Here is a 72089-nt window from a genome sequence, read left to right on the forward strand (position 1 = left end):
GGCAAGAGAAGGTGGCCGAGTCTATACGAGAAGCGACCGAAGATTTCAACGTCGTCGTGCTGCCCAGTGAGCCTGAGAAGCAAGCACTGGCTATGGGAACAGTCACATGTCCCTACAGCATCCTGCCCACCGCGTGCTTCTTTAAAAAGGTTGTTGTATTCTTGTGTCAGAGTTGTTATGAATTTTGGTACCGCGTTTCCATTAAGTTGAAGTAAGTTGCCATGAATGAGTCATCTTGGTTTGTTTTGTGCCTTGAACAACTTTGAAATTAAGGTATTTTAATTCATTGTGGCGAGCCAAATTCATTGTTTAGTCTCCTGATATTCACCGCTTATTAGATAACACCTACTAAAAGTTGCAATAAAAATAACTATTAGTTATGTAGTAACACTCGCAATGAAGCGTAGTTAGTTGGACCTTATTTTGATTTTAACTTCATGGCTGGTGATGAAAATTTTCATCACCTTGCCAACAGCTGTGTGGAAGCATAAAATACATACTTACCTCTTAATTTATGAACCATAAGTTGTATGATTGAAAGTGGGACCACCATGGCTCTAATTATTTGATTATTTCAACTGCTTGATTGACATGTTTGCCAGGAAGTACACGACTCAGACGTGCACGCGCTCTGCCTGAGCCACAACGGCCGCGTGCTGGCCACGGGGGGCGAAGACAGGAAGCTCAAGCTCTGGAACATGAGGCGAGGTCTCGCAGAATTTCATTCATACTTACTTTTTATTGCATTCATGTGGCCAGATCCTTTTGTCTTAGGAACGGTTTCCCTAATTTAGAATACCAATTATACAAATTTAGAATGCACGCGTTTTTTAGAATCTATAATTGGGAATTAAAATTAAATGTTTATTCATCGTGATATATCTGACTGTCTTATATTTTCTAAGTTTTTGACTAGTCTTGTAAGCCAATTGGTTGCTTGTTTCTTGTGCCATTTTAATTTGTTAGTATTAGATGACAGAATGGCTTTTTTATACATGTGCAATTAATAACCAATTTCGTGATTTCAGTTGTCAGAGAGTCGAACAATTCTTTAGATGACGTTGGTAAATCGAAATGCAGGTTTTAGGAAGTAATTTTATTATATTAAAGACATTTCAAATGCGAGAATAAAGAACTGTTCAACTCCCTGAAAATTAAAGTCAATTATTTCTCTTGTCATACATGGCACGTGAATAATTTTGTTATAAACTACCCTGCTTTGGCATCCTATTTACAGACGGATTCAGCCCAGGCAACACCCTGACTGGCTGCAACGGGGGCATCAATTCCATCACCTTCTCCTCGGACGACTCCCTCATCATGGCTGCGTCTAGTGACAGCGCCGCCAGGATATGGTCTGTGTCAGACCTAAGAATACGGGTAAGCCATCTTCAAAGTTTAACTTCAAGGCAGGAAAACTTTAAAGATTATCCGTCCACTGCTGTGAAGTTTTTATCAATATTCAGTTTCGATTGTAATTATATAATTCTATTTTATGATGTGAAATAGTTTGTGTGTTTATCGCTAGTAGATTTGAATTTATTGTCTTCCATTAGGTTTGCTATAGACTGATTTATTTTTCCTTATTTCTAAACTTGATTATACCAAGTATTTAATTCTTTATAATGATAATTTCGACGACAGAATCAGTACCCAATCATCCCACCCAGTGTTTCATTATTTATAATGATAATTCCGAGTGAGCACACTATGAAAAGATTATAACAAGGTTTTATCTGTGTAATGATAACTTCAAGTGCGAACTATATGCAAAATGTTTATTAACAATTCTTAACAATTATCCAGCACACATTCATTAGTCACTGTACACAAAACTGGGTTATGTTGTGTGCAGCATACGTTCACTGGTCACTCAGCCAAAGTGATGGCTTGTCAGTTCACTAGTGACGTCAACAAGGTCGTCACGGGCTCCAGCGACCGCACCATCAAGATATGGGACCTCAGGAGCAAAGCCTGTAAGATAACGCCACTAAATATACCACTTCTTATTATCAGTCTTCATGATCGGGAATTATTTTCTAATATTCCTTTATAATTATATTCTCTTTTTTATATTTTAATCGAGTGTCTGACTCAGTGTTGAAGCCAATAGGGGATTTTGTGTACGCCATTTTAGTACTGAATTCTGAGACGCATTCTTTTTAGAGTAGCTCAATAAATTTTATTTATTTTAGCAACGCTTAGGTAATCATTTTGCCGCTTGAAAATGCTGCATTCAGAAGCTAAGTTCTCATCATCTACAAGCTTATACAAACATGTCGAGCATCAATTCCTGAGGTGTTTAGAATAAATCTAGTGCTTAAGTCGTGAATACTCATCAAGTTTCCGAAGAGAATCCCAGTGCTGATTTTGTCCATTTTGCCAGGTTCGCGGACAGTATTCGTGGGATCGTCTTGCTACGACTTGTGCGTTTGTGAAGCAACTTCAATGCAGATCCTCTCAGGTCACCACGACAGGAAGGTCCGCCTCTACGACCTACGCACAAACTGCGACAATGAGATCGCCGTGGACGTTGTCGACCGCGTCACTTCTGTGTCTTCCTTCCATAGTGAGCTTTACTTCAAACATTAATTCAAGGGGCCGTATTTATGTTACAGGGGGTAATTCAAGAGGCCGCATATTTAAATTGTTATAAGAAAATAGTTCCGTCAGACAATCACTGATGGTTTGACTAGCTACACTCACCAATCACAGACAATAAGTAACCGGTAATTGATTGACTTTTGATAGCACAGTCCCTGCCAATTATCTGTAATAATTATTTTACACGATTTGTTCTCACTTTTGATTTTTGTTAGCAGTGGTTTGATGTTTTCTAGCTAAAAATTTGCCAGAATTATATCGAAAAATGAATATTTTTTGTTAAGCTAGTGAAAAGCTTCAAAATCGACCAAACAGATACCGTTCCAATTCTCGTTATTTGAACAAAGGCTCGTTAATAATGGAAAGGTGAATAAAATGAAAGTTGGATCTTACAGTTGTAATAGAAAGTAGGAAAATGAATGTATAGAAACACGTCTCTATTTTACCCCAGATAACAACTACTGCCTGGTGAGCTGCAGAGATGACGTGCTCAGAGTACTCGACGTCAGAATGAGGAGCGTCATATATGAGTTAACGTAAGATTATCCTTGCTAATAGTCATGATTGTAATTATTGTTACTACTGGATAACTTGACCGATGATATGTTAGTAGAATTAGAATTAGAATTTTTGTTAGTAGAAGAAGCATTAAACAAATATTTTTCTTTAGATGTATAGGTTACGTTGGGTTTCAATCGAAGTACAAGCCGTTTGAACATAAGTATGCAATTTCCTGAACCTTATACTTGTTTTCTGGCTCGGTTATCATTTGATTCTGATGTCTTCATATAGATCCATTTGAGCTAACGCCACACTAGAAAAACGACAAAATATTCTGAACAGAAAAACTTTCATGAGTTATTTGCACTATCAAACTAAAAAAAAATTGGTGTCCAAGAGCAGCTAAAAGAAATTTTTTGTAGGAACGGGAATTTATATGATTCTGCTGCGCTGGGCTGAAGGTTCAGCTGCAATTTATCACATTTTATCGCACAGGGCGGAAGGCTTAGCTATAATTTATTGAATATTTGTGCGCAGAGCGGAAGGCCTACACTTGGGCAGCGACACAGCGCGGGCGTGCGTGTCTCCAGACGACACATACGTCGCCGTCGGGTCAGCGGACGGCGCCGTCTACGTCTGGAGCGTCGACACCAGCGCCCTCGCCACCACGCTCTCCAAGGAACATGTGTATGTCGTCCGCACTTCCTCCATGTTATATATACTTATACTACGTGCTTGATTTGCACGTACATTACACGCACTGACACTACACACTTCATTGTTACACTTCTAACTCTTTTCTACCATTTGAATACTTAAAGTTCTGAATACTTAAACGAGTGAAAGTGCAATGTATCTCCGCTAGGAGCACGCGTATGTCAGCGCTCCTACGTGCTTTAATGCTTTATACACTTCTGCATGCTTTATTTGTACGTTCCTTACACGCTCTGACAACGTAAATTTTGTCATTACACTTACTATCACTCGTATTTTGTTGATTTTCAGTATTAGAATATAAAGTTTGTTTTATCTTGTCGTTTGATTTATAGAGTGCAGCATCTTGCGCTGAATATTTTCTTCTGAAACTCAAGCAAAATATTCCTTCTGCAATCCCAAGTATTGCACGAGTCAGTAAAATCCTATCCTGTAATTTTTTCAGTGCTAAATCTTTCATAGATGGACTGGAACAGCAGCAAATTGCTTTAAACAGAAAAAAACGATGGAAGAAGCATTTGAATCGTCCGTTTTAAATATCATAGTGATGCTAAAAGTAGACTTAATTTCAACTTCTATAGTTCCCGTTGCTCAGGATGTAGCTGTTACGGCTTCACTACTTCGAGCCCGCATTATAGCCGCTGCTACGTCTTACTTCTACTTTACTTTACTACTTTTTTTATACTACATAATTTTATATATATTTTTGCTAATTTTTTATGCTAGATACTCATACTTGACCTTGCTATTTAGTTAAATTTTAATTACAGCTCGTGCGTGATGGCTTGCTCGTGGACGCCCGATGGCCAATTCTTCATGAGTGCAGAGCGCAGTAAACAGCTCGCGCTCTGGTCAAACATCTGAACGTAACGGCCTTCAATTCTATGGAGGACGTGTGGCCAACATCTGAACGTAACGGCCTTCAATTCTATGGAGGACGTGTTGCCAACATCTGAACGTAACGGCCTTCAATTCTATGGAGGACGTGTGGCCAACATTTGAACGTAACGGCCTCTAATGTTATGGAAGACGTGTGGAGTTTTTGACCCCTCACGGTAAAGATCGTACGCGTCTGTTATTGGGTTAATGGACGAATGTAACATTTTGACACATCGTCGAAATTGAGAGGATTAACTCAACGTCCAGCTCAATTTGACTAATTATTCATAGTATTAGCATTGATTGAACGTACTTGCAAAGTTGTTAAAACATGTCCAAGGCATCATTAAGCATGTGATATGTAAAATTTTTTAGCGCGCCAGCAAAAGTTTTTTTTTAATCCACAGATTTTCTTAAGGTTGCAAGCTGCTCGACGATCTCTCAGAAACGAAGTAAAGACTAAGTTAACATTTTTCGCTACTTTGAAAGGAATATAAGTTAAAGGAATATTTTTGTAATGATATTTGGTAATAATTACGATGGTCAATGTGAGGTGATCATTAATATGCAATTGATTGCTGCATCTGCATGGATTTTTTTGGTTCTTTGATGCACAAAGGGTGGTAAACCTATGGTATAGGTACACGTTTTATTTGTATTAATAGTTTACATAGCCGGCGTCATGTCAGTTTCTGACGAATCTAATTGATAATCGTCGATCAACATATTTTCTCGTTTTTATTTTGTAAATTTTTACTAATGTATTGGGCATTAAGAAGATGATGCCTAGTATTGAGTAGATTAATCTGTGATGGTCATTCCTTGCTGTGATCCCAGTCAACGTAGTAGTGTGTTGCAGCTTACAACAAATAATTGTCTTTATATTTTTGCTAGTGACTGTTTATTGTCACTTGCCGCTGTATGATAGCCCAAGTCTATTGCAAGACATTATTTGCTAGCTCATTAAAACGTATGAATTTCATAGTTGGATTCAGCTATCGCTGTTTAAAAAAAAAACATTTTGATGACGAGCATACGTCGGAATTTGCTTTTCGAGTCTAGCCATTACTAGTGTCTTGTATTGCGAATAACTAATAGGTACGTAATCTGCATCAACTGGTAATATATTTGTAGCAGTGGACGTTGCTGCCTGGTCAACGTTGTGTTAAGTTTCCGAAGTTTTTGGTACTTGCATTTCCTTTTGTCAGCTTTGCTCTCGAGTGCATATTTTATGATCTTGTCCATTTGAAATGTTTTTTTCTTGAAATTTTGTCTTCCGCATTCTTGTTGACGAGAAAATGAAATTCTGATCGTTATAGCACTTATGTTAAATTGTTCGTGTAGTTTTTAAATGATGTTGAGACCAGCATAATTTTTCATAGCAACTCAAATATTTTTACATTTGAAGTTGCGTCGTTTCAACTTGAGCGAGTCTGAGGGAAGTCAGCATGTATTTTACAAGAGGAATTTTTCCACCCAAGAGATCTTATGTTCTTAAAGAATGATTGAACAGTCCAATTGCTAAGTTTACTTATATAGATTTTATTCATATTCTGCCACACTAAATTCCGCAGGAACGTTCCTTAATTTTCTACGTGTACCCCGGTCTTGTTTGGTTAATTATTTTATTAAAGTAATTTTTCCGATTGAATCTTCTCATCTATTTTAATTCGTATTCTGAAACTTGTTTACCGAAGTACGGTATGATGTCCTCAAACGTTTACCAAAGTACTTTCTGATGTCCTCGAACGAGTTCCTTCTTAGAATCTACCCGCTGATCCATCTGAAGCTTCAGTTTTTACTGAAGTATTAGGCTGCTGTAGCTTGGTTATATTTTTGTTTAAGATTTGTTGCACTCGTCAATTTGTTAATGTTTTTTATGTTGTTGTTGTTGACCCTCACTGCCTTGCTTCACGGCGCGAGGCGGGGCCTAGACCCAGTTCTGGGACCAGCCAAGTCGGTCGCCCCAGCGGGCCAGCAGTCCCGCGGCGTTCACGGGGTCTGATAATTAATTAATTAATAATTCGAGGCGGGGCCTAGACCCAGTTCTGGGGCCAGCCAAGTCGGTCGCCCTAGCGGGCCAGCAGGCGAGCAGCGTTCACGGGGTCTGCCCAAAGGTCACACACCGACAAGGATGTGGGTATTTCAGGGCGGGATCAAACTTTGCCATCGCTCGATTCTTCCATTTATTGTCATGATTGTAGAATAATTCTTCTCATGCCTTTACTGTTTACAATTTGTTGACTTGTTTTCCCATATGTTGTTGAAGCTCCTGGAAATCAGCTTTTGTGTTGTGCACAAGGGTTGGACTGTATAATTGTATCGCGCTAGTGCAGATTTATTATTTAAATGGAGCGGAAGGAGATATGGGTTAACTGTACATTGAAATACTGTGCTGCTATTAAATAAATTTACTCTTACTAAGGAGTTAAAATTTGATTGGAGCTTTAACTGTGCCTTTATTTTATTTATTTTTTATGTAACGACCAAGTACAGTTTTATTACAACACGGTGAATTCGGTCATTGTTTTCTGGGGGTTTTACGTTACCAATGAAATTCTAGCCCCAGAGAAGTGTGAAGGCTTTCTTCCTCCACTTCCTTTGCATTATGCACTGGAATGCGAGTCCAACACTGCCACCTCAATACAACTGAAGAGTGAGTCCAACACTGCCACCGCAATACAACTGAAGGGTGAGTCCAACACTGCCACCTCAATACAACTGAAGGGTGAGTCCAACACTGCCACCGCAATACAACTGAAGGGGGAGTCCAACACTGCCACCGCAATACAACTGAAGGGGGAGTCCAACACTGCCACAACTATACAACTGAAGGATTTTTTACAACTACTTATGAGACGTGTAGCGCATCAGTTTTCTTCAATCTCGATTAGATTTAACCAGCATTTATCGACAAATTTAAAGGTCAGTAAAATGAAAGGAATTATGGTGAGTTTCTTTTTTAAGCAAAGCACACAAATACATATCCAAATTACAATACAGTCGAGGTTTGAACGAAAGTAGCAAAATTTAATGGTAAACAACAAAATGATTTACAGATTATCAGTATACCTCGCTTGATTCTTTCGATTGTTGTAAGAGCGCGCACTACAGTCTACCTATGTCCGCGACATAGCATTAAATCCTATGAAGGCTGAATCTAAACTTCCCAAGCCCTAAACACTCGACAACTTTTCGTCCGAAGTACAGTAGCCATCCTTGTGGAAATCAATTTGATTGGAAGCATTCATAACTCTCTGGTAAAACCCAATGCATGTTTAAAAACTAACATTTATTTGCTATACTTCGTGTTGTGGATGACGAGAGCGGAGGGCTTGTAGAGTTCAGGGGCCGTACTATCGTAGTTACGTGTAGCGGCTCAAGTGCACGTAGCGGCTGATTTCTCGTCTGTTATTAGTCCGTTTAGTTTGAAAACCTTAAAGTGTGTGGCCGACGGAATTACAAAGTTTCACCTAATTTTGATAGTACGGCCCCGGAAATACTGGCGGCTAGAAGCCAAGCAGAAACCCGGCGCAGTATACAGGATACGAGTCCCTGGTATCGGTGCAACTGTACATTATCAGTGAAATAAATACTAACATATTACACAATTGGAATGCCTTCGTTCACAGACTAACTAATAAATCCATTGTTCCAACACCAGGGCAATAGTTTTCAAATTTGAGCCTTTCAAATTGGACCAAATTTTAAAATAATTTTAATCTTTTACAATTTTCGAATTAGAGAAATGCTACTATAGACCTCATTCCAGTTCGCAATGCTTATATGCTAACAATGCAGCAATGGAATTTGACATAATTTAGTTATACAACACCACCGCGCACGTCGAGAATTGAGTTCTTCCACAGAAATTTCATTTGTTAATCGCACGATATAAAAAAACAATATGATATAAATCTCGCCTATAAATTTGACCTCAATAAAAAGTCAATATTATTGCCTAATTTAATACAGAAGAAATTCCCTGAATTTACATTACCAGTAAATGTGTGAACTGCCTTGTGAACAACTTGGCCCGTAATTGCATTACAATTGCAGCACAAGGATATCTCACATACACGTGAGCCTAGCAGTTTATAACAACAATACTAAATGAAATAATCCTTTGTTCATATAAAAGAAAATTATCTGTTCCGTGAATTCCAATGTTCAATCGTTCTATTTTGAATTACGATGTTTTTTGGCAGACAAATATCAATAGGATTTTTTCCTGGCATTGAGAAATATATCAAACGGTGTAATGCAGTAGCTAGACGCAACAGTCTGGCAATTATCTGCCTCGCTGAAAGTAAACATTATATTACATCCAAAGCAAAACATTCAGTAGATGAAGCAACATAACACACAAGCAGAACAAATGCAACGAAAACAATATGACTCTGACCAATTGCACCAACAAGTATTTGATTGTAAATAGTTCACTCGCTGCCCAGAGTTCTTATTGATTTCACTCACATTTGCGAAAAAATGCCCATGGTCAATTCTTAATACAAAAGATGTAGTGCCTCATTACATATCAGTGCATTCACGCGGGTTCAAGAATGATTTAAATAGTTCGGACACGCTGGTTAGGACATCGTATTGACATACTAATGGCGTTTCGTTGCTCAATTGATCACTCAGTATTATTTTTGGATCATTACAACTTGAATTTCATTATAATCAAGAGAAGTAATTTATCAAGCAAATTGAGGTAAAGGAAAAAATAATTTGTGAAATGCCATCACATCTGATGTTACGCAAGTTACCTGTCTACGTGTAACTCATACACCATTGCAAAAGATAACACTATTTAATATAAATAAACTCAGGAACTGACACACGGTAAAATAATATGGAAAACAATAACAAAAAATGAACCAACAATTTATCTATGAATAATTTACTTCGATGAAAATAATAACGAGTGTAATAAATAACAATTCACTTCGATGAAAATAATAACAGCAAGGGGTGTAACAAATAACAATCAAATTGGAAACAAAAATGAACTAATAAAGGGAAATGGTAAACCATCTTCCTTTTAACAACAACATAAAATTGACAATTTTTCAACGGAATGTTAATATTCTATTGTATGTACATTCCTTTTGTCTTCTCAGTTAATAATAAAAACATAGAACTAGAAATCCAAATAAAAGAAATTATTGTTCATACCTGTTAAAAAACCCAACTGGGCAATTATTGATGATAAAAATTTAGGGTTCAATGTTGATTAACTAGTAAATTGGATAATCGTATGGTGATTTCCATGCCTGAGATGTGGATCATTCATTAAATCAAATTACTTTGTTTGCTTCAGCTGTTGGTATCTGTTAAAAGTGAAGATTAATTTGGAGTTCGATGTTCTATGCGAACCGAGAAACGGCAACAAAAGAAATTAATACAAACACTGGCTATCTCATTCCTCCCGGTAAAAACCTGAGGAGTTCAATAAATATTTTAATAAATAGATAAATAAATAGTCAAATAAATAAGGGCTATGCCCCTCGCTAGCATTTAATGCCGTAAATGCCAAGTGATTCAGGATACCCAAGTATGTAACAACTCAGAGAAGGCCTTAAAAAATACCCACAGTAAATACGAGGCATTTTTGAATGCATCTCTCCGAGAAATAACCTTATATTAAAATTAGTAATGCATTTAATAACTTGAGAATGGAGGTTGAGATTCAAAATTCATGCCCTCAAGGGAACTTAGTACCTTTCACGCTGTCAAACGATAACTGAAATAACGATAAACTAACTCATCTGCAGGGCTCGCAATTTTATAGGCACAACTCGTACATTTTCAAGACATAAACCAAATGTAATTCGAGAAACATTGTTTAAAGCCCAGTATAAAATTTGCAGCATGACCAACTGCATTACAATAAACTAGCATGGGAATACGAATGCGTAAGATTGAAGAGAATGGATTTGAAACCGCGAAATCCAGGGGATGAACCAACGAGAAACTCTAGTAAATGAAGTATAGGTGAACGATGAACATGAGGGAAATGTTGATGGGGCAAACGTTCTGATGGAGTTACAGAATTTTTATCCACAAAGGGAAATGTTGATGGAGCAAACGTTCTGATGGAGTTACAGAATTTTTATCCACAAATTGCTCAACGCCTATATCAAGTAATGTATATATTTTTGGCCACTACTAGAGACTATCATTTAATCAACATTTTCTTGCTGAAGGTTGTTAGTTGACGACAACCCAATGAAAAATTTTAGAAGGAATATTAGCCTTTTCTTTACGAGTTAAAATTTTTTGAGTTGATAGAGCTCTCAAACCACTAACTGTAAGTGATGTGATTTTGGTTGGAGTGTATTATAAATGGCGGACTCAATTTCAAATTTAAGGCAGCCGAATGGAAGTACCCATATGGGATGAGATTTGATCAGGAACTAAATGTAAAATACAACCATCGGGACACTCGATGATGTCCAAATACGCAATTCTAAGTCAGTTCAAACTATTGCACTCACGAGCTTGATGATCTAATGAATTAGTTCTCAATTAACAAGAACCCATACAAAAAGATAGTAACAATGCAACGGAGTAAATCTGATTATTCAAGAGATGTCTACATTGATGATGAAGTATTGCGATGAGTAGAATGGGTATGGATATTGTATCTATACTAAACCCTTCGTGGGTAGCCGGAGTCATAAAGCTGCCGCAGGGACTCAGTGGTGGTGGTGGCGCAGGGGCCAAGAGGTTCCTCGAGCTTGTTGCGTCGGCGACGATGCCACACGGCGGTCCAGGCCACGATGAGCACCAGCTGCGCGATCAGGAACACCGAGCAGCCGAGGATCAGGCCGATAGTGTTGATGCAAGATCCGCTCAATGCTTCCGACAGCACTACGTCTTCTTCCTCTTCTTCAACCTGAAACACACTCAAATGTAGTAAAGGATGTTCAAGTGGGGAAAACTTTAGTAAAAGTTTTTTGATAGAGAAAAATTCGAAATATGACAAAGTAATGCATTTCCCTTAGGAATCAGGATACCGTTGTGAGTAAGAGAGAACGAATTTTAACGGAGTGCTCACTGCTACTAAATATATTGGGAGTAATGTTGAGAACAGGAAAATTGCTCGAAGCTTAAAATTTGATAATGTTTTGGGAGGAGAGAATATTCCGCATTAAAGTATTGGATTATACAAAAAATAAGGAGCCAGTGGTTCGTGATCCAACCACCAGTTTCCGATAAAAAAATTGCCAAGATTACTGTGATGTTTCTTTTAGAAATCAGCATCTAAATATACCCTGTACTTACAGTCTTAGATTTAGACTTCGGAGAGGACTTCTTTGCACCAGGAGCTTTCTTGGGGTTTTTACCCTGGAAGCCAAACTTGTCGGTGATGGTGATGGACTGAACCACGAGATGCTCTTCGGGAACATCGGACTCCGTCGCCCTCTTGGCACGCGTTGAAAGTTCCTGCGTGTGGGGGACCCCGAACCCTTCAACGTCCAAGTGGTTGCCCGTCAACCACTGAATCTGGACATTAAAAATCACTTAGTTGGCCAAATTCAACATTAAGAGACATCATGGAAATAATTTTTTGTCTTCCTGTAACAAACTGTCTTCACGTTTCTAATAGCAGGGAACAATAATAATATTTGAGTTATCTGCTTCAAGAAAAGCATCAATATCAAATATATTATAAAAAAAGATTTAGAATATGCCAATACATATAGCTATATTATAAAAACTTAACTAATACTCACAATTTCAAACGCAAGCCCAAAATTATAATGCTTATCTAAACGTGCAGAAAGAATAACACTTCTATAACTAGTCCTGCAAAAATGTTTTCAACCAATCTCCGCAAGTAAAAACCAGCTCTGTTTACGCCATGACCAATATAAATCTAACCAGTTCAAGTTCCTCACCACTTGTGTCCCGAAGTGGCGACCATTGGGCGAGCTGATGGAACGCTTCTTTCTGCCGTAGCTTTCGGTTTTCTTGACCTGTCCGCTGAAGTCGACTACATCACACACGACTGGCTCGCAGAAGGGGATGCAAGGGGTGACAAGGGCTCTGAATTGCACAGTCTCGCTTGTAGGGAACTTAAATGCATCAAAAGAAGCTCCCAAAATCTGTTGAGATAGAAAAAGACCGAGTTTGACGTTTAAAAATAAATTTGAAAATATTCAATAAACCATTTTTTCATTACAATTATGTTAGGTTTTATACGTCATATTGTTATATATGTTAACACCGGAAAAATAGTTTTGTGAGAATGTATGATAATAGAAACGCTTTTAAAAATGAGGAATCTAATCGGCTGCCATAAAATTTACCTTTCCTGTCTCGTCAACCTTGAGCAGTGGTCTAAGGATGGACAATTCGACGGGGCAACCGCGATCGTCGAGCAGCTCAATTTGGTTTCCTTCTCCTCCTTCGAGAGCGATCAGGTTACGGACCAGAATTTCGTAAGGTGAGTTCTTGTCAACAATTTCGAATCTGAGCTCGAGCATATCACCAACGGCAGCAGATCCGACGTCTTCTCCATCACGATCGGTTATGCGCATGACGACATTAGGTGACTCAACGATACTCTCCTCTTCAAGGGCGGGCTCAACTTCTCCAGTAACTTGCAAATCCACTCTGTTACTTACAGATTTGTTACTAAGGTCGTATTGGCAATGCACAGAAAGACCCAAGTCTGCAGAAGTTACGATGGTGTCATGATGCTGGATAACAATGTCACTGCTGTAGCGAGATGCTGAATCTCGTTTGACGTTGCACTCCACATCGTTGTACGGCATCTCGATCTCGAATTCAAGCGAGTTTTTAATGTCGTTGACACAGGTGGTGGGAGACCCTTTAGAGTAAATCTTGCCATTAAAGATCTTTGAAGTTTTGATTCTAGCTACCATGTCGCCAGAACGACAGTCGATGGTGACGTTGTAGCATGACGAGAGTTCGTAAGTTGAGGAGTCGACGAGCTCAAGGTACGGATCATTGATGTGAGTGAGAGTTGCAGCAGCATGATGGGACAGTCGGCAAACTTTGTCTCCGGTGTCATTGTAATCAAACGAGTGGCACCTGTAGAAAATAAACGTAGCTAGTAAAAGTTAAATAGCTCGGAGGCATTTTAGAAAGAACTATTATAGAACACTTTTTACCATCAGAGTGGATACTGTCGTAGTTCAATATCTTGGTAAGCACCGATATGTAAATTACATACAGAAAATCCCGTTACGAATAATACATCATTGAAAGGTTTGATTTACGAACTCCGTTTATTTGACTGTAAAACTTGTGAGCAATGTCACACCTGTATGGAGCCTCGAGGCAGAGCTGCTTGCATTCGTCCAGGCTCTCGACTTCTTGAAAGACAGAGTCGACGGTCTTCAGGATACGGCCTTCCATTTTCTGGAACTCGCAGAGCCGTACGGGGTCATCGACGCAGTTGTTCTCGAGGAAGTCAGTATTTTCCGATCGCTTGAAGGACCCAGATCCTACCACCGTGTGGCGGTCCATGTCGGAGATGCTGCAGTCCATTGTCTCATTGTTGAAGTTCGCAGACCTGAAACGTGATAAATGAATACAAAATGTGAGATATATTTATAAATGCGAACAGCCGTTAAAACAAGGTAGGTGCATTGGTGAGAGAAGCCGAAGCAGCTTTTCAACAATGAAATAATTTCGGATACAAGGACTATAGACTTGTCGTATCTACCTCTCATAATACAAGTTTTCTTTTCGTCGAACGAAATAAATAGCTAGCTTTAATTAAACTCCGGATTAAATGCTCGTCCGCCTGAAATTTTTGCATTATGAAAGCCAGTTCATCAGGAATAATTAATTATTCTGTAACACTTGTTGTAACAACTTCTGTTGTAACATTTGATATAAATTCGAAAATTGTTCATAAAATTTCATTTAGTCAGGTTTAGCCAATATTTTTTCCCTAATCTTTTTTATTTGTAGTCATACTTATTTAATCTTCAAAAAGCATTCTATTATCTAAATTTCTCTCTGCTTTACCAGAAAGGGCAAAAAACAAGGCTCAAAAGCATTAGAGCCACAGAACCCACGGACGTATTCACCGCACCTGCGGCCACGGCCAGAGGGCCATATGCTGCGCGCTAGGATGTTGAACTCCGCGGCATGCGCTTGCTGACCGAGCGCGTCGCGGTATCGGTAGCACCATGCGCTCGAAAAATGAATGTGGTCATATTGTCTGAATTGTGATGCATTTTCTGCAAGTAGCCTGCTCTTTTACCGGGCTAAATTTGATTAGGATTACCCACAAATGGGGAATAGTACATGGTGCATCGTTAATTAGATAAATCTCCCTCATTTTTAAGAGCACTTGCATGGTGCCGTACAGTGAGGCATGCGCACGTCACGCAGAAATGTATGTTAACTTGAGGTATGAATGAGCGCATACCTTGAATGTTTGTCAACCTGAGGTATGAATGAGCGCATACTTTAAATGTTTGTCAACTTGATGTATGAATGAGCGCATACCTTAAATGTTTGTCAACTTGAGGTATGAATGAGCGCATACCTTAAATGTTTGTCAACTTGAGGTATGAATGAGCGCATACCTTACATGTTTGTCACCTTGAGGTATGAATGAGCGCATGCATACCTTAAATGTTTGTCAACTTGAGGTATGAATGAGCGCATACCTGAAATGTTTGTCAACTTGAGGTGCTCACGATAACATGTCTTTCAACAAATGCTCACGATAACATGGTCAATCATCCCTTAAGAATTTATGGAACTTATAAATTAAGAGCTTGATACCAAATTATTGGATTGCTGCTGCAGTAGTAGCGTTTAGATGGACCGAATCATTCCAATCTAAATTAACTAGATTTGAGAGCATGCAAAGGGGTTACGAAACATAAACAGTAATTATTAAGCATCCTCGAACGTCACGGTACGGCCAAAATAGATCAATCTCTATTTTAGGATTACGATCATAATTTAATTCAACATGAATTAACCTTAAATCGTCATCACAAAAATAATTATCCATTCTAACCAATAATAAAATAAATAAAAATTTCAGAAATATCGTAGAAAGATTCTTCCTCATTGTTTTCGGCTGATGTAGAAGTCAGCAAATGATGGTAAATAGTGTGAGCGGCTGCGTAATGCCAGGTTGAGTGGACCTAAAAAACAGCTTAATGCCGTAGGTATTAGACACCGCGGAGTGCAAGGTCGCGTGTCCTGTGGTGTCGAGTCACTGCCCGCTGGGCCAAAATATCGAGTTTTGTTTAACATGAGATGGAACATACACGAATTTTGGGACATGTCATCAAGTGTCAGAAAATAGAAAAGCTAATTGAAAAATTTCTGCAGGGTCTCAACAGCTAGGTTTGTTTTACATGGGATGAAATGTCAACGAATTTAGGGAAATGTTCGGAAGATGTGGAAGATTTAAAAGCTATTTAAAATTCTTTACCAAGCCCAGACATCGAGGTTTGTTTTATATGAGATAGAACATCAATGAATTTTAGAACATGTCAGCAAGTTTTGGAAAATTTAAAAGCTCATTGAAATTTTTCTGATACCGTCTCGCACTGCATGGGTGAGCCTATAAAAAATATTTGGGTGAGGTGGATTCTTCAGCTGAGAATGCAGAAATTTTGGTGAATAATAATTGAAGCGATTTTTTTAAATAGAAAAATTGTGGCTGGAATAATAGTTCCAAAATAATGAAACTTATTAAATCGTGGCTGGAATAATATTTCCAAAATAATGAAACTTTTTAAACTTCTGTCCATGACTGTAACTCTCCATGGGCATATTTCTTCAGTGCCGACACTTCTATTCTTTTATTCTAAAAGAAGTCCCATTTCTATGCTATTACACTTTTTATAACACACATGAAAGCCTCAATATTACGAAAAGTTGAATGTTCTCACATGATGTACAGAAATAACCTAAAGAAATCAAGATTAGGAACGGTTGTTTCTTTGCACATTTAGAGTCAATTTATTTGAAATGACGAGGCAATGGAAGCGTCATTACTAAGGCAGTTAAGGTTCGGATTTGTCGCACTCTGATGTCTGTGACAACTAATATCCACTCACTTATCACATGATCGTAATTGCACTCATATTTATAACGCACCGACAATCGTACGACCTGGTACAAATCTTCCCGTCATGACCGAACTCGCGATGAAATTCGACCTACATCAATTAGATAATTCATTGCCTTGCGAAGCATCAAAAATAATTTGCGGTGATAATCATACATATGTTGCGTAGTTGGAATTAGTCATTAGTGATTTTAGCTGTGGAAACTACAAATATATATAAGTAAACATCGTGAAACAATAAATTAAAATTTTTTATAATAGTTCAATTATGCCATCATGGATTGACATTGAACGGTAATTAATAATTAAACACAAATCAGAGAGAGAACTTTACGCTGGCAGAGTAGAATTATCTCGAGATAGGAACAAATGGCGACGTCGAACGGATTAAGCAGAGCGCGATGAGTTTGCCGATCGTGCTGAACTTTTGTTTAGATGAACACGCGAGGCATCGACAGGAATTGCTGTGCACACATCCGGAGTGGCCGGCAACACGAGATGAAATTCTTATTACGCTCTCATGCACACTTCATCCTGATCCGCTAGTGGTTGCCTCCAACAGTTATCACAACTTTTCGCTTGGGGTGGATTTTTTGGAAATTGAAGCATAAATATTGCTTGAAATCAGGAATCGAGGTTGAGCGAGATCGAACGGAATCGTACAGGGTTTATTGAAATTAAGATTAAATTACATCTTTATTTTCAATTCCTTACTAATAATTCTGGAACATGACCGCTTCGCTGAATGTGTCATAGAACAAGTAGACAATTTATTTCAAATTACGTACATTAACTCACATGACATTGTGATGATATTCTTCTGCCTAATACTGTGAGTACGGCGGTGAGCACTCGTCTCGAAATATCATTGGATGAGAGGTTCGTCTAGTCTTGAAATATCACTGTAGGAAGGACTCATCTCGAAGTATCACTGTAGGAGGGACTCGTCTTGAAATATCACTGTAGGAGGGACTCGTCTTGAAGTATCACTGTAGGAGGGACTCGCCTTGAAATATCACTGTAGGAGGGATTTGTCTTGAAATATCACTGTAGGAGGGACTCATCTCGAAGTATCACTGTAGGAGGGACTCGTCTTGAAATATCACTGTAGGAGGGACTCGTCTTGAAGTATCACTGTAGGAAGGACTCGTCTTGAAGTATCACTAGAGGAGGGACTCGTCTTGAAGTATCACTGGAAGAGAGGTTCGTCATGAAAGACTCTACGACTTCCAGTTACCGTTAGCGCGCGTCAGGAAACGCGATCACGTAATTAGCAATTATGTCGAGAATGCGTCAGATGAACGTCACGCTCTGAAGGCGCAGCTTTATACGGGTAAAATTTGCAACTGTCTTGATGAAGCCTGGCGAGAAACTTGGCAGATGTAATGAACTGATGCGGTAAATTTGGCAGGTGTTTGGGTTTCGTCGGTATAAATTTTTTAGCCGGGTTTCATGATCTTATTTGGCAAGAATTATGACTAATGTGATGCCGTGAATTTGTCAGTTATTCAAAAATTGGTTAATTAGTAGCCATTAATTTAGCACATAATTAATTTATCTAACTACAATTATACCAGATAATATGAATAGATGCTGTTAATTAGTCATTTGCCTGGACTTGGTTAGTTAGTCTGTTTATTGGTTCATATGGTATCCGAAGTGATATGGCATTCGAAGTGATAAGGTATCCGAAGTACCATAGCAGGTGTTATGGACTTGAATGAATTTGTCAGCCTTCGAGATTTGAATAGACGGGAATGCAACTGTTTTGGTATTATAGACCAATTTTTTTTGCGATTATCGCTTGGTTGTTATAAATCATAGGAAATTGCATTTAACAGTCGTTATTTCTCGGTAAATATTAGAAAGATTTTATAAAAAAGTTGAATATAATGAAAATAATAATCAATCGTTGAGAATGTTAATAATTTATATAGTAAGCAATAATTTTATTTTTATTAATCAAAAGGTGGTATTTATTAATCAGGGTGGCCTAGTGGTAACAGTTCAGAGTACCAAGATTGGCGCAGAGAGGCGCGGGTTTGATCCCAGCTCTGTGCGCCAGTTTCTGGTCAGAATCGGCGAGGAGGCCGGGCGGTTAAGCACAGCAGAATTGTAGCAGCGCGTTGCGAGTTCGAGACATCAAAATTCTGTGAATATTCTGCGATGTTAAGAATCGGCGACAGGCCTACGGCCTAATAAACGCTGAAACCGCTATTATTATTATTAAGGTGACAAACTTAATGTTCGGACGCGATGGTTAAAGAATCTGACTCGCATGGATGATCCAAAAGAATTCAATCATGCAAACTAAGCACTTCAGCATTTGTTCTCAAATTCAGAGTGTGGCATTGATTGTAAAACAAAGCTTCCATAGAAAGCAGAACAAAAGAACAATGAAATCGTTTAATTGAGAAACGCTTTTCAAGAATCAAGCATAAAATCAACGGTAGCGGATAGGAATGGTTCTCTCTAGTTTGAGAAAGCGGACCATGAAAACACATAGAAACAAAGTTAATGAGGATGACGAGTGCTTAGGATGATTATTATTCAAATTTAATATCACACTCCTGTTTGAAATTAAAAATACGATGCTATCCTCGTTTCAGGGGAGTTTTTCTACCCCAGAATTTGCATTAAAAGTCGGCAGTAAAGGCAGATGGTGGTCGTGCTAACTATATACACAAACCGTTCCCCGAGCCCCGTATAACTGTCCCGGTCTTGGTCCCGTTCTCCGGTAACCATAGACACAACCGCGAGATAAATTATAATGGGCAATATCGAGCATGACGAATCTTGAATATATCGTCACGAACGCAGAACAGATCTCTTCATAAATCTGTATAGGTGCAATCAGCCGTCGAGACCAGCTGTAGGCGACGTGGCTGCAGGTGCTTATGGGGCTTCATGAAAATTGCATGGGATGAATGCATAGTGAAATACCGGATACCGTGCATTAGCTGAGATGTCTTCAACGGTGCCATCGAGAGAGATTGGTTTCTATAGACCGGCTGCAGGAAGTGCATGGGCTTCCAGGAATGTTTTGCCGAGCGCGCTCCAATCATCAATAAAGTCACGAGTCGTTGAGCAGAATAGGCTGGTCGCAGTTAGAGGCCTTTATTCATTAATGGCTTTCAAATGCTTCTTTTACTCATTATAACTGAATGTACCGACAATTGAATCCGAGTTAACAGTTTTGTTTCACTGCTTAAGAAAAAGGTAATAGTGGAAGCTAAAATTTAGCGTTATATATGTAGAAACTCAAAAGCAACGGATAAACTTCGTTAAATGAATTATTCGTTCAGTCAGTAAATTTTCTTAATTTTTTTTCAACCATATTTTATTCCTGCGAATGAGTTGTTGACTTCTCCGAGTAATCAAAAATTCAAAAATTTATTTCACAGTTTCCAATAGAAACTAATTAAACTAACTAATTCAATTTACAGTAGTGCGAGACAGTTTAGTGCTCCCTTGCTCTGGTGTCGATTGCATGTCATATGCATGTAACCTTAAGACGTTATCGATAACACTGACGTAAGGCAGTGCCGTACACCGACCACACCCTCAGGGCTCAAAGATTGAGACATAATAAACGGAGCGATGTTTAATTTAATTTTTTTGCCAGTAATAATCAGGCTACCGCGCTAACCGAGCACCTCGTTATCAGGCAGATATTCCACAAGACTGCACAAGCCTTCATGCACCAGAAGCAGGTAATTATAAACGCAATTGCTACATCACGGCAATTAAAAGTATAATCGGAAGACTGAAGCATCTAATTTTTGATCACAAGGGTTTTTATTCCAATATAACATTGATGGTTATGATATATTTTTTGCTTTCGGCATCGAAAAACACTCATTGGCCGGCTGAGAAAGAAGTTTTCCTATCACGGGTACCAATACAATACAAAATTTACAATATATTACGTCTGAGACTCGTTATGCAAAATAAATCCAGAACTTAAATCAACTGCTGCAAAAAATATCAAATCACTCACCGGCAAGGGAAGTCTTTTTCGTTCATGCACAGGGCCTGGCACTCGAGCCTCGAGTTGACTTTCTCGACTTTTTTCGAGAATCCGTCGAGTTCGAAGCCCATGACGCGCTCAAAGCCCCAGGCTCGACTGCAGACGGGGGAAGTGGCGAGACAGTTCTTTTGGACGTACAGCGTGAAGACGGGGAAGTCCGACACCGTCAAGGCGCCTGTCAACAGACGGCACAGTGTCAAGAGCTACAATTTCTTGCAATAAGGAACTATAAAATCAGAGATTCTTCAGTCGATTTTCTCAGCGCGCATGTTTACACAATGTGTGGAAAATAACATTAGCACGAATAAATTTTGGGCACCATGCCCAAATCTATAACAAAATGCGATTATATGATAAACGTACAATCTATATAACTTATAATTTAGCTAAATAAAGGCTTATAAGTGGGTAACCATTAGAACCACATACGAAAAAAATTAACTTGAATGCACATCGAGAAAAAAATAAAGTGTGGATTTTTATTACAAACTCGCTTGTAAAAAAGTGCAGATGGCTTGAGAAACCACTTCCTGCTAACGCGTGCGTTTCTTCTATGCCTGCCTCTTATTGGAGAAAAAAAAAATTCTTCAACCAGCCACTCCTTTTGAAGTATAATATTATAATTATATTTTACGTACTATTCGGATGTACTATTCGCATATACCATTCCAGAACTATACAATTCAAAGAATCATTCTTAATATTTTCAACAGTACATAACAGGACACAAGTCCAAAATTGAAATTGATAGTAAAAACTTCGAACTCCGCACGTCAAAACAGGCCATTACGGTCGATGTCTGGAAGAAAGAAATCAAACAATTCTCTAAAATAGTTCGGAGTTGAACATATCGTAAAACTTTCGAAGACAATTATCTTAAAAGGTTTTACGTATCAGGATATCTTTAATTATTTTGGGCGGTAATAAAAACTTTTTATTTGGATCCAGTTTGCTGTGAGCTATCACCCCAAAACTCTAAGAGCATCACGGCGTTTCCTCCATTCAAAAAGCGTAGTTTATTGGACCGTCTCATGCGATGGTCGACTTCAGCGTAAGTTGCGGAGTGATAACGTTATGATTTTCCCAGCTGCGATTTACCGACATCACAGAGTGTAGAAGAATGACGGTACATGGACTTTTGTCTAAGTTATTCGTCTATCTGGAGAGATTGATTGCCGTACAGTACGGAATTATGTCCGGCAGCCTCTTCATGAGATTGCATCACGCGTTCGCGATTAATCTTGTAGTGAGACGTCGCCTAAAGTTTATGTATACGGACGAGAGATGTGAGACTCACATGCCGAGGGCTGTCACCCATTATATGAACTCTAACGATTCGTGGGAAGATGCCAGTCGGGCAATTAATTAACAGATCGCATCGCCAGGAAAAATGGGACGCAAGAAAGTAGAGCAAACTATTGTGTATTCCATGCTGGCATGCAAGATTGGCTGCGAAAATTGCAGTATTTGGTTCATGGGAATAAAATTTCCATCATGCGTTTACTGAAGAAGGTTTTCTATTTTTTTTTTGGCACTTGGATTTTTATATTTTTAATTTTGAGGATATGAAAGAGGCGTTTTTTTTTGTTTCACGAGCATTTGCGTACCCCATTTTTAACGCATCAAAACACAAATTAAGATTTGCATATTGATTATTTTTTTCAAAATTAGCAAGAAAAACAACCGCACAGCATTACATTAGCTAGAGTTGGGGTTGTCCCAACACTAGAAGAACTCTGCGTTTCACCCGAAGAATACCGTCCCACCAGTGAAGTTAGGAGGTGGCAGCAAACTGCTTTGGTTTTTTTTCTCTTCTGCAGGCCTTGGGGAATTGGAAATCAACAAGGAATGATCTACACCGAAATGTATCGGGGCATTCTTGAGAGATGTCTCGTTAAGTCAGCCGAAAAATTTAACCTTCCTCTAGATTGGATATTCCAACAAAACAATGAACCTAAACACACGGCTAGGGCCACTCTTGCATGGTTTCAGGAGAGGGACATTGAGTTATTGGAATGGCTAAGCAAATCCGATTGAAAATCTGCGGCGAGAACTGACATTGAGTATGCAGGAGAGAGATCCAAGAAATCTTATCCAATCGAAGGAAATATGCTAGGAAAAATGGACTAAAATTCCTATTAGCATACGTGTTAATATTGTGAACAGGTATTGCAATCGGTTAGAAGCAGTTGGCTACTAAAGGTCACATGACGAAATATTGAGTAAATTTGATTACTATGTATTGGGTACTTTTTGAACCTTAACTTTTAAAAATTGCAATTATCAAGTTAACATTTAATGTTACTGTTGTTTTGATATGATAATTGTATTTCCCATGTAAATTTACTATAGACTAGTGTTTGTTTATGTTATTTTGTTGAAGAGGCTTTAATTAAATAAAATTTTCCTTTGTGTCGGATACATTTTGCACCCACTGTATCAATACACGTTATAGCGAGCATGACAGCAAATCCCAATGTATATTCGGGAGCATATGAGCAAATCCCAACATATATTCGAGATGGTGAGCGCATGTGCACGCGTCGGCATGCAGTGACCATAACACGGCGCCGTTACGTGACGCTGAGGCGCTGCGGCATCCATCGCTGGACGCTTGCACGGTTCCGGTGGAGCGTGCAACTCTCGTGCGCGTCTCACAGGTAGAGCAATGGAGACACTTTGTCACCGTGTGTGGTGAACAGTATTACTTATTTTACGCTTCTTGGTCGCTCTGTGAAACTTTTTGCGTACAACAATTGATCAGAGAAAAACTCCTTTAAAAAATGGAAAAGCGGGGTTTTATTGATGAAACTGTGAGTCACATAATTTTAAAACTGTGACTCGCGTTGTAACGACATTTCGATATACTGTTTTATTTTAATCGGATGCTCATAGAGAGCGAATTTAAGCAGCAAGACTATATTGCAGTAAATCTAACACGTCAGTATTAAATGCTTTTATGTTACAGATATTCGTTGATTTCTTGAGGAGGAGAACAATAAAATTCGATTTTATGATTAGATATTTGAAATTGTTCAGATCAATTCACCCCACTGAATCGAATGTACCGAAGGAGCTGGCGACCATTACAGGGATCAACGGATAAAAATGGTAAACAACTACTCTCGAATCTTGTATCAAATCACTCCAACTAAATTCATATTGATAATAATTTTTAACGTGAGTGAATCTCCATCATTATTCAGTTGTATAAGTTTAGCTCATATTACTATAATATAGAATAGTCGGCTGAACTTAAGAATACGCCAAATTTGGTTGTCGCCGATTCTTGTAATTTTTGTGGCTTGTTCACAGTAGACCTAAACATTTGCTGCTACTATAATGACCCGGCCCTGAATATTATCGAGCATCTATGGTCGACTTTAGAGATGCAAGTCAGTAGTCGATTAACGCCGCTATCGTCTTAAAAAGAGCTGGAGGGAGTTTTAGCTGATGAATGGGTTTAAATTCGTTTTGAAACAATTCACTATTATTATGAATCAAACATCGGAGAATTGAGGCTGTATTTGCCGTATTAGGTGGACCTGTCCTACACCATACCAAAGTAATATTTTGTGGATTTCTCAGGCGTTTGCCTTTATTTGTCTAACCCCAGTATATATCTATTCATCATAAATATATACTATCAACCTTGCATTCTGCAAACACACTATCATCGGTTAATTAGCATCTATACACTCTTTTGTTCACACATTTTGCAAAATCAAACTCCCATTGGCGCATTTAGCATCAATACACACTGACATCCACGCGTTTACTAGAAAACACACACTCTCACCCGCGCATTCGGCCTTAAATACACACCATTGTCCTCGCATTCAGCATTAAACGCAAGCTATCACCGGCACATTCAGCATTGACTCTATAATTCGGCGTAAACACACACTACACAAACAGGTTGCGGTTGGCCAAGTCGTGTGAGAACCGAGCTGACCTGCTTGCTCTCGGCGCACTGGAGATCTCCAGTCACGGCAATGCAGAGAACAAGCTATGCACTAGACGTGTTGATATGTACGGTATGACAAGTCAAAAACCGTACAAATGTCAACAACTAAAACCTTATGTCAACAACCAAACAACCGAACAGTACGATACGTCAACACATGCAGAGTTCAAGTTTGGCACCGAGACGTGTTGATATGTACGGTATGACACGTCAACACAGAGTTCAAGTTTTGCACCTAAACGTGTTGATATGTACGGCATGGCACGTTAACACAGAGTTAAAGTTCGGCACCTAGACGTGTTGATATGTACGGTATGACACGTCAAAACAGAGTTCAAGTTCGGCACCGAGACTTTTAAGCGTGAGCCTGATATGCATCATGCTGAACTACTATGAACGTCAAGAGTTGTAGCTCACATTTTAATGAGAATTTTGGTTTGTTTCTCGGTTATAAATATAATAGTATGCTTAATAAAAAGGATGAGTTAACAAGAATTCTTCCTGTTACCACACTCGGTTACTTGGATGAATGGATTAGAACACATATTTTAGCATTCGCTTTACAAATGCATATTTCAGTATGACAAAATAATTTTCAGAATTTTCGCTTGCTCGCATTTTAATTGTTCTGCATTATCAACCTGTTAAATATGCTCATCAATTATTGACTAGATTGTAAGTTCGATTGCGTTTTATTCCTGCATGGATTTAATAGCGAAAAAAACCTGGCATCGTGAGATGTAGGAAATTAACTAAGTATCAGAGAAAGAGATGTCCACTTCACACGTAGCCTATAACGGGATAAGCAACGTTCTCTAGCAGGACGTTTGTTTGAGAGCATTCAAGACATCCACTTAAGGCTGTGGCGTGTATAGTCTGTCAATTGCTTGGTCCCGTCGCTCACAAAATTACTTCACATGAGTTGAGGGCATACGGGCAATCTTAAATTGAGATGATCCCGATATCTTCATTGCAAATCATTAGTCTATTTATATAAATGAACTAGACGCCTAATGATCCCGAGAGCGGAAAGAACTTTATAAATAAGGATGGAAGCAATTTTACATTAGGTTGGACGCTAGATGCCGACATAATATGCGTCTGTCGCTTCTGAATGAAGATGGATGACTCGTGAACCTCGCATGTGCTGGCGTAAGTACTTGACATGTACCTAGCACTGCGGCGGAAACGCACTTTATATGGAGCGACAATCTTGCGTGAGGTTGGATGCTTGACAACAACAAAAGAAGTCAGGTTCATCACCCGCGGCCACGGCAGCATGAGAGCGGATAGCCTGCCTTATCGTTCGCGCAGCTTCCTTCAGAGACGATCTGATGGCCGATAATAGTCATGTTCACTGCGGGTCATTCCAGTTGCGTCTTCTGTTAATCATTCCAAAGTATAAACTTGCTGTATAATGTCAAGACTAAAGATTATCGCACTTAATTAGATTCACTTGGAATCATTCTTGCATGAAGGTGATCACTTCATCAAGATTTTGGTTTGAATAACTTCTACTTTCACTTTGAATGTTAATTTGCTCGAAACAAAAAGAATGGATCCGATAAAGTGCCACGTTGAGTTCATGATTGTACGAAATAATCCAGGAAAAATTTATTAAAATTTAACCTTCTTGTAATATGGTTCGAAATGTGCGCAGTACAGCAGGGCGTACAAAATGGTATTTCTATTCCTATACTTAACCTGAACAAGTAACGAAATCTATTTAAAGAATAGCGAGTGGCAATGCGGATAGGGATTTTTCAAGATGTTCCTTTGTTAATAATGTCCTGCGAGCTGTAAGGTGTAAATCAAGGTTTAATTGGAGTTTATTACAACAGTTTCACTGATTTTACAACTCGACTTGCAGAATCTCTGTAAATTTTAAGCATTTTTTGAAGAGTTTGTTTGTCTTGTGCAATTTCATTTTTTTCAATTATTGGAATATATTCTATGTAACCTAGCTTAACCTCTCCTTGAAGTTACAGTTTGTTAACAAATACTGAAAAATTTATATTTGTATCATCCTATGAAAGGTTTCGCCGAGTGTCAATAAATCAGTCATTCGAATCAACAAGAAACGTAACTTTTTAGTATTTATCAATATTTGATGAAAAATTAAATTACTCCAAACCATAATGATTCAAATTGTCATTACAATTACAAATCAGCATCACGTTTTAGTTACAAGTAAAATACGTGAAAGATGCCTGTGCAACGTCGGCCTAACCCTCATCTCACGCAGTGTCGAAAGTTGACCCAGTTTGAATGTTAATTACCAAGGCGTAAAACCTTCAAATGTTTGTGCTTGAAAGAGCATTTGTCTTAGCATTGTCCTTTTAGACGTCTTGAGCATTAAAAAAACTTTTAAAAGGGCAGCTTAATTTCTCTCATAATGTCCGTTGCATGACGCTGCAGATGCGCTTACGGACCTTAAGTCCAATCTTTGTAAGCTGACAGCCTGTCAATCGCAACATTAATTTTAGAAGCTGGGAAAAAACAGTGTTATGTATAAATGTGGTTGAGTCGTGCAATAACTGAACGTCGAGTAAAAGGACGATGAAAAAATTTTGGTGTAAAGCTTCATTTTGACCGTCATTTGTTACTGTTATTAACCGTTTTTGATCGCCATGACAAAGTTATTTACTTGTCGCACACAGTTTACTTGAAGTTGTACAAAGATACAATTGTCCCTGAATCGCAATGAAATACGCCTATTGAAAAAATTCAGAACAAAAATGTTCAAACAATGTCAGATTGATTTTTTATCTATTAATATAATAAAGCGATATTTAATTCGGTAAGAATTTATTTATTGCGGCACATATACCTAGATTATAATGGGAATAGTCATTATGTTAATTTATTAGGTATGGTTCTATTGTGACGGCCGACTTCTCACAAACTATCAAGTTCAGCAAAAAAAACTTCTATTATTATTTGATTGAATGAAAGTAAATAGTCGAATTTCATAATTCACCAAGCAACTTTTCGCTTTAAAATTTTCATTGTCGCGCGATATATTGAACGTGCACACACGAAACAAAGATTCTTCTTTCACTTTTTGTGATTTCAATTTTGGGCTTCGATCCATCATGAGGGTAATGAAATTTTGTCGGACAGCCTAACCTCCCTGACTCAGCATCGTCATTTAAATATTAGGTTGCCACAGTAATGGAAGCCACGACACAGGAGACCAATCAGCGGATGTTCGGCTTAGAAAAAGCAGTTCAGCGGCGAGCAATCGAGTTGCTTGTATCTTTTGCCACTTTGGTTGCTGCAGGGCACACATCTTGTACATCATTAAGGCCACAAATCCTGGCATCGAATCGGGAAGTCGTAGCGTAATAGCGTTAACGGTTCCTAGTGGTACAAACGATTGCGACAAATTGAATCGAATGTCCCCGAGGGCAGCAGATCGACCTTCACATCGCCGGAGATGATAAAGAGTCGCTAATTGGTCTCGAGTGGAAGCCTTGCGACCAATCTGTAATGTTGGTCTCAGGTAACAACCCTCTCAATTTTCTCGGGACTCGATGATCGAAACCAATAATTTTACATTAAATTGCGGCTGACGGTCATCCATTATAAGGGAATCTGTTTTTCCTTTCCTCAAAATAGACGATAAGTCAAGATGCAGATGCCTGTTATCGCACAGCAAAGTATTTCCCGCAATCGTTAACAGTTATCGTTACTGTAAAGGTGGTGCTGGCCATCATAACTGATAACGTCCCAGCCTTTCCTGCCGTCTAAGTTAATTAAAACACGTGCGTTCAATAAAACCGTTGAATTCAAGTGGAAATTCCAGTCTGGCAGCTTTTTAACAATGGACACTCTAGAAATCGATAGAAAATCTAACGTCTAATGAATATAAATATATATAAATAAATATAAATTAATAACTCTAACAACTTCCTTGGTACCGTATTACTATTCGTGCCTAAAAGTGGGAAGGTCTGTTTAATTAAAAGACCAAAAAAAGAATAAACGCCGTTTGTATAAACACCTTTACTCTTTCTTCCCACTTTCTTCTTAATGAGAACAAGTAAACATGAAAAGAGCGGTGCTGGCATGTTACAATGCCACAATAGCGCCGTACAGCAACAAAAACCTGACCTTCGAACAGAAGACCAGTTTTTAAATAGAGCAAAACAGAGACAATTGCTAACTGAAGGCGATTAAAGCGATTATGATCGAGTTAGGCATTAATTTTCGATCCCAAGCTAAGACTTTAAATTCAACTAAATCCGCAATGATAACAGTGATTACTTCCGTTGAAGAAGCGCCAAACGAGCGTCAGTAACCAAACCGTTAATGTTAATTAAATCTTCGAACTAGAGGTAAACTCGAGCATATATCTACACATGTCAACTGTTGCTCATGAGGCTTATGAAATGCAATGAGATCCAAATTCACTACAATAATAAAATTTAACATAAACAAATAATTAATAAAAGCACGCATGAAAATGAACATTTCTGCAAATAAGAACAGGTTACTTAATAATCCATATACAAATAAATCCCCTACAAATACAAATAAAATAAAATGGTAAATTAATTTTTCACGTGAATTTGATACTTCAAAATCAGGCTTCTGGGCCAATAATAATGGAAGGCTTTCCGAGTTCGCTATATAAATAAGCGAGGGCAAATCTCTTTAAGAATTCGCAGGCAAATGAAGAACATGAGATGGTACATTGGATGGTACATGAGATGGTACATGAGATGGTACATTGGATGGTACATGAGATGGTACATGAGATGGTACACGAGATGGTACACGAGATGGTACATGAGATGGTACATGAGATGGTACATGAGATGGTACATGAGATGGTACATGAGATGGTACATGAGATGGTACATGAGATGGTACATGGGATGGTACATGAGATGATACAGGATAAATTTGGCAACCGATCAATTAATATTTTAGTCAGTTTCATTAAGTTGTATCAATAATTTTAGAATAAACCTAGAGCACTAATTTTTATATTATCTTGCTATTAAATATTTCAAGTTCAAAATCGTGATTAAAGCGACATGAAGGTCAATACTATAATCGCATAAATTCACATGCCATTTATAAAAGACAACAGGCCCATATTTGGGAGCAATAAGATCGAGTTTTTACAGACGGGTTTAATGCTCCAAACTCCAAATGATGATGAGTCGCAGGAATATTTTGCCTGTCATCTCGCTCCGTAATACGAGTAATTTTGGTGCATGCGTGAAATGACTTCTACAATTCATCCTTTAATTCAACTAGAAAATCAGAATCGCGAATACTAACACTGAATTGTGGTCCTAACCATCAGATGTCCAATTTGATTTACCGAATACAGAAACAGGACAGTTCGGTGTCATATCACAGAGAGAGTTCTTCAATGACTCAGCAAATATGATATCCTGTCACTAGAGCTCAATTAGGAATTAGCACTGAGAGCGACCTACACTAGGCCGTAGAGAGATCGTTCCTGTCTACGTTTCCGTACTGTAACTAGGCGACGTAACACTCTGATAAGCAGCTATTACGTTTTAAATGGTCTCATTGTATAATTTGTCACGTTTGCTGAAGTCAAATGGGTGATAATTTAACGATGTCCTCATACACTGTGATGTTATAAAAGCGATAACGTCTTGCAGCCGCAATCTGTGCTGACTTGTTACTAAAAAATTTGAGTTTTCATTTGGGTCTTGCAATGACACACGAGCTGCGCTGGGACTGATAATGTTCAATGGTGACTCTATAATATTATAGGGTCACCGTGTTCGTGTCTCAGCGTGAGCTTCCTCTATGGATATTATTTTATTGACAACTTTTTAGCTTGGAGATATTTTGTAACAAATGCAGTGAACATGCAGATCATTTGCACAACAGTTGGTGGCGTCTATATCCTATAATAAAACATACAAAATTTTTTATGATGCATTGTCTATGATTTTATCATCATTAAAATCTTCAATAAGTATTATTATAAATTGAAGAAAACATCCTGGCACGAAATAAAACCGCGTACAAAAAATATAACTTTTCTCTTTCCTCACATTTCTGAATGTTTTATGAAAACTTCATGCGTGGTGCGAATTCATTTCTCAATTTCACACTTTTGCCATTTTACACCATTAACTAACACGACGAAAAAATTAGTCTCAGAATTATTTAATCAAGAACCTAGATGGGTCTCACTCACCCTTAAAACAGTTAATTTCCAACGATCTCAAGTTAGAGAAAAATCTTTGACACCTCAAAGATTGCCAACGGTATCGTTCTCTGTTGCTTTGAAAAGACTGCAAATTCGCTTCATTTTTAACGAGCTTCGGAATACACGGCATTCACGAACCTAATTAACCAGCTGGCAGCTTCAAGATGCGAATAAAAACATAGGAAGCTGCAGGTAGTTCCATGACCCGCTATGACTTTAATTTCAGTGAAAATACAAAATGATTTCTACGAGACTAACGGTGAAGTGACCTTCCAATTGCAATGCAGTAGATTTTTCTAGTTTGAAAACAATCTGGGTAAATACTATTGGAAGTTCGTTTTTTATCACTAGGTATCAACGATCTGTGAATGGAGAAAAAGTGCGTCAACTCGAGCACAATCGAACTGCCCAATGAAATAATGTAGTCCCTTGTTATTTGATCAGCGTTTCATAATGAGTACAAATTTGGAAGATTATATAAGCTGGACAAGCATTGATTGAATTTTTATCAGGTGTTTGTCTATCAAATTAAATAAAAATCTGCGAGCATCGGACCCCAAGTAACACGTACGTGATTATTAAGCGTTAAAAAAGTCGTTAAGAACCACGAAGACACAACCAGCGAGTAAGTCGTTAACCCAATAACCGGCGAGGTGTCGCTTGTAAGTCACGTATTATTTGCACCACAGACCAACACCTTCATCAATAATAATCGTATCGCCAACCGCATACATCGTAACTAATTCTAACGGGAGCACGCCGCACCACCGAATTTACGACGCGGCTAAACTTGCCGAACATTGCCGCTATCTTGACATAAGAATTATGCGGGCAACGAAGCTATAATTGAACGGCTCGAAAACTATCACGCGAGAAAAGTGTAAAAACGAATCGATGGGCTCACACCGTTTCATATTTTAATGAAAAACATTATTTCAGTCTCCCCGAAAATCAATATATTCATCCATATACTCGAGTAAATTACTGAAAATAGTACCGGAAGATCACGCGTCGCATGATAGCGTCTATACACAATACTGTTCCAGGACCAGCCCATTAATTTAGGAACACCTCACACAAATCCTGCTGGAAGTGTAGGCAAGGTTCATGTAAACACAACAGCCATTGAGTCACCCTATCATCACTGTCAGCATTCGTCAACTTGCTCAGTTGATGCGATAGGAATTTGCGTTTAATGATAAGGCAGAGGCAGCGGTCAAGTATCATGAATATAACGGACGTCGGCTAGGAAAGAGCAACAGAAGAAGCGGCTTCCGGCCCCGAGTGTGCCGCCGAGTTCATGAAATCACGAACAGCGGCGGCCTGACGTACGCCGGCCTCTACGCAAGTCGGTCAGAGGGTGAAGTGCACGAACAGATTAATTTGGGTTAAAATATCTTCATGATGCAATATTTGCAGTTAACTCGTTAATAATATCTGCATCGATTACGTGATTCTTTGCTTTACTATAGTGCTGATCAGCTAATAGGTTAGGTGAAAGGAATGAAATAATATTGCACTCATAGATCATTACATTAATTCAACATTTATGTTACAATTTATTTTATTAAAATGAATACACGACATTCTACATTTGATGAGGAAAATTTTTCCGTGAAAGGGAGCGCAAATGGCCATTGACGAGCCACGTTAGAACGGAAGAGTTGCATTGATAGTCGAGAGTGCTGTAATGATAGATAATTAATTGTTATCATTCCCGGGAGAGCGAGAACGTCTTCATTTTGTTCTAACCACGACACTGAAGTAATAGGCACTGCAGGTCTCAATCTTGTCCTACCCTAGACACTGCAGCAATAGGTCCAGCAAGTCTCGATCTCGTCCTAGCCTAGATACTGCAGCAATAGGCGCTGCAAGTCTCTATCACGTACTAGCCTAAACACTGCAGCAATAGGTCCATAAGTATCGATCTCGTCGACACAGTATATGAATTTGTCTTGCGGAGCTTGCTTATGATCGTAAATTTTTGCACAAGACTTGGATTCTCAGAATTATCTGGAAGATACTGTATGCTGTCGAATATCTTCGATTGCTTTATGCCAATTCTATGCTTTATGTCAAGATTGTTGAAAAAGTGCGTAGTTTAATTTAAAATTTTAATCACTGAAATTAAATTTATTTAATTAATGATTTACTCACGAATATTTGTTCACATTGACCGCTTTCCTCTGTTATTATTTAGTCACGGTTTAATTACGAGTTAAAATGTGATTACTCTTTTTCACATCGACATTTTTCATCTGTCATGATTTAATCAATGTTTAGTCAAACGTTCAAATGCAATAGAAACAAGCTTCATAGCCACTCGTTTCAAGTGCTGGCACTATAACGTGGCTCCGCCACGCGCCAGCTGCTGGTAATTACTGCATTGAAACCAAATAAAAACTCTACGCTATAATGAGGGCGTAGAGTTGATATAATGACCTCGAAATTCAGGACAATTTAATGCGTAAATTAGGCAAGGCGCCGCTTTCAGGGTAAAAATATGTGCTCCGCATCGCCGGGCGACAGAATTTCAGAATATAAGAATATAAGATATACGAACATGAGAATATAGGAATATAGGATATAAGAGAAGAATATAAGAATATAGGAACATATGAAAATGTTGTTGGGGATTGAATTGATAACGAATTTGTGATTTTGCGTTAGAAAGAGTTAGACGTGACCTTGTCCAAACTAAGAAAGCGGATTCAGTATCGTGTGTGCCGTGGATGTGTAAGGTACGTCTTGTGTTGATAGGATTTGATGAATAAAGTGAATGTTAGGTATAGAGTTAGTTGTGGTTTCCATCTGTGTATACTTTTTGTAAATATTTCAGTAGCATTTATTAATGATTTTATTCGTGCTGATTATTAATCGGATATTCATGTTTAGATTAATACATTGTTAGATATTTATTTGTTCCATTTGTGCGTTTCAGGAGTCTCAGCAATAGTCTTAGAAATAGCTCAAAATCTCGGAACCTCAAGAATAGCTCAAGAATTCAGCAATAGTCTCGAAAGTGTCTCGCTCCGGTTTCGGTGTTTACGTGTTTACCAAGGCTTGGTTTTAATCTGTAATAAAGATAAATCAGAACTCTTTTATCACTTTGGCCAATGGGAAGGACCTATACGATCACCTGGCTGAACAATGCAGGGATGAAGATTGGTTTGTTTTATTTTTGTTGGAATGCGTCCCTAGCAATGTATTCGAGAGATCATAATTTTTGGTTCTGGGTTTTCTGTTCGGTTGACTTTGGTTTAGGTTGACGGTTTCATGCATTTTCTGTTAATTGTGTTCGTTTACAACTTGCCACTTATTCCACAACATTGAAACGTTATGAACTCGCAGAGTCAAGCATTCAGATACTGAGCGGAGAAAACCGCAATGAGCTACAATATTTAATGGCGCATGTTGAATTTGGTGCGTACGCGGATCAGAGCAAAACCGACGTAGTTTGAAAAATTAAAATAAATTCGCACGCCATCAACACTTACTCAACAATTACTACTTTTAAAGATTGCTTTGCGTTAGTTATACTGATTGAGGTTGTTACTTTTAGTGGCAATTGACGTTGAACGTTATTTCAGCAAAATTTAGCAGTCAAAGCTTCGTCAACATCATTTTCCTAGAGAGAATAATTGCAGCAATCTCGTAATATTTTACCTGGGTAGACGTCGGCGCTGGATGCGAAAAGCACACAAAGGCCGGTCTCGTAGTTGACGGCCATGCAGGAGGCGTTGTTACGGCACATCTCAAGACAGTCAGTGATCTTCAGGGTCCCTGGCAGCGAGTCGAGCATGTCCGATGGTGAGGAGTACACGAAGCCCGTCACCATCTCGAAGGAGATCTGCCAGGAAGAGGAAATGGGTTAGTGATAGGCAGCCAGTCAGGCATGTCTGATGGTGAAGAGTACACGAAGCCCGTCACTATCTCGGAGGATATCTGCCAGGAAGAGGAAGTAGGTTAGTGTTGGACAGTGAGTCAGACACGTCAGATGGTGAGGAGTAGACGAACCCCGTCACCATCTCGAAGGAGATCTGCCAGGAAGAGGATGTGGGTTAGTGCTGGGCAGCGAGTCGGGCATGATTGATGGTGAGGAGTAGACGAAGTCTGTCACCATTTGTTTGGGAGCTTGAAGCATATGTCATTGCTAAACATATGCTGAATGATAGCGGAGAAGTAGCTTTAAACGTGCAGCTACAAAAGTCATAGAATAGCAGAGAGATGAATGAATAGCGTATCCGAAATTTTATTGACGTCAGTTGAGTCCAGGGTGGAATTTCAGAGACAACGAACTCCAGAAATTTCAATAAACGTTAACTTCCATGCCCATGCAGAATAAACAAGCCCTGAATAACTTCACGTCATAATGGAATTTCGACAAATCCGGAACAAATAGGTCAACATGGAAGTTATATGAATAAGAGGCAGATTTTAGAACTATCATATTGTGTTGGGGAAAGTACAAAGCTCTTACGCGAAAAATTTTGATTCGTCATTCGCGGATATGGCCAAGGTAATTCCAATAATAAATATTTCTAAAGCTTATCAGCCACGACAATAGAATTACGTATTATACAAAAATTTGAATTATTTCTTGAATAAAAAAAAATTAATAATGAGGAAACCGGTGGGGCATTCCGCTGACTATTATTGCACCAGAAAAGGACAACGGCGAAGATTTGTATAAATCTCCTACTGCAGCCTTGAAAAAAAAAATGACAGGCGAGGTACGTCGCTACACGATCTCGGAAGATTCTTTAATGAAGGTATGGGACAATATTTTTTTAATCTTTAACGTTCACATTGAAGAACACAGTCGCGAAATTCATTAGTATTCGAGCAATAATCGATAAGCGGTGAAGATAAATGATCCAGTTGAAAACCACGACGAAAAACTAATTTTTTTTTAGTCGTCTTGTTAATTAATTTGTTTTTAGTGAAAAAACAATGATACCTGTCAAATACACATAAATAAAGCATGTTACATTACAAAGGTACTTAATGTTTTTACATGATGTGGTCATTGATAACTTCATGAATTAAAAAGTCTCGACTTGTAGTGTCTTACATTGGAGACGACTATACGATTTAAAAATATTTATTGATTTATTTCATGTTGTCTTAACTCAAGTTCAGGCTTTTGTAAAGGTGTCCTTGAAATTTATGCTCGGTGTTCTTCAATTTAAAGAAATACACGACTATTCAGTTGAACGGATACACAAAATATCGAGCGGTAATGGGCCGAAATTAAGAATAGGCAATGTCACCGCAAAGTCATTTAACATTCAAGCAGAAAACCGGAGCTCACTTAGTCTCCCGGACAACAAACATGGAAACATGGACAACTCAGTGACAAGAAGTCACTGAGTTGTCCAATGAGAGGCTCGTCACGGCATAAAACTTCGTCGTCGAGTCGTTTGAATGCAAAGACGAATGCTAAAAACTGACCAAAGATCGAGTGCAGGATATGGCTGTCCTCGCAAGCACGAGTCGTGCCATTAGAGAGAGCGCTCTGAGTCACTCGGTTCAAGTTAAATGAGATCACTTGAAGAGGTTTATGGTTGAGATCGCTTGAATAGGTTTATGGTTGAGATCGCTTGAATAGGTTTATGGTCGAGATCGCTTGAATAGCTTTATGGTTGAGGTTGCATGATGAGATCAATGGTTAAGATCAGTTGGAAAAATCTATGGTTGAGACTGCTTGAAATGATCTACATATATGATTGAGAACAGCTAAGATCAATGGATCAGAACAGCTGTAGAAATATTAATATGGTAGATATAATTTGCCAAGACCTAATGTAAAGATCAATTGTTTCAGAGATCTACGTTATAGATGAAAAAATAGATAACTAATCATGCCGAGATAACACCGGAAGTAGGCTGATGGAAGGGCAACAGCATTAAAAAATATTGCATGGCTATGGATTGGAAATACTTAAAGTATTAAAGAATCGAGAAGATTTCGAACGGAAATGTCAGGAACGAATAACATTAGTTGAGCCCCAATCGCTGTTTCTGTATTAACGAGCAAGGGACTTACGTGGCACAAATATGATGCACGGGAAATGCTGTTACTCAAGTAGTTTCTTATATTTTCTACTTTATTTTCAATCCAGTAAATTTATATGAAAGTCATGAGCAAACAAATTAGAGCGCAGAATGATTTTTACAGAAAAATATTAATCTGGAATGTACGTTATAAAAAAGTAAAAATAAAATGAAAAATAAATAGAATAAATCAGACACGCAAATGGTGGACTGCAACAAATGACATTCGGAATTCCGGCAGGAGTCGTACAGATCGCCAGAGTTTCGTTGGCTTCACTGAGGCAATAAGAAAACAAGCGAACGACTTGAGGTTAGCCACCCATTTCCGGACAATTGCACTTTAGAGTGAAGTTTTTACCGGAATCTGCGGATCCGGTCACAGTTTTCCACCTTGATGGATGGAGGCGTCGAAAAAGAAGATTTTTGTCTGACCAAAGAATTACACGACGAAAGTTATTAACATGGGTGCTTCCATTGGACTCACTTCAATAAAGAATAAAAGGATCAAATGAAATTCATTCAAGTCACTTAAGTAAAAATAGTTGGAAGAACCTCGTAATGAGCTGCTGTAGGCCTGAGCGTCTGCTTTGTGTATTTCAAAAGATTGGATTGTTAATCAATTAAATTAGTGCATTGTCTATTTTCCTTGACGCCGGATAAATTTGCTCACTGACTATCACATCTGTACTGATAATGATTGAAGGCATAGGGCGATTGGAAAAAATCAAACAACATTCATCTGCTTCAGTCGCACAGTCAAACATGTTGAGCAGTGAACGCCATTGCCGGCGTCACAAACATCAGCTATTGGCTTATAGGAAACCCTTGTTAATTGCAGTGTTACATCGGTCGCGCAGTACAGCTTCCGTACTACAAACCGAATAATTATTATAGAGTTCTCCACACAGCCAATTACATTGCTATTAGGTGAGGTTCGGAGAAAGTTCCAAGCACATAACGCGTGCTACGTAACAGTAAAATAATGAAGACGAGTCAGCGATTTCAGCTGGCATAAAATAATATTTGCAGGTATCTATGAACTAGTCTTAATTGAACAATGTAAATAATTAGATCTGTTGATTAAAATTAGTTTTTGAATGTCCCCCAGTTCTGCATGTAATATACAAAATAATTTAAAATTCCTCAAGTTACTTTCATTAACCTTGATAAGTAAAGCTCTGGATGAACTTTAATAATTTCAAACATTGATTTCCTTTTTATTGACCCCGAAACAATAAAAGCAATTAAGTAAATCACAAAATAGTTTTAAGGAGTCGAAATATATGCAGTAACTTTCATAAGCAATGCATACAATATGTTATAAGATGAAAGAAGGAAGAGAAGCTTTAAGAATTTTTAGGGCTGAAAACAAATTTTTGTCCAACACATTCCATAACAAATCGCAGACGATATGAAGAATAGGAACCGTCATGAAAAGACCCCGAGTTTAGAGTCTGAATTGTAAACTTTCGCATCTTATTCAGATCATTCATATAGCTGGGAGAAAGTCTGCGGCGTTAAACGGAGCGAGAAGAGCTGCCTAAGTGGTTAGTGCTTGAGAATTGAAGAGCTTAACGAGTCTAATAATTGTTAGAGACTCACGGTAGCACCAGAGACATGATCTAGGCCTTAATTCATAATAACATCGGAGCTCGTAAGAAGGTCGATCTGCTGCAGTTTATCCAGGCCATATAAGAGAGTCTGACAAACTCTTGCCTGCATATCTTGTGGTGAATGTGAAAACCATAGCTTGACTGAGGGACAGTGACTCTTGTCACGCATATTTAAAGTGAGCCTGAAACAAGGAGGTACTGCTCGATTTCTTTGAAACGAATTTGGCTACTTGTATCGTGGACTCCAGATGAATCTGTGAAGCGATACATGGAATTATGAAATTTCGGACTGAACTTCCAGCGACGTACTGTATATAAAGAACAACTGGATTTGTTCTTGATAAATAGAGCGTGTGAAAACGGAACGCGGTCAACAAACAAGCAAAATTAAGCCAAAAAAATCAAGAAAGATGCCGTTTTGATGAGAGAAAACTTTCACTGCAAAGCTGTAAGTGTTGCCATGAATTTAGAAGCTTCTAAAAGTTACTTCTCATGAGGAAACAAAAGAGCGACTGGCGTCGTGCTTTCGGCTGTGGAAAATGAGATCACTGCAATCAAGAATTGATTGGAGGGGCGAACCATATTAACTTCGCAATTATTGTAACGATATTTTTACTAAATTAAAAACATGATTCAAACAAAAAGCAAAGTATTACTCCATTGTAATGAATGAAATAATTTGATTGCTATTGGTTTTTTTACTCCCATGAATAAAGTTTTAAAGCCATAGTGACTGAATATGTCCTTATATTCTTATAAATTTAGTTATTTATTCTTGATTTATAATCAGTTGTTCACCCAAATATTTACATCCGTGCTAAAAGAGTCCTATCATTTTATGTCATATCATAACGCACATGTCCTTTCTTCTGATCAAGCATTTCCGTCACCAATTAATAGTGAAGAAAAGGAAATTCGAAAGTGACGTGAGGGAAAGCGCGAGAACCTTCCTGTCTTACGGGCAAGCAACACATCACATACTCGTTCCTCTAGGCGACATCGATGCCTTCCCACTTTCATTTAAATAAAAATGTAATTGAAAATGCCAGAAACGATTTCCTTTGAGGCAAAAAAAATTGAACAATTAAGATGCTTGTGGTCACGTACATCCTCCTTCATTCCATCTTGATATTAAACTACCCTACGCGAGAAAGTTTATTACTCACTTTATCTTTTGGGCAAGCCTGGAGGTCAGCCTCGACGCTGGCGGTGTCAGCAACAGTCGCCGCGTCAGATACCGGAATGTCAGTTTGTGCTGTACTGCTTCCTGGCATTAGAGTCAGCATCAGTAAAGCTGTCACGGCTGACAGGCTTGAGGATCTTCTACGGAGATTCATCTTGTCGCTCTTGGATCTCTGGTCACGTGAGAGTTGTTGTTTCTAAGCCTCGGGATCTGAAACAGAGAAATACGGTAATTACTACAAGTAGGTCTGTCTCTGGGGCGTCATATATATTGTCTCTGGGCGTCATATTGATGGATTATACGTAGTATATAGGAAATCTAGGGCAGCAAGTGAATGTTAGTTTCATAGTGATTCATAGAGAGGATTAGAGGAATGTGTTAAAAATAGAAATGAGTTTTTGTGCCAATACTAGTTATTAAAAAAATATTAGAGTAATTTCTAAAAGATTTATGGATTAATAAACTGATGGAGTATTCAGAAAAATTTATTGAATATGATAAATACTCATGTTAGAAAGTTCTACAAAACACAATGTAAATGCAACTTTTTCAGGTCACAAGGATAAAATACAGTTATAATTTATCCAATCTATTGATCATACAAAGAATTTGTCGTATTTCGAAGAATGCCTCCACTTCCTCAATTTATTCCTTTAACAGTGAATTTTTCTATAAAAAATGCCAAAAAGTATAAAATTAGGGAGATCTTTTAACATCGTTACAAAGCGGGACTTGTTAACAGATAGTAATACATCGTGAAGAAATGACCAAACAAAGATTACAATAAAATTCAGCTGATTACAATACACCATTCAGCTATTGGACTCCACAGGAACGCTACCCACCAAAACTTAAATTTTTAAAATTGTCTTGATAATAAGGGATTGCGAAAAACTGTTGAACTAAGACTCCTCTACTGGGAATATTTCATATAGCTGTATTTATAGCTAATTATTCAACGACTCGATCGGCCGTTAGCCGCAATTGAGAGTATGCGTTATTGGTATAACGCGTCATAATTCTAATACGATCGTTAATTTTTGATCTGCATTTTAATTGTGTTTAATCAGTTGTGTACGAAAGATTTTAGGTATATGAGAAAATGTCTTTGTATTTGAGTAAGGTATATGATAAAGTGTCTTGGTACGAGTGAGTATATGGGAAAGTGTCTTGATCAGGTGTTATTGAAAGCCTTTTAATTTTGCAAATACGAATGTTTTGATGGCAAAAGTGCGATGCTCGCATACTTCCTGGCAAAACACGCTGTCAAGACACGCTAGCAAAACACGCTAGCAAAAACACGCTAGCAAAACACGCTAGCAAAAAACGCCAGCAAGACACGCTAGCAAAATACACTAGCAAAACACACTAGAAAAACACGCTAGCAAAACACGCTAGCAAAAACACGCTAGCAAGAAACGCTAGCAAGACACCGTAGACACGCTAGCAAAACAAGCTAGCAAAAATACCCTAGCAAAACACGCTAGCATAACACACTAGCAAAACACGCTAGCAAAACGCGCTAGCAAGGCACGCTAGCATAACACACTAGCAAAACACGCTAGCAAAACGCGCTAGCAAGAAACGCTAGCAAGACACCGTAGACACGCTAGCAAAACAAGCTAGCAAAAATACGCTAGCAAAACACGCTAGCAAGACACGCTAGCAAAACACGCTAGCAAAAACACGCTAGCAAAACACGCTAGCAAAAAACGCCAGCAAGACACGCTAGCAAAACACACTAGCAAAACACGCTAGCAAAACGCGCTAGCAAGACACGCTAGCAAGACACGCTAGCAAAACACGCTAGCATAACACACTAGCAAAACACGCCAGCAAAACGCGCTAGCAAAACACGCTAGCANAAAACACGCTAGAAAAACACGCTAGCAAAACACGCTAGCAAAACACACTTGCAAGACACGCTAGCAAGACACGCTAGCAAAACACACTAGCAAGACACGCTAGCAAGACACGCTAGCAAAACACGCTAGCAAAACACACTAGCAAGACACGTTAGCAAGACACGCTAACAAAACACACTAGCAAAACTCGCTAGCAAAACGCGCAGCGTCATACATCGCAGCGTATGCCTCTATCGAGGTCAGTGTATGCGCGCCTAGCGGAGTTCTGATAACACGCGTGAGATCCTCTCCGAAATTGCTGAGAAGAACAAATTTCGATCTGAAAGACAAATGACACACTCGTAAAAATGAGTGAGGCTTTGTCATATTGTGAGGCACTTTTTACACTTGTGTGGGTCACCCTGACACAGTTTGACCCAACGAAAACGGAGTGCCAAATTATGATTGAGAAATTACTAGGATGGTAAGACTAGATTTATTAGGCAGACATTCCACGTACAAGGATGTTTAGTTGGGTAGTAAGGGCTACGAATCTTAAGGGCTTTCATGAATGTCAAAGACCTCATTATTATTTATCATTATGCGTTCGAAAAATGTATAAAGATGCCAAATAATGTTTCATACAACGTTTAGAGTGGTAGTTTATTTCACACTCATTATCGTCGTCGTAGTTTTACAAATGACAAATTAATGCGAGTTCATCATTTCAACGTCCTTTGCCAGTTATCAAACCTTGCTCTCTCTGTGACGTCGCGTGAAGAATTTAAACTCGGGATTAGCCTTCTCACGAGTTACATGGAGATTAGTCTTCGATTAATGTAATAACTCATCATCTCGCTCTCACCTGCGCTTGATACGAACGGTTTAGCTACGCATCGTTAACGATTACAAGCGAATAGTTATATTGTTATATTATACGATCGTTAATGTCTCTCTGGTCAGAAGCTTCGATTGGCGCCACAAAGTGAAATTGCAGAGATATTTATGTGTAAATAATATACGTTTAAAAATTACTTTTTAAAGATAACACTTCTAATTAATCCAGTGTCTCCGATGTTACACATGTGCAATGAATTTCTAAAGTTATTATTGAATATTAAAAATTTTTCAATTTTTTTAATATATAAAAAAAATAATTGGTAAAAATTATTTATTCTGTCAATTAATTAATGCATTGTCTCCGACTTTACGCAAGTCTGCAAAATTTCAAGGTGTGTTGAATATCGATTGTAAGATTTGTAGCAGACAAAATTATTTTTTCATTTTTTTTTTTTAAATTTAAAATTTTCTTATTTCAAAATTATTCATTTTGTTAATTGATTCATGCATTGTCTCAAAATTTACGCCATTTTGCAAGATTTCAGATCGATTGGAGAGGTAGAAGTGTGTTAAATATCGATTATAAGATTTGTAGCAAACATAAACAAACAAGAAGAAGCGAAGTTAAAGAAAAGTGTTGTAACAATAATATTGAATGCGTATCTACTTTTGTGACCAACAGGCAGGTATATTAGAGCGCTGACCTGATAAATTTGTGTCCACTTTTATAACGGGTGACGAACAGGCTGGTATATAAGAGATATGACCTGATATTAACAAACAGGAAATTGTAAAGCCTCATCCAGCGTGGATCACTTGCAAGTTTTTTGTTAAAAATGCAGAGGAAGTTGCAAAATTATCATAAACACGTCAATTTAAACTCAGAGCAATGTTTTCCTTGTAGGTAATCGCCCAAAATTGCACGAGTGTCGCTTCCTAATTTGCCCGCTTAACTTCTCAACCTGTACGGGAATATGCGATAGAAAAAAATATCCGTTGTCGGATTTGCCTAGAGTACAAAGTTGGAGTTCGTAATGTTTCCTTAAACGTGTACCAATTTTTCTGTCTATGCTATTTATAATTCTTTATATCTTCTTCTGATTACGCAGACATGTTTAATTTTGTTCACTTGTTTTCTAAAATACCTCGTACGAATTGTAATTCGTTCAATTTTATCGCTATTAAACTGGAAAAACAAGTAAGTTAATTAATAAAAACGCGCAATATGGCAGTCTTGCCTTGACGTGAATTTCTTCGTGATCAAGTAAATATATATGCGTTGGGTCCACTGTAATTATAGGAAGTCTCCCAGTCGCATCTCCATCCTGTAACATCAGGTAAAACCTAATTTTTCACCTCAGCTAGAAATAACATAATAAGACATGGACGTATTTACCTGCTAAGACTGCGTTAAGCGAATCACTTACCCGAAGTGCTGTGCAATAAAAGTTCAATGGTAAGCTTTCATTTCGCGTGGGAAGGCCGCTTAGTGACCACAGCACCGTTCTTGTCTGAGTCTGCAGCGGTATAACTAACACCGATTTACTTCTTTTTCGCAGGCCGGTCACCGCACCGATATATAGTGCAGAAAATCTTACTTAATTTACACTCCATTAACCGGTTTGTAGTTCACTAGCGTTTTATTAACGGGAAACCTGTGATATTTTGCGTAATGGATGTGAAGAAGGAAATTAATTATAATTTTGTCAAAAGGAATGAAGTGAATGGCTCGGAAAACTGAAGCTGTTAACTTTGCAGAAGCTGCGCTTAATAGAGAAATAAACTTGTTTGAAATTCATTAGTCGTGATACGGAACTATTCAATGAAGGAAAGAGCAATTCCCGCTCCCAATTTAACAAGGGGAAGGTCTTACAACCAATTCCTAGAATCACTTTATTGTCTTATTATAAATAGTTTCCGTAGACCATAAGCCAACCCCGGAAGGTCGGCGACGAGAAATTTGGTGTGATATTTTATATATTTTGCCGGTTCCTGGAATTACCGTTGTTTAGATTTAGCCGACGCTGCGGCCGTGCGAACATTCGACACAAGTGTGGTCACACATAACGGAGTGAGGACACAAACCTATACAGAATACACACTCGGTCGTTCACTTGCTGGTCTAGTACAATTAATCTTATGCGAAGTAGCAAAAAATTTTTCATTCGAGAAAACTACGCTGCAGATAAAATCATTGGGACGAATGGTTGGCCGTAAGATGAATCCTCTACTGAGTGTTTGTTGGTGTGTACACAATCTGCCAATTTATGCTTAGAATAATTATTAAATCACGTGAAAGCGGACTAAAACTTAACTGATATATTTTAGTAACAGTTATTGGCGGGTAAGGCATACAGCGGCTTGCGTCCATGGAAAGTAGTGCTACATTCAAATGTTTTCCTCCTTCCCTCAAGTAAAACTTTAACCTTCAACTCAGTCTAGTAAGTAGGTCTAACTAGTCTGCTTGTAAAGAGATACACTACGATTAAAAAAACTCGAGGCATCATTGATAACAAATTTTCTTAGGTTATAAAACAAACAAACCGCTCCTTCTATGTCCACCGACCTACAAGTCGCAAAGAAAAATGCTTACTCATTACTGCACATGTACTGATCACCTTCCTTCCCTCGCTAGGTATTGTGCCGTTAAAATATCAAGCAAGTTGTTTATATAACTTTTTGCCATTTTGTAGTGGCAGCGACCGACGGCTACTGCAGACAGAGGAAAATATTCACTCGCATTATATATGATCTGACTAGAGTGCCTCAGTTATGATTCTACTTGGAGTACCGTATTTGTTTCTAATTGAAGTACCGTTTTTATGTTTTAACACCCATGAGTACAGTATTTGTGAATCTACTTGGAGTGCCGTATTTGTTTATTCTACCAGCTGTACCGTATTATGGATTCCTCTAAGAGAGCCGTACATGTGATTCCAGTAGGAGTAACGTATTTTTATTCTGCTAGCAGTATTGTGTTTGGGATTCTGCTAATAGTTCCGTATTTTTTATTCTAATAATAATACTGAAATTATATTTCTACTAACAGTGCCGTATTTATGACTACTAGGAATCCTGTCTATTTATCATCATGCACTAAGTCACTCCGTTATTTTATTTCCGTCACGTATACTAAGTGAGACTAAAATGATCCGCCACTTTCTCAGAGCATTGAAAGCGGAAGCTCAAGAGCCTGTATTTAATATGACCGTAGAGCGGCGGTGGCTTCATCATCCTAGCGGCTTGGTAGTTAAATGCTCTCCCTGACGCTGGTGCATGCAGTGGTGGTGCATGCAGTGGTGGTGCATGCAGAGGTGGTGCATGCAGTGGTGGTGCATGCAGAGGTGGTGCATGCAGTGGTGGTGCATGCAGTGGTGGTGCATGCAGTGGTGGTGCATGCAGTGGTGGTGCATGCAGTGGTGATGCATGTAGCGGCGCTCGGTGCGAGTTTAGTGTTGCATTGCAGCATAAATTTTTTCGGTGCACGACGACTTAATGCGCATCATGATCGTGATCTGCTCATAGCAGCAACCTATCACTTATTTTAGTTGCTACTGAATATATCATGGGATCATATGGCAACGATTCATGTAAGATTCACTAAACGTTTGCTCGGGATAGATAGCCTATTTTGCTCAATGGTAATTATCACTCGTTTGTTTTGCATGATTTTGATATGAAACAAAAAATTTTAATATTACTAGTTGCTGCATTTTTCCAAATGTGAATTAGTCGACATAAACTAAGCATATGAAAGTGTTTCTGCTTTTGAACCGAAAATATTAAGTTTATTTTTAAGACGCAATGATAAAATTAAAATTCCCAATGGAGCTGCAAATTTGTTTGGTTAAAATTAGAAACGAAATAAATTTTTTTTAATGACCTGGATGATATTCAGAACGCTACGATTATGATTAACGTCATAATTTATTTGGAATTATCATGGGCCGATAATCCATGCACATAATTTTTAAGGAATTTAAAAGCAAAGAAAACGCCAAGAAAATTCACCATATCGATATTGAAAACGTTTCGGAGTCCAGCTCCATCATCAGTTCGACTAATGTCTGTCTTTGAATTTTGACTTTTAAAGTGATTTTATTCATTTTTAGTTTAGTCGAACTGATGATGGAGCTGGACTCCGAAACGTTTTCAATATCGATATGGTGAATTTTCTTGGCGTTTTCTTTGCTTTTAAATTCCTTGTGAACTTGCGATATAAGCAGACTAATGATATAAGTACTCATAATTTTTAATGAATACAATTAAAAGTCCAACGAAAACGCACTGGATGACGCATTCGAACTGCTTCATCATTTCTCTGGGGGCGACTATGTCGTTTCCATTAGCTAAACATCTTCACTAAGCAATTTTCTGATAAAATCTAACTAAATAACTTCATCAATTTGAAGGACTTCGATTCCAAGTTCACTAAAAATTCTCAACACATAGAACCATCAAGAAAATCGTAGTCACCTTTCCCACGATTACACTTTAAAGATCGAGTAATAAGTCTAACCGTTATGGCCTGGCGCTACACCGGCCGGCGCTGGAAAGCCATAATGTCGGAAGCACCGGAATTTTTCCACTGGACAAACAACGCGTGTCGAGGGAAGACAGACAAGCTATCACTCTTGACTTCCGAGGCACGTGTTAACTCAGTGCATTCTCGAATAGTGTTTCATTTAGCAGATAATCGGGGGGTATAATTTTGAAAACTTCAGCAAGGTTGGCTTGTTAATTCGGAAACCAAAATGCGCAACGAACATGTTAGTAGACTAGAAAAAAAAAAGAAACTGGATTTCTAAGTTAACCCAGAGTGACTTCTGCATTTTGAATGCTTAATATGTCACACCTTTAAGCATCAGATCTGTTTAGCTTGTATGGGCGTTCACTAGGATTTTTTTTTCTTTTTTCTGATCATTTTGTTCATTTGTTGTGCGTGTATTCTTATGAGAAAGAAAGAGAATAAAGCTGTATATATGAGGTGACAAATTTTAATACGTTAGTGCAGGAAGAGAATACAGTAATTATCCAACATACATTATATAGAGAGGGCTGATAGTATTCAAAAGCCGGTGAAAAATATAATCACCATAGGCAAGTTGAAATGAATGATAATGTTCGAAAATATGTGTCTATTTGTCCATAGTAAAACAATGTCACCACAATTAAGTACAGGTGCTCGACTCGCTTTCGCCAACATAAAGAACAAGACGACATAGAAAGTCAATGCGCGAAAAAAAAACTTGGGTTAATGACACAAAGTGACCGCAGCTATTAGTATCTAGCCCATAAATCGACGTCATGTCAAAGAAGCTGTATCATTTAATAAATCGCAGCTAATTTAAAAGTACAGATTGGAAAATTGCAACTAGACGTCACGCAACTCTAGAAGGTTGTCAGTCGCCCTGCAGTGACCTCAGAGATTTCAAATCGGGCCAGCTAGGTTTGCAGTGTCTCAAATATAGAGCATTGGTGACTGCACGACAGAAATGCGCGAAATAGCCGCACTTATGTTCAATATTTATGTACAAAAAAGTGCAGAGTGACCAAAGCTGACAATGCAACATCACGTGCTGGTTGAGTTATTGAAACTTTTAAGAATCTTGCAAGAAAATGAGTAGACGCTTGTACAAGTGAAACTTGAATAACTGGTCAGTAAAAAATGCAAATAAATCAATAAAAATTCAGTATTTTTTAGAGCGTTTACGGACTTTTTAAGCAGCATAATAGCTGCTAAATTCTCACGACTGGCTGGTGTGATGAGTAACATGGGCAGCAGTGAAGACGAATTGGGTTTGGTCTGAATTTATTCAAGATATTTTCTTCTATTTTCAATTAATAATATTCTCCCACAAGTTCCACGAACTGCTTGTGAATTTTCTCATCAATTCAACTTATTTTACTGCAGGATAAATACATGGAATATAATTTTAAAACAGTTCTTTCTAAAGAACTATAGGAGCCGGGCCACTGCCGAGGCTGTGCTGCGCCTCAATGAAGACGCATTGATTATAATCAATAATGCCAATAATGGTAATGAAATGCCATTGATTATTGGCATTTCATTACCAGCCATTAAGCGGCCATTCATATAAGGTAGCCCGATTTACGGCTGTCTATGATCATCCCAAGCTCGGGTTTCGCGATTGGGTGGTCGTGCTTTGAATCTCGATTTGTTGAATAATTTGATGACAACTCGTAGCCAGCGACTTCTTGGCTAACTTTGAAGACGACTGGCAACTCGTAGTATCGAACGGATGCAGGAACCTCAGTGTGAAAATACGGATCGATATTGCATTGTTAACTTTATATTGGTTATAATGTAGAAAAAAAACTTTATTTGAAAGAGTACGCAACAGAGGAAGTTTCAGCATTACCATAGTTCTCAACATTACGCGAGTCATTTCTACAATACAGGCACGCTGAAGTCTACTTATAAATCAAAGTTAATTTCACATCATATTTTTAGCTGAAGGCTGGACGATTTTGCGGACGGATGCTCCTCATCATCCGAGGTTCCGTTGATCGCCCGCGGCTGTTGTTCTGCTTCGTCCAACAGAGCGACCTTGCGGACTTTTCTGCTGGTCGGTATCTCTCCAACGCAAGATAATCCAGGATATAAAATTATTAGAACATTACTGTTTTCTAATTTTAACATTTTGCTATCTTATTCATTTCTGATGACATAGTTAGTATTTTTTGTGGGAAATGAAGGGTTTGTTTTATTTATACGTATAATAATCTATATGAATATATTCAATATGTTTGTATGTTTTTTTAAGAAAATAATACTGATATATTTTTTACAATCAAATGATAATTATAATGGTAAATATAACCATATTTATTCACATTGACGTGCGATTAGGTGATCGAGTTTTTGCTCGTCGACGAACTGATCGAGTCCGCTCAAGATTCCCACCGTATGACCCACATATCGAACGATTATATTTCTAATGAACGACCTCAAAATTATGAAATTAATTGCATTCCACAGTTGTCCATAATTACTACGAATTATCAAGACGAAATAGTTCAGCGCGTGAGTTTTTTTTCAACTTCGAAGGGACTTCAATGCGTTATTTTTTCGGGTAGAGGATACCGAATGCGGGATTATCATACAAATGGATGAAAAAATTACATACAAAAAAATTGCCTTTTGGAATGATTGATAAAGTAATTTATTAAGATGCAGTTTAACTGTCTGGCATATGTGGCCAATTAACGGTATTTGTAGCTTGAAACGATGTAATAAAATATGCATCAATGCTATTTAAAAGTAATATAATTTCAAAATTTTTATTAATTCAGAATTTTATTCTGAATCTTATCTGATAGTGATTCATGGGAAGCCATACGCTTTATTAGAGATAGAGAGCCTGAGGAGGTAGGTAGATCGATTGGTCATTTTATGCGGGGATGGGTAGTTGAAACGCATTAAAGTTTCCTAATGGAGACTCTTATGCGCGCAATATTGACAGAATTATTCCAATGCATTGAACATAAACTTTAATTCAAAGCAGTTAAATCAAGAAGAAAGTATAGACGTATTATTTTAAGCTGCTAAAGTGCTATTAAATTTAAGTAAAGATAAACATCTGATCGATGCAACAGAACCTCTAGTAAAAAAATATAACTCAGTACTCATTGCGGTGAGTGACAGCGAGCTGATTTTCTCGTCGACGATAACGTGAAGTCAAGGACGGACAGACGGACGGACATGGCGAGCACAATAGTGCATTTTTTTCATAAATGAGAAAATGCGCTAAAAATGAGTCCATGCATTCAAATGTGACGCAGGCTTAGGTAAGCAGATGAGCAAAATGTAAATACGAGATTTGTTTAGTAAAATGATCAATAAATTAGAGAATTAATTTTAACTGACGAAAAACTAATTGGGTAAAACTCGATACTTTGCGAAAGATTAAAGAAAACTTCGAACGAAGAAGACATTAGCGGGTAAGTGGTTTGGAACATCACCTTGTCTCCCATTCCATTATTAAGCGATTTCTTTTGACACTTCACAAAAAAAAAAAACACGTGTGATTTTTTTGACACTTCAAAAAATCACACGGCAGTAGCACTCGCATACTGAGAATTCAATTAGAATAATTATATTCAAAGAATAATCATATTCATTAAAATTATATATTAGTAATAATGTTATTTTAAGAATAATTATATTCATTTTCAATTAGTCTGAAGCATACGAAAAAATAGCCAATGTTTTGTCGCAGTCACTTTAATCGGACCAATTAGAATGTTAGACCTTACAAATTTTTTAATCCAACGAGACGACAATTTGATCAGATCATGCCTGTTTACACTCAGCAACCAGAAAAACCAGGCCAGGAACCTTAAGTGAGCAGTTTTGGCATACCGGTGATTGTAACGATAACATCAAGAATTTTATATTGCTTAATTTTAATTTTGAGTTTGAGCTATGTAATCCGTATATAGGAAAGGCGCTGAAGTAGAGAATTATTCAGTAAGATGATGACCGCTGGTTCCAGCTGGTTCCAGCTGGTTCGTCAATATTGGTAGCTTATTCATCAATAATGACCACTGGTTCGTCAATAATGGCAGCTGGTTCGGTGCAATGTGCTCCGTTATGCACGAACAGACGGCCGTCGTCGCGGCCCAACTGCCAGTGACTCGGTGAGCTCTGCATTCACACCAGAAAAAAAAACTTGCACCGGGACTTCCTTGCTTGTCAAACTTTAAATTTTCTGCAACTTAAAGATGAATGACCAGCATTTTTCATCAGCGCAGATGGATATCAAAAATTAGTTTGGTTCGTCTCTTACAATATTAAAAAATTTATCATTTTATGTCCATTGAGACTGAATTTTATTTTCTTATTCAAAATACATTCTTTCCTGGTAGTGCAGCTACGGACCTGGATAATGAAAAAAGAGAAGATCAGTAATTTTGCGATCTTATCGATGCGCAAATTTATGGAACTTCCAACAGGATGCACTAAATATTGAAGCTGAAAAAACGCTTGCGTGAATCCTTAAACCTTTTTAAGCACCATAAAATCAACAGTGTTTCCATGGTTAGTTCGAATTTGCTAATGCTAATAAATTTAGCAAGTCCACCATCAGCAACTCGGGATGCTGCGATAGCCTGAGTAGGTTATTTGGCTTCACTTATTTGACGGCAAAAATGCTGCGATTTAGATTAAAAATCCAAAAGGATCACGAAAATACATTTTTAAAATTCTAGCCTCCACAACTGTGTTTGTCATAAATTTAAGGTTTCGAGATCACAGTAAAATAATGACGTGGCGAGTGCGTCATGCCTGGAGGGCGTCATGACTGGGACTTTCGAAGAGATTGAGCGAGTCGATATGTTGCTCAGGTCGTTTGGTGAGCAAAATAGCTGCTATTTGGAGCAGACATTGGTCGATAAGCCGCTCGTTAATAACACTGCAAGTTTGCGTTTGAATCTAAGTGAAAATTAAATGTAAATTGTTGGGTGCTGACTTCGTTAGAACTTCGTCGTGTCTGAAAATAATAATTTTTCACGCGTATCTCTTTTGCAGAGGCGTATATTAGATATCTTAGCTCGTTTGGACTTGTTAAGTCTCTCCTTTCAATGCTTTAACTTCTTCCAAAACCTGTTTATAAATGGGATTGACTCTGCTTAATCAGATCAATCACAGAAATCGCCTGCGGAAGAAATATCTAAGTGTAATAAAATAAACGAAATTAAACCTTTTCGAATAAATTCTCTTCATAAAAAAACATTGACTCTTGTTACATTTGCGGTGTTTCTAAATGAGAATCTTTCCTCGAGTCAGGTTCAGCGACCGTCCTCCAGCCCTCCGATCACGAGCGACTTGCGTGCGTGAAGAAATCACGAGGACCTTCACTATTACAGAAGATCAGTGGGCCTAAACAATGATCAGTGGGCCAAAATAACGATTAGTAGGCCTAAACAGTGTCAGTAGACCTTAATAATGAGCATTATATCCGAATAATCACAGGTGGCCCTAAATAATAATCAGCAGGCCTTAATAATGGTAGATGCTCCAATAATTATTTGAAAGTCCATTTAAATATAACAAGTGCGTCGTAAACATGCAGCAAAAGTTTCACGCTGCTCTGATGAATATAGTTCTTCAGCTGCCGATGATGAATTCTTGAACCGTCTACAAGCTCAGCGTCCCAACCAAACACGACGATATTTCAGTCGTGAAGTACGAGGTCGACGATCGTATTTTTATCGTAACGTCAGGATTAGAATTTTTCAAGTTAAAATTTTTCTCAAGATTCCTTCAGTTTCTCACAAATAAAATATTTTATGTTTAATTTTCTTAGACAAGTAAACAGTTTTAGTTATATATTTATGATATTTATGTAATAATATTTCGAAAGTTTGTAATAAATAGTGACTTAATATATGACTTACAATTAGCCACATTATTATTCACTCGTAACTTAAAAGCATATTATAGAAATTAAACGCACCCACAAGGAAGACGTAAAACATTAAAAACGCAAGAAATAAGTTGGAAACTTTCGTTTTTTTTATAAAATCATTCAAATTTGTTATATAATAGAGTTTCTAAATCAATAGGCAATGCATCTGCCATTCAACGATCCGGCAAAAAAAATTCTCAATTAATTAAAATATTTTTTGCCGTTGCTTGGGTCATCCTGGCTCAGGTTAGCCCGACAAAAGGGCGGATCATTGCTACGTGGAAGAAAAATATGGGCAATATGACTCATCCCGTTTTCTGAGTGAGTGCTCATAAGCCATAGAAAAAAACCATCAGCTGAAGACAGCGGACATTGACTCGTTAAAAGTTCCATCATATGACAGGAAGACTGTATGGATGGCTAGGATTTTAATAGATAGAATGCTGTACTTTGCACATGTATGTTTCTTTGATAAATATAATATAGTTAACCTTAAATTATAACATGCTTGAACTAAAAGCATCATGAAATCGAGTTTTATTAATAAATCATGAATGAGTTGCAAGGAAAGTTATGTTTAGAACAAAATTGAGGTGACTATTTTAAAAAGCAGTTAGCAAAATTATTTTATTTCATTGAGGGTAAATAAATAATTCATTTAAAATTATTTATTCGTCTTTGCAGCTGAGAGTGCTTGATTCTCAGGCGGGAAACCTAAATGTGAATACTTTCACCCTCTCAGGAGTATTTTGCGGCACCTAATTTGACCGAGACCTGTTATAATGAAGCACGACTGCTTCACTTCCCCAGACGCATTCACACAAATACATCATACATCCCCTGCTGCGATGCGTGCGGATAAAAAACAAGAAATAAATTTTTGGGACCCATGGAAATTACGGACAAAGTCGCAATGTCCCTCAGAGTACATTTGATATATTGGTATATGCAGAAAATTTTTTCGTATATTGGAGATGCATATAACAATTAATGTTGAAGATATTTGCTTAAAATTTATTATAGCCACAAGTATGAATTTTTATTAGTAATTCGTTGCCTTTATGGACATGAAGAAATAAACAAAATCTTTAATCAGGAGCTGAATTGAGGGAATCAATCTAGAATTTATTTCGAATTAAATATAACTGCCGCTTGGGATCAACTTCAAAGATGACGCATATTTATGCATCATCAAAGAAATTTGGAATTTTTAGTAGAAAAATAACAAAGTCACCAGCTAAGTCATAAAATAAAGTCGTGAAAATATTTAATATAACGGGAAATCATTTCCGGTAGGTCTTGAATATCCTGCAAACCCCTTGCGAACCGCTTGAAGTTTTTGCGCAGCGGCTGCGTCTGCTTGGAGCTCGTTTTTCAGATGAAGCGCAGGCCTCTTTTGTGAGTGACAGAGCACCAGCGCGTCTGATGCTCGCTGCTCGTATAAAATGAGCGCACAAAACTGCACCGTTAACATGTGAGCAGGCATGCACGCTGCCTGCTACGTGACATGTCTTGCAACGCGGCCGACTACAGACCAGCGCTCTGATGCAGAGGCGCTGCGTTCTTTCCACGCGTAGTGTAGCTTTCGATGCTACAGTGTCTTTTGGCTTTGAAATCCACACGCTCGAGGATGTAATAAATTGTGCGGTTTATAGAATGCATCACCGTTCTGAGAAAATTTCGAGGGAGACAGATATTAACGGTAAGCGTTGAAAATACAGAATTGTTATTATGATTTAAGGTCGTGAGATCATGCCTAAATCATCGTATCTCTCGAGGGTACCGAAATAATATGAAATTTTCTTACCGATTCAAATTTATTATTAAAATAACACAAGGATTTAGCAGCAACAAGTTCATTAGCATCGGTGCTTCTTCCCTAAATTCAGGGAAAATGGCTTCAAGTCGTGAGACAAATAATTTTTTCAGTCTTTTGTTGTGAGAGTGTAGATATGGAGACATTATTTTACCATTCTTAACAGGAATATTTTGAAGATATTATTAACTGAAACCTGCAAGATGCATCGCAGGCTAATTGCTCTGCCAACACTTCGATTAACTCCAAGTCCCATCATAATGGCGTCATTAAGAACACGAAAGCCAAGGCACTTTGAGATTCTTGGCTGGAGGTTCCCACACTATCGCCCCTAATCAGGCAGCTGAGCAAGAAAATCAGTCGGAAATGCAGTCCAGGGCCCTATTTTACCGAGTAACCTGGATGCCTACTTCCCAGGGTAGCCGAGACACTTTATTTACCTGCGACGTCGCTGTAATGAGCCAGACCCTGTTGCCCCCGATCGTAAACACAGATGCGCCTTACATGGGAGACTTTTACCTCGTTAAATTATTTAACTTTATACGTTACGAGCCTGTTGAACCTGCCCGTTTTCAACGCTTAATGCGTCACAGTAAAAACACGCCACATATGCTTCCATCTGCCCCCATGTTATTTAAAACTAATCAAGACTAAAATTTATAATTAGATCGAGAATTTAAACATAGCTGAAACTTTTCTTGACAGCGATATTTGGGTAATTTCTAATAGAAAGAAAGAGCCGTAGGAAGTAGATCGATTGCTCACTTCAAGCGGAGGATTGGTACTTTGCATGTATTGAAGTTTCCTGATGGTTATTTTAATGCGTGCACAGATCACGGAATAAAATACATTCGTTATTTCAAAATATTCGTTTAATCTGTTCCTTACTTTAAAATTCCGGAATATAAAACATAATTTAATTTAATCATTAATATCGTAAAGACTTCATGGCTCCCAGAAAAATTAAGTAATACATTCTATAATTTTTCGTCAATCTGAGTATTAAGGGCAAAGTGAGACGCTACATGAATTTGTCAGAAGCTCAAATGCCGTATGCCCTTACGATAATATCGAGACGAGATACTGAAATAAATGCTTGAAATTAGAAGAGATATCCGTCGTTCTCTCCGCCTGCCAAAAATGATTCCTCAAAATTGTTTGTTAATGCATCGCGGTGAATTTTTCTAAGCAAGCAATTACTTGGAATCAACCAAATTAGAGCTGTGGCAAATTTATGTGCAACTAAACTTTGATTATATTCATATACATAGGGAATCTGAAGGTCATGTTCAAAGTTACTGTAAGATATTGGTTGGTAAATATATTTCAGGTTTAGAAGGATGTAGTTGCAACCCAAATTTCAAGTTTGTTCAGCCAATGATGTACGTACGCCGCATGTTCTAGGAGCACAGCCAGCCATCGGTCAGCGTACGTGTGGATTTTTCTGGGAAGAAAGCTTCTTCCGAGAGCTGACTTGGATCGAGCGATTACAGACATCTTGTACGACAAGAGTTTCGTTCCGGTCATCTGACTCCGGTGGCGGAATGAGACAGTTCCACGGAAGCAACAAGAGGCAAGTAGCGCAAAAAAATCTCTTGAACCTCAAGGAATGTTGGGAAAAATACGTCCCATTAAATGGACAGAAAAATACTGTCAAAAAGTCTGGGTTTAATGGAAGTGGTGAAATAAAACACCTACAGACTTTCGGAAAAATACTGGATTGAGACTGTATTGGTATTGTAAAGAATACTCAGAAGCATACATAAAACATGATATTCAGTGAAGATTCCGATATATTACGGTTACAGCCATCTGAAGCCATAAGCGGGAAATGATAATATTTCATTCACACGATTTTCATCTGTCGGGAAGTATTAATCAAATAAGCCATAAAAGTGTTAAATGGGTCTATGAAATATCACAGCTGTCATCAATAAACGCAGACATAGGCCTAATGTCCAGTTTTGACTAGCATGAGCGTGTCAAGGCGGCGGCCTTCAGAACCTGTTGCATCGCACGGCCTTAGACGGCCTTGCCTTCCCTGGCCCAACCCAAACCTGTCCTAGGCGCCAAGCAAAAATTGTCATATTTACCACAAGAGCGAGTGGAAATTTTCTCTGCCAAAGAATATCATTCAAAAACAAAATTATTAATGTTTAATGTTGTTGAAGACATTTAGACTATTGTGTAATTACGCTCAAAATTCGAAAAAATATTGCACTCTTTACAACTCTCTGCATAAGTTGAGCGAGAAAACATATTGGTAAATCTGTGAAGTGTAAAGCGCGCCAGAATATATCAGTGCGTTTTTAACGCAATTGTGCAACTTGAGCTGAGAAAAAAAACAGAATTTAACTATTTTTGGAAGAGTATATGTAGCCATATTAAAAAATGATCCTCTGTTGGAAGCCAAAGTCTGACTCTGGTAAATATTGCCGTGTTAATAGCAGGCCTCGCGCAGAGGAAAACACATCAGTTTTCCTTCTCACCTTCAATAAGAAACGGATCCGTGCGATGGATGGTGGTTTTCTGCCGAGTTAAGTCACTCACTCAATTTATTGATTAATTAGTGATTTCAGCCAACTGGCATTCAATCATAAGTAATATGAATTCATCCAGTGCAGTTTATGCAAAAACACTTGGAAGAAATTTTATTTGTCCTTTTTAGAGACAGTAAGAAATGTATGCGAAGAATCAAGGTTTGAAAAGTTTTTTCTTTTTTGAATCGGGTATTTTAACCAGAGTTACGGATTTTTTGCGTAAAGAGTTTGGAGGATGGCAAGTTGTGGATTGATGGGTTTTGGAAGATCGCAGGTACGGATTTCCAGTTGATTAACAGAAAATTAAATCGAGCTTTGAGACTCAGTGAAGTTTGAACCGAGACGAAGTGTTGACTGCACGCGGTGCTCTTGTTCTGAGCGTCTGCACCTGGCGACACCCAACACTAGACTGACGAAGACTGTTACGAGCGGCGGCTCAAGAGGCTTTTAGCGGCCGGCACCTTGGCAGCGGTAGAGCAGCTGCAGCACCTGCAGCAGCGCCAGAGCAGCTGCGGCACCTGCAGCAGCAGCGCCAGAGCAGCTGCGGCACCGGCAGCAGCGCCAGAGCAGCTGCGGCACCTGCAGCAGCGCCAGAGCAGCTGCGGCACCGGCAGCAGCGCCAGAGCAGCTGCGGCACCTGCAGCAGCGCCAGAGCAGCTGCGGCACCTGCAGCAGCGCCAGAGCAGCTGCAGCGCCAGAGCAGCTGTAGCAGCACCAGAGCAGCTGCAGCAGCGCCAGAAAAAGTACTGCACTCTTCACAGCTCTCCGCATAAGTTGAGCGAAATGACATTGGTATATCTGTAATGAGTAAATTGCGCCAGAATATTCCAGCAGCTGCAGCAATGCTGCAGCTGCAGCACCTGCTTCAGTAAACATCATTAAACAGTATTGTTGCAGTAACTGCAACTGCCACCGCAGCTGCAGCTCTACCTTCAGAAGTAGAAGTCCGTACGTGCAGCGATTTTCGACCCTAGCTCATTATACCTTGTTCAGAATCGCGAACGATTTCATGGAGTTTCCTGAATTTACTTGCTAAGCAATAGTTAATATAACGCACGGTCCTTAAAATGCCCAACCACTGCACTCGTGGTGGCAAACAAGCCATGCCATTAAGGAATAAATGAAAGAATAAACGTTTCTCAATTTCATGAAGAATTTACTGCGATATCTTCATTCAAACTTAGAGTATCATCCATCACAGTGAATATCCTATTGAATTTGTATCACATTTGTGTATAGGCATCATCACTTATAGGCATGACCATGTCGTCTATACAGTACCCTTATTCAGCGGTGATGTCAATCATGATTCTATCACAATATCCTATAGAAGACCTCAACTTATCTCAATTACTGGCCATTATGCACATCACATTATGCATACGCATGGGCATGTGTTTAATTAATTGCTTGCAAAATACACGTCTGAAACGAACACTCATTCTCTCACCTAAGAATTGGATGACTATAAAGGCGCTGCATATTATGACCTTCTAAAAATTTTTTTGTGTTTAGTCAATCTCAAAGATCCTTCAGTTAATCCATCAAAGATTGTAGGTGGCTCGCAGAGTTGATGCAGTAAGTAATTTATCTTCTATTTAGCATTAAATTAGATTTGAATTTAAATCATACTGCACAAATTGAAGTGTAGAGACGAGATCGTGATGCTGAACTTTGCGTTGGTATTGAATGAAGCTCATTCAGCGCAAGGATGATGACCGTACAAAAAAGAAGAAGTGATTGGGTCAGCGAATGTTTATGAATTTTTATATTCATTAAAATTTTGTAGTTTTATTGAATACAAACCTTTTGTTTGTATTCATTAAAACGTTTTTTAATCTTTTCTTGAAACGTTGCGGCTGTAGTGATTTCAATAATTGGATTGACTTCAAGCAAGGAAAAAATTCTCATTGATACGGTATATAATCCATAATTTTCTCTTTTTCCCATATAATTATAATTACTCATCAATTGCTTGGAAAGAGTAGAATCAACACCGCAAGCCTGGTCTGTTGATTATTTTTTGACTGTTGAGTTTTTAATTTCACGAGATAACAGTTGTGTTGAGGCCTCCCGAGTAGCATGCCCCACCTCATTGGATGAGGCACGCGATTGAAGGTCCAGATTTCAATTCGTGTCCCAATTGAAAGAAGAGAAGAGCAATTTAAGTGGCTTTGTTGATTGTAGATCAGCAAGAGAAGAGTCTACAGAGTCTCTCCTTCTCTCCGCCCTATCAAATTGATGGTCCAGACATTGCATTCCTCGAAAAGGAACGGGATACAGGATTTTTGTAACGGTCAGGTGCTTAGCACAACCACGAGCTTTGTATTCCTCAAGTAGAAACATTGTATCATTTCAAATCAACATGAGACTGTGTTGAATCGATTCAACACATCTATAATACTTTGAATCATTTACTTTGTAATACAGATTAGTTCTTCGGGGCATATTTCACTTCACACTCTCTCCAAAAACATATTCTAGTTCCGATTTTGTTTTTAAAAAGAACCACGAAAAGGTTAGCTTATATTATAGGGGTTAACTTATGCAACGCACGCGCGCTCTGCCACTCGCAATTTGATATTACAAAGAATTCTACGGGTAAACGTACAGTCGTCTGGTATTTCTTCCGCCTTTTAAGGTGCTTAAGAAAAGGAAAACCTATCGTTGTTTAGATGTTTAACGCATTATTACAGCCATGTGTACACTGGACCTATTTAGTTCCTGCATGGTCACATTATTCAGTATGACTTTTATAGCATAACCGAACTGCTACAATAATAGCGCTGCAAAAAAACTAGCTCAACCCTTCAAAGATAATTTATTTCGCCTGCAAGTCGAAGAATTTTCTGACAGGTAGTTGGTCACGTAACTTGTGATGAATGGCGATCAAGATGTCGGTGAAATATATTTTTTTCAATTGGAAATTAAGGTCAGGTTTTACAGGTTGAGATTTCGAGAATTTCACTCGAAAATGGAATTTTCGCTCGAGAATTTTCCTCGCTGTCTAGAATTTCGCTTTCGTAAAACGGGTTTGTGAAGAAAACACAGAGACGGGAATTTTTCGTTCGCAGATGTCATCGAGCATCAGATTAACCAAACATCAAAATTTGAAAATTAAACATGAAAATGTCATTATTATTGTCCGCGATAACTTGCAATACAAAAACAAAGATAGTGGAATGACCTCCATATGTCGAATTAAGATCATAAAATGAATGTCAGACACACTTCACATCAGTAGCCGCTCTTCAAATATTGATTACATCGCGAGAACTGGTGATACTAGCTTGGACACTAAAGTTAAACTAGTCGTCATTAGTGGCCACTGCATAGCCATCGCAGCCTTTACAACACAGTAATGCAGTAATAGTTTTTGAGAAGCTAGAGCAACAGTAAATCCTAATTCTACTCCTACTGTGTCACCACTGCTACTGTGTCACTACTGCTACTGTGTCACCACTGTGCTAGTTGTAGCACAGAGGAGCACAAGCAGCACTAGTGTACAGCAAAGACGCAGGCAGCGCTAAATGAAGCTCACAATCAAAGTAGATGTAAAAACAGTGGAACAAAAATTGTAAATGGAATACGAAAACCCACACAGCAGCACTGAAGTACATCAGCACTACATTACAACAACACATCAGCCGTTCAGTATAGTACACTGCACGCTCTTAAGCGTGCTCTCACCAACCAACATAAGCGTGCTCTCACTCCAACAAAGCAGTACAATAGCATGACCAGCACCCCATTACAGCAACACTCTAGCACCACAGCATAGCTGCAGCACCCCAGCACAACAGCAGCGCCACAGCAGCACCACAGCAGCACCACAGCAGCACCACAGCAACACCACAGCACCACAGCAGCACCACAGCAGCAGCACCACAGCACCTGACCAGCCTCGCACGCTCGCCTGCTTTACCGTTCGCTGCGTGTGAGCGCCGCGGCAGTCATGGCTGGTCAGCGAGCTTCCTTCCTGGCTTGCCGCTCCAATTAATTTTTTTACTATACGAAATTCTTCCTATTATGATTAGTTGATTCATTTCTAGAAAAGATTACATTTTCCAGAAAATAAAAAAAAATCGCGATTGTCGTTTGAATGAAATGCAGTCGCATGACAAATCAGGCCTCGATGCAATCATATTCATATGTGTTGGCATGTCAGTTAGAAAACTCACGCGCCACAACCTGCCTATTCATCACTCAAGTATGCGTATGATTTTCATTTCGGCCTTGCCAATTCAATACAGAGGTATTTGAAAGATAATTAGATTAGAGTGCAGTCAAATTTGTTCAATTTTTTTTAAATAATAAAGCCGGAACACACGCAAAGATGAAGAATTAAAGGAAGAATTAAATTTGAGCGAGGTAAATTTTTTGTACTAAAGCGAAATTCGAACAATTTGAAAGCCATGAGTAATTGAAATGTTAAGTTAAATACGACAGTTTGCTATACATAGTGTAATTAAAAGATAATTTGAAAACTCCATACAGTAAAAGTCTTACTAATTTGCTTAATTGCAACATTGCAATTTGGAGTTCTCTTTGGAGTTCTAAGAGTCAACAGAAGAATAAAAAAATTCAGTGTCAAATCAATGTGCCGTGAGACACCCATGATATTTCGCTGCTTCCGGCCTCCCTGGCCGCTATGGCATCATATTTGTAATTGAGGTTACAGTTGTGGTTAACAGGTGTGTCGTAACACAAGATTGTTTACGATATTAACGATACGATAAGTATTACAGGTACACGACGGCACTGTGACATAAGGGCAAGGCGTGCAGGGCAAGGCTCACAGCACCGACGATCCATAAGTTACTAACTCGAACACAGCACAGAAATGTCAATCCAAAAATAAGCTCATGGTTGAGCCATAATATTGCCTTGCTTAAATATCCAAAGATGAGTTCAGATTTATTGTAAAAGATTGAAACATGCACTTTATGGAGGCCTTTTAAATTGAAGTTTTCTAACCGAAATGAATTAGACGTCAGTGCGTCATTAAGCCTGAAGCGCGGAATATAAGCCATTACTCCGTCATTCGGTCCGCGCCAATACAATGAACAGGCGTGTACTGTGCACTCGGTCATTTAATATTTAAAAATATGGTCAAGTCATTACGTCTCTAATTAAATGGCTGGCAATGAATTCGTATGAAGTTCAATCTGTATGAATTTAGGCGCCGGGAATTCTTTGTTTTCATTGTGTTGTAAGCACGAATTATTTGAGAAATGTGTTTGTAATCAACTTTATCTCTCATGCAGAAAGACCTCCGAAGTTTGAACTTAAGACTTCAACTTATGCATACATTGTTAATCTTGCTCGTTGACGAATGAAAGCTTGATGCACCGTTGTCTTTATTCTCATGGTCTGTGTTGCCGCGTTGGGTGTGACGAATCTAGTGGGTCATTGTAGAATATGTTGAGGTCTTGCCCAGTGCATACTGGCGCCGTAACAATGACTTTAAGAAATTTTCTCACCTATAGGTTTGTTTCAAAGTGAAAAAATATAACTCAGTACTCACAGCAGTGAGTGACAGCGAGCGCATATTCTCGTCGACGAAGACTTGAGGTCACGGACGGACGGACAGACAGACAGACAGACGGACATGGCGAGCACAATAGAGCATTTTTTCCGTAAATGAGAAAATGCGCTAAAAAGAGGATACTAATTTACGGGAGAGTTTGAACTTCAAGTTAAAATGCATACACCCAAAATGATTTTGATTATTTTACCGGTTATGGAAAAGTATGATAAAAAATGCTCCATTTCAGCTTAAACCGTCAACAAACTTCTAACACGCGTATTATTATCAATTTAATTTGTTTATATATATGTCAAAGGTTGCGTGTTTGAAGCCTGGCCCCACAAATATAATGGTCCGATACAGCGCGTATCCAGGATACGTCACGTGTCGGGTTTTTACCTGAGAAACATATTTTTAGTGAAGGAATTCTGTGGCATTGAGAAATTCTTATACAAGAAATTAATTCAATGAATTTATTGAGAAATGAAAAAAGTTCAGGTTTCCTTTGAATTCCGGGTTAAATGTGCGTTCGAAGATCAAAGGATTCACCGATAAAATGTATTTTTTTCTATTTATGTCTGTTATGAAAATGTAGAGCGTTTAGAAGAGAAATTGAGTTGTGGGTGAGAATTGATCTGCCGAAAGTCAATTCAGCTCAATAGTTTATTGAGTGTTCATTGTAGATGAGTTCTTAACATTAAAAATGATATCACAAAAGCTCTCAATGCTAGATATTTTTTAATTCTCTGTTGGAATTGAAAAAGAACTGAACTTCACTGTGCGTTTTATCTAAATTCTTATAAATGAATTTACATTGATTACAAATTGTACTAAATATATAATGACATTCATAACTGTTCAAGGAATTTTAGGATCACTTTAGATAATTTACATTTGTTTATCACCCTGATATAATTAAGGGGAGGATTGTGTAGCAAAGAAGATAAATTGATCTCAAACAAGTAACCACGTACCTCAGAATCTGGTACAACATGTAATCTAACACAGACACGTAAAAATTACCTCAGGCGTTATACTAGCGCAGAAAACTGTCTTCCCTGACGCGAAAATTCCTTCCGATGCTGCGGTCCTAGTGACGCAGCCAGCAATTAAATACCTGGGCATTGGCATCGCTGGAATAGCGGCGATGTTCATCGTAAGGTAGACGGACCCGGTGACCCCAGTCTACTCCTGACGTTTAGCTGCATTTTTATCGAAACTTGGAGTTTTAATCTGATTTATTGACAGGAGTTTATCTATTAATTGACCGATAAATGCTAGTTTAAAATAGTCTTCAATAATTATTATTATCGGATAAATGTGTTCACAACACGGATGAATTGGGCTTAATAGTTTCATAGTTTTACATAGAAAAAGAATACAACCGAACTAAAACATTCTTAAGCAAAAAATGTAGTGAAAGTGCGCCCATTTCATGCCTACAAGTTGGCAATAAGTTGATCCTAGCCTTTAGATCATATCACATATTTCATCTCCTAAGTTCATCTTGCTATAAAGAAACTGCTACCGGTAAAAGGATGTATTTGTACACCTCGTTGCTAAAATTGAATTGATTTAAAGTTTAAATAGTGTTTGGCTAGACGATAATTCATACGCATGACCTGATCCTATCTTCAGGAACTCGCCGTAATAAGGATAAGCATCAAGCACAAGAGCAATAAGCAATACAAGTGTTTCAAACGCTGATTCTCGGAGCTTTGTCACCTGAAACCGCAACTTAAAATGACTAATGTTCAGTGTAGAGTCATTATAGAGTGACCTCCTGGCATCCTACTCATAGGAATGCCATCATGTGGGATAGGAGCCGTATTTGGAGCAGGATATTGAGTTGAAGCAGGTGTTTTAGGTGCTATTTTCTGAAGGATTTGTCTTTCGTAACTTAGAGTTCATCGACTTCCCGAGTGCCATGAGAAACGAACCCCGACGCAGCGCAAGTTTGTTGAAGTCTCCGTATTATGCCAGGTGGCTCGGGGCTCACCATATACGGCAAGCCTTCGTTCCCGAAACAGAAAGAAGAGCATTCCGAGCGACGCGGAAGAATAACAGGCCCACGTCATGGCATGACAGCGCCATAATTCAACCGTTGTCTTGCCAAATTCTCAACTTATTTCTTTCAAAGTTATAATTTTAGAACAACTGCATTATAGGAACTGAGGCGCAGTGGTTATGAATGGTTTTTGGTCATCAAAAAAGAAGCAATATTTCGACCGACAAACGCTTTGATTTTCGAAGGCCAAATTTCATCATGATTTATTTATTTCAGTGACTGATGGACCTTAATTTTACGTGCCGCCAATAATTTATCTCCTTAGTCATAACAATTTAAATTCTGTACAAATAGGTAATGGAAGAAGCTTAGGTTTCTATCATAAACTTATCAACAAAGCTGAGCATCATAGTTACTGAAACATCACTACAGTGCGGGTGCAGAGCCCAACACATTAAGCTTCAAAATAACAGCCAAGCACAATTCAAATCGAAATGATTTTGGGAAGTCACGGGTAAATGAATTCCAGCTATTACAAACAGTTAATTGTTACCACTATTAAATTACTAAGCCAAAGATGTCCCATAGCATAAATAATAACAATACAACTGTCGTGTAGAGAAGGTTTTCGCAATTTTTATTTTTCGAGTTAGAGTCAGAAAAATTTTGTCCCATGACCGCAAGGACGCCTGGCTACCGTCTTGTATAGCTCCTGGCAACGCGACTTTAAAACTGACAGAAAAAATCCTATTAGATCTTCAGGCGAGGACGGTCATGTCCATGCTCCAAAAAAGTGGTCCTGAGCTGCAAGAATTTACTGTGAAACGTAAAAACAGCGAAATGGAGGTTGCGTGATTATTGAAACCTCAAATTGCTTGTCATGACCGAATAAAATGATGGAATAAAATGTCCACGAGAAGAAGACTTAGAGGTTCGCATTTCAGGCATCAATTGATGCAGGTATATTTCATGTAGTTATTTATCTATTACAGACGAGCAACAAATCAATGAGCAGTTTTTATTTTCAGAGTTAATTCAGACAAAATTTCTGGGCTTAGATCTCAAAGATTTTTAGCATAAATTCTACGACTACAATTTTACATAAAATTTGCAATATTTCACTATTAAATATATACTCCAAAGTCAACGAAGGGCTCGACTCATTATTCAAATGTGTTCAGAAAAGCTGCGAAGAGTCTATTCAACGCACTCATTCAGCGCCATACGTCACACTCACAACGTCAAATTGCCAAGTACATATTTTTGCAGCATCATATTTTCCAGATCGTTAGTTACAGTTAACACAACAGCGTTCGATTCCCATCGCCGATCGACCATCTGGAGGCCATCAGACTCCGGAGACCGCGCTGTTCTGCTGAAGGAATTTGCGGCGGTCATCTGTAGCCTTAAGTATCTGACTCACGCAACACCTAATGTATGGCCGGTCCGCTGCCTGCTCTCAACGCATAAACCAAGTCGTGGAAGTTCTTAAATGGAGCGTAAAATGTCCTGCTCTGGAGGCGCAATATGCAGTTTATAACCCAGTCGTAGTCAGTTGAGTGGCACGTTCGTGGGATAGAAATAACAGCAGCAAACTGTAACGATTACAATTTTTTATGGATTGTAATGACACTAAATTTGCTTTTATACTGTTATTAAAAAGAATTTCTGCGAGATCTAAGATTCAAATTCATATATTCGCTTATTTAAATTACTCGCTTAATACACATGCTTTGTTTGTTCATTTACCTGCCTGAATTTTGCTTAATTAATCTACCATGTTATCGGAGCATCATATATGTCTTTACGCAAGCAAGGAATGTATAGTTGCTGCGCTAGCATATTTATAGTTGCGTCTATCCACGAGTCCCTACACGTATCATTTCACATTTCCCTCCACACATTTCTCCGCGTGTTCCTCCGTATGTCCTTCCGTGTGACCCTCAGCGTGTCCCTCCGCGTGTTCCTCCGCGTGTCCCTCCGCGTGTTCCTCCGTATGTCCCTCCGTGTGTTCATACACATGCCCCTTCCACGCGCCCCTTCACGCGTCTTTCCACGTGGCGCAGCCGACACTCAAAATGGCCTGTTTTTGAAGCCGCCTTCGAGACAAACGGAGGTCTGGACAACTCAATTTCCTGCGTCACTCACTCGCATTTTTGGCATGCAAGTCCCGAGGGAGAATCGCTCACGTACGACAGCAGAAACAAGATTAGGTTTTCTCGTTCTTCTTCGGTGGCTTACCGATCGTGCACTCAGTTTTTGCATCCACCAAGTCCGGATGAAAGTAGAATTTTTCGTCTCCGAAGACTTGGTTTGGAACAGTCAGAGGAAATGAATGATTATTCATTGAATAACATTTACCTAGAAATGATAAAAATATCGAACATTTATGACCTGTAACATCCAAAAATGTACTTGACCACGTTTTGAATTTTTATTTATGTAAAGAATATAATACGCACAAATTTTTCCAGAAAAATAATAAGTTACGCTCTATATATAATAATGCTGTGACATTGTTAAATGTACTTCCTTAAGCCAAGGTATTCGATAAACCCTCGAATATGAAAGCCAATTCATCGCAATCAAATCCATCAATCTTTTATGCATTAGATTTCTCAAAAATAAACCCTGGCCACAATCGGGGCGAACACTTTTCATTGCGAAGCACGGAATGTACTAGTTGTCTTTAATTATACTTTATTTCTAAATTATTGCTTTTTTCGTCAAAGTTTTTAATCATTACAGTCTGTGAAAAAAATCGATTCATATAGACGGCGACAGCTAAATGCCTGCTAATGCATTTCATAAGCAATTGAGTGCTTCACGAATTTTGAATTAAAGAGAGCTCCGAAGTACAGCTCACGTTCGCCTCATACATATGGACTGAAGAGTGACAGGTCATGCCTGTAAACTCAAGACATTATGAAGCTGGTCGATATTACGCGGTACATCAGCGCAACTTTTGTAGCTTTTTTAGGGAAGCTGTGATCGTGATATTCAGTTATGTTCCTTGTAAGGCAAGAGTCTGCGCGTCACGGCCGCTCGATCCATCGCCACTTCGAGCATCGACCTGACGGTCTTCAAGATCGACCGCTCGATCGATTTATTCGCCGCGCCGTTAGATAACAAATATTCCCACACTAGTCGATGATCCGGGAAATTCCTCTTGATATGGTCGTTAGCAACGTAACTGCATCTTCTAGAACATCAGGTTGAGCGGAAATAATTTCTTTTAGATATAAATACATTTTTAGAACGTTTACGAACGCTCAGAGTAACTTTCAATAGCGTGACAAAGTCTGCCACGTGCTCAGTGAAACACCCTTCTTATGTCTTTCCAGAATATTGAAGTTTGATAATCATTATTAAGAAAGAAACAAACATTTGTGTTCTGGCATTCTAAATACATATTGCTTATAATTAACGACTCATACCAAACACCGTTTCTCTCCCATGTAGAATAATGAAGATAACCTCACCTATAAGAAGTTTTTCCTGAAATATTTGCAAACAATTTATTCACAAATTAAAAAATTTCTGCCCCAGAATTGGAAAAGTTCGTTGATTACAAGCACGAAGTCATTCCCTTATTACACGCATGAAGTTTCCGTATCACACTGACACAATGTGCCTTATTTCATGCACAATGTACGTAGCTAATTAATGCCTAAAATTAGCGTAATTTTTCTTTATCCTAGCGTTACTTCAAGAAGTCAAGCAAACATGACTCCTGTCACAGCAACAGCCGATGCATAGCCGCATGAGCGGTATGCCTCTGTATCTATTGTCAATTAGTCATGAAAGCGGCAGATGTATAGTCATATAGCGGCATATGCATAGTGCATGGCAAACTCCCAATGTATAATCAAGCAGGCACTTGAGGTATAATCATACAACTACATCTGTATTAAGAGTATCGGTCATACATGCTGTATGACCGATACATGGTCATAAAGCAGCCTATATGTATGGTCATACAATTGCATATGCATGACTATCAAGTGGCATCGCATGCATGATGATGCGTTTGGCAGGCGGTAGCCAGCAAGTTTATGGCGCCCAATTCCTCACACCGATTAAATATATAAAGCAGTGTCCATAAGGTCTTCGAATTACCGGCTATAAGAGGTATAATATTTATTGGATCCAGAGAAAATGGGAGTTGATGGTTGTGGCTTCTGAGTTTTGCTTGAGATTCGGGCTTTTCCAGGAACTCAATGTCATCAAATTCTCTCTCAGCTCAGACTCCATGGCAAATGGAAGTTCTTGTCGTGAGAAATAAATGAAAAACAGAAAATGTAATGCTGGGCAAGAAAGCTGAACGGTATTTATCATCTGCCTGCATGAGACCGTTGAGGGAAGGAGACCATTTAGAAGACAATTATAAAGCCTATTTGACTTTTAATTTAGTCGTTCTAAGCTAGAAGAGAAGAAAATTATTGCGCCTCAGTTATATATTTTGTAAACATCAAAATACAGTATTTTTATCACGTAAATCGTTTTCTTCCGTTTATTGCATTTCTTATTAAGGTTCCGCAATGTTATCGAAGTTTTTGGTTTTACAAATTGTTGGGAATTTGAATAGCAATTCTTGTATGATGACCTGCCATAGCTACTTAAAGTACCGTACACTGCCATTTTGTAACAGCAATACCTGCGTCATGTAATGCTTGTACTGATGTAGAGTAATACTTACGTCAGGGGAGCCAGCACGCCACGGTCATCAATAGCGCAGACTATTACCCCTACTCTGAAATAACCTCCATTACGGCAAAACAATGAAAGTTCCTCATTTATCAGGCCTCTGAAACACTAGAATGCTACACTTGTATGCTCCTACATAGTCATTAGTGCGTCGAACTCACAGTTTTGGCGCTTTCAAACGATGTCATTGCACGAATTACATGACAAAACGGTAACAAGACCGAGTGTTTTGGACGGGATTAAGCACAGGTGGGATACAGAAATACATCGATGAAAAATGAGCACATTAACCAAGCACTCGAAATCTGTATGCCACATATTTGACGTTTAATGCAAGGCATTAGAGGAGTAGGTTTAGACTTGTATAATCTTCTTATTCGTCTTTTCAATGACTCGAACTAAGTTTCTAGCTGGCGCCGGGAGATCAAACAGTAGGTTACCAAAAGACATTTTAATAGTTTGCAACGTTTCGAAAATACAACTTTCATTATCAAGCTGGAGATGGTTTTACAACATTTGAAATTGAATTTGAATAAGAAGATTATTAATAAGAAGCATGCTCTGGTCTTCAATCAAACTTGCATAAAAGAAAAGCTTCTGCCGAATTATACCGACTTGTATAATGTGCAGCTAGCTGGAAGACATCCCGCTATTTTAAAGTTTCATCAGACAAACTTTTGCCTAGTGAATAAAATTTTACAGCTAGCAATCGAAAAGCATTCTGGCAAAAAAAACATTGTTCTTTTCTTGAGAATTTTTTCCTTGCAGAAAACCTCAAGAAATATAATTACTAAAAGCTAAGCTTAAACATAACCGTGAACATCCGCTTAAACATCCGTGTAAAGAACATATTTTCTTTACACGGATGCTCCCATAGCAAATAATTAATATTTAGCATATAAGCGTAAAATTGAGGAAACCCTAAATGTTATGCATAAATAAAGCTGTCGCTTATGATTAAAACTCAAGCACACTTTCCGAACCAAGAAACTTCTTGGCCTGCAGCGGGAACATTCCTCAAGTCCAGCAGCAATCAAATACTAGTTAATGATTCTTTAAATACTGATTCATCAGAAGATGATGATGATGACTTCAAACAATACTGGTCGAATGCAGATGTGGTCCTCGAATCAACGATTTTTGTAGAATCATACGATCGCTAATTTTTTTTCGAGATATTGCAGTCTGAAGTTCGTACTATTCGGAGTCAACGTTCGCGCTCACTTCAGCCAACGACAGGTTGGACATAATTTTTCCCGTACGTGAACATTGATTAGGACGTCTCATGGTACCAGCCATTGTCCCAGATGAAGCAATTACCCCAGCTTGGTGAGGACATCAACTCGCCACCCCAAAAAATGACTTTATATGGGTAGCAATTTGCACGCGTGGCTCCTCGAGCTTCTTGTGATGGAACCCAGGCAAGGATGGATCGGTCTATCGCTGGCATCGTGCGACAATGACTACTGAATTTATGCCCGCAATGTGCCCCATGTAATCAAAGATAATATATCAAAGTAGCACTGAAGAGTTAAGATTTTCTGGAATACAAGCTCTTAAATATTTTTTATCCGTCATTTATCAAAGTATTTTCAAGATTTTTTGCAGTGAAATATAAGATAATTGTAGTTGTCGGAAGCATGCTAATTTCACGAATGCAGACAGCAGGTGAGATTAAAAACAAGTCATTAGAATTTTTTTTTCATTCTTGAATAATTTGAGTACCTACCTTAATGAAATTTCCAGTCATTAAACATAATATAAATGAAAATGTTGCTAAACATGCCTGAACCCGTTGAGATCAATGCAAGCAAGCGTCATGCATCAACAAGTTCACTTCTGTGAAAAACAACAGCGCAGGCCTGAAGAAAATCGCTGCTGCGCTGGATTAAGCAGCCATTTGTTGCTTGCCATGACCATACAAATCTCGGCACTTTCAATCCTTCTTCGGCGATTTTTTCCATCGAATTTCGTAAGAAATAACAGCCAAAGTGAGATAAATAAGTGCGTTGGAAGAAGACCTGTCCAGTGAAAACAGAAGCGGATGCGCACTTTCGGGAGTGTTGGTTCATGTATGACTCGGATGCCAAAAATTGGACGCTGAGTTCACAAAAGTGAAATTCAAAGGTCGATGTGCGATCTTGCCAAGAATTTGGAGAGGGAAATGCATGGCAGACGATGACTATGAAATATTCCATGTCATCTTGTTGTGGATGCGAGTATACTTAGAGCGGACAATAGTTTAAAAACATGCTACGAAGTACTCTGGAATAGATGAAATATTTAGTACTCGTTTACTCTTGGTGAAATTATTTCACTTAACAATGGAAAAAAGAATTCCGGTTCTTTCTGATTCAAAAAATGACAAAACTAGTGAATAATTGTAATCGGAGGATAGTTAAATAAGAATTAATAATAAGAGTTCTGTGGGTGAAATATCAACATAACTGACAATTTTACTTCATACACATTGTTTATTCCTTTATATTTTCAGATTAATAAATGCGTTGCCAATGCTGGCAAATATTGG

At 38.4% G+C, this 72089-nt stretch overlaps 2 protein-coding genes across 2 annotated transcripts in view; one reads left to right on the plus strand and one right to left on the minus strand.

Moving 5' to 3' along the window:
- LOC108672796 (autophagy-related protein 16-1) overlaps positions 1 to 7218 on the plus strand; it is a 12124-nt gene extending 4906 nt beyond the window's left edge. Inside the window, exons 6-13 of the mRNA XM_018160531.2 lie at positions 1 to 149; positions 603 to 708; positions 1238 to 1380; positions 1856 to 1976; positions 2387 to 2569; positions 3056 to 3140; positions 3643 to 3792; positions 4590 to 7218. The exon at positions 1 to 149 is cut by the window's left edge and continues 5 nt beyond it. Coding sequence (XP_018016020.1) covers positions 1 to 149; positions 603 to 708; positions 1238 to 1380; positions 1856 to 1976; positions 2387 to 2569; positions 3056 to 3140; positions 3643 to 3792; positions 4590 to 4683 — 1031 coding nt within the window. The 3' untranslated portion in view covers positions 4684 to 7218. The remainder of the gene's footprint in view (positions 150 to 602; positions 709 to 1237; positions 1381 to 1855; positions 1977 to 2386; positions 2570 to 3055; positions 3141 to 3642; positions 3793 to 4589) is intronic.
- A 2709-nt stretch (positions 7219 to 9927) lies between these two features.
- On the minus strand, positions 9928 to 57723 carry LOC108672795. Its single transcript, XM_018160530.2, has 9 exons — positions 57264 to 57723; positions 39825 to 40051; positions 34655 to 34838; positions 20784 to 20988; positions 13997 to 14248; positions 13017 to 13764; positions 12606 to 12812; positions 11989 to 12210; positions 9928 to 11599 (listed from the first exon to the last, which is right to left on the minus strand). Exons 2-9 carry the CDS (start codon positions 39993 to 39995, stop codon positions 11354 to 11356), a joined length of 2235 nt encoding a protein of 744 aa, XP_018016019.1. The 5' UTR covers positions 39996 to 40051; positions 57264 to 57723; the 3' UTR covers positions 9928 to 11353.
- Positions 57724 to 72089: the final 14366 nt, after the last annotated feature.

Source organism: Hyalella azteca, unplaced genomic scaffold, assembly GCF_000764305.2.
Source record: "Hyalella azteca isolate HAZT.00-mixed unplaced genomic scaffold, Hazt_2.0.2 contig11709, whole genome shotgun sequence".
Classification (NCBI taxonomy): Eukaryota; Metazoa; Arthropoda; class Malacostraca; order Amphipoda; family Hyalellidae; genus Hyalella; species Hyalella azteca.

What these genes read in the sequence shown, in the direction of transcription:
- LOC108672795 (XM_018160530.2), bottom strand. Translation starts at nt 39,995, where the DNA reads ATGAATCTCCGTAGAAGATCCTCAAGCCTGTCAGCCGTGACAGCTTTA. An exon ending in TGCCTCGAGGCTCCATACAG is followed by an intron (nt 13,765 to 13,996) that starts GTGTGACATTGC and finishes TATTTTCTACAG; the next exon opens with GTGCCACTCGTTTGATTACA. An exon ending in GCCACTTCGGGACACAAGTG is followed by an intron (nt 12,211 to 12,605) that starts GTGAGGAACTTG and finishes TTTAATGTCCAG; the next exon opens with ATTCAGTGGTTGACGGGCAA.